At 42.4% G+C, this 71,239-nt stretch overlaps 4 protein-coding genes and 1 long non-coding RNA gene across 5 annotated transcripts; 3 read left to right on the top strand and 2 right to left on the bottom strand.

Annotated features, from left to right (window-relative positions):
• Nucleotides 1-10,017: 10,017 nt before the first annotated feature.
• LOC141599549 (uncharacterized) lies at nt 10,018-15,671 on the top strand. Its single transcript, XM_074419584.1, has 7 exons — nt 10,018-10,183; nt 10,424-10,582; nt 11,856-12,040; nt 12,154-12,394; nt 13,108-13,244; nt 13,368-13,596; nt 15,224-15,671. Exons 2-6 carry the CDS (start codon nt 10,456-10,458, stop codon nt 13,593-13,595), a joined length of 918 nt encoding a protein of 305 aa, XP_074275685.1. The 5' UTR covers nt 10,018-10,183; nt 10,424-10,455; the 3' UTR covers nt 13,596; nt 15,224-15,671.
• A 4,285-nt stretch (nt 15,672-19,956) lies between these two features.
• LOC141600849 (uncharacterized) lies at nt 19,957-25,788 on the top strand. The gene is made up of 4 exons (XM_074421106.1): nt 19,957-20,166; nt 21,759-23,828; nt 23,917-25,110; nt 25,211-25,788. Exons 1-4 carry the CDS (start codon nt 19,957-19,959, stop codon nt 25,322-25,324), a joined length of 3,588 nt encoding a protein of 1,195 aa, XP_074277207.1. The 3' UTR covers nt 25,325-25,788.
• A 5,353-nt stretch (nt 25,789-31,141) lies between these two features.
• On the bottom strand, nt 31,142-33,614 carry LOC141599548 (aquaporin PIP2-7-like). Its single transcript, XM_074419583.1, has 3 exons — nt 33,073-33,614; nt 31,913-32,349; nt 31,142-31,557 (listed from the first exon to the last, which is right to left on the bottom strand). The coding sequence occupies exons 1-3, from the start codon at nt 33,362-33,364 to the stop codon at nt 31,438-31,440; spliced, it is 849 nt and encodes a 282-aa protein (XP_074275684.1). The 5' UTR covers nt 33,365-33,614; the 3' UTR covers nt 31,142-31,437.
• Nucleotides 33,615-40,497: 6,883 nt separating this feature from the next.
• LOC141600848 (uncharacterized) lies at nt 40,498-41,913 on the bottom strand. The gene has a single exon (XM_074421105.1). It carries the CDS (start codon nt 41,911-41,913, stop codon nt 40,498-40,500), a length of 1,416 nt encoding a protein of 471 aa, XP_074277206.1.
• Nucleotides 41,914-53,510: 11,597 nt separating this feature from the next.
• LOC141602584 (uncharacterized) lies at nt 53,511-53,960 on the top strand. Its single transcript, XR_012524542.1, has 3 exons — nt 53,511-53,573; nt 53,655-53,807; nt 53,894-53,960. It is a non-coding gene; the product is annotated as an uncharacterized LOC141602584 (long non-coding RNA).
• Nucleotides 53,961-71,239: the final 17,279 nt, after the last annotated feature.

Here is a 71,239-nt window from a genome sequence, read left to right as displayed (position 1 = left end):
AAACATGTCTTCTGCTGGTGCCGGGCCTAGTAAGCCTGCGCCGGGGGGTTCCCCGTCGCGTCTTGATGAGGAGGAGATACTAAACGCCATCCCGATAAGGTTTGGGGGCCCTAGGTCTCCGTCTCCTGACGTTGATGATGACTGTGAGGAAGGGATTCCTTCTGGTGAGGAGAGGCCGCATATCCTGGATCACGGTGAGGCGTGCATGACCGGTCCTGACCGTGCCTGGACCAATAAATTCGCCAGTTGCTCCGGTGGGACTCTTTTCGAGGGCCATTTCTACTTCGGTGAGGGGTACAAAATTGTTATCCCTGGGAGGGTCAGGCGGTCTGTTGCCCTCCTACGGGTCATATTGGTGTGTATATCAGGCACCTGGAGTATGGGCTCCGGTTTCCTTTGAATAAATACGTCATGGCCATCATCAAAGCTATGAACGTCGCCGTGGCTCAACTGCATCCGTTGGCCATTAGGACGATAGTTGGCTTCGTGTGGCTCTGTCTTTTTAAGGGGGAGGTACCCACAGTTAACTTATTCCGCCGGCTTCATCATCTTCGGGCATCGACCCCTGGTAAGGTGGGGTGGTACAAATGTGCGAGATGGAGCCGGCGTCCTCTCTGTTGATAAGTTTTCTTCCCCGCAAGGACCGGAAGGAGCGGTGGGTGTATGTCGAAGTCTTGGATGACTATCCGCTGCCCGATCCTTCCAAAGCACCAAGTCAACTTACGGTGCGAGAGTAAGAGGGAGCGTGAAAAATGGGTCTCCCGGAGTAAACTCAAGATGGATGCCGAAGGTTCCTCTTGGTGCGGATGAGGAGCGGGCGATGCACTGTTGTTTGATGCTTTGAGAAAGGATGGGTGCCCCCGACTCAGATTATTCTTCAGGATGAGCTGCTTTGCCGCGTCGGCCTCATACCAGCCCTCAACCAGGGTGAGTAGGGTCGGTGTGAGGCCCGTCTTTTCCTGTTATGCTCCTGTTTTTAGAGCTTTGTTTTACTTCTTTTATGTAACTCTTGTCTGGTTTCTTGCACCGGTTTGGCCAGATCTGCGTGCGAGAGGACCTTGAAGAGGTTAGGGCTTGATAAGGACGGGAACGTCGTTGAGCGGCACCCTCGGTGCGGCGGACGTGATCGTAGACGCTCCCAACGAACTTATGGATAAGCGGTGAAGGCACTTTGGATCCGGGCGGCTCAAGCACGGGTTCTCGGAGGCGTGCCGAAGAGAAAACCGAAGGCGGCGTCCAGGTTGGCGACGGCGTCAGTCACAATTCCTTCTTCAACCCCGTCGGCCCAGAAGGAGCCTGTGGAGGTCATCGATGTCTCCGAGGAGGTGGTGACCGTTGCGAAGGGCCCTCCTCCTTCGAAGAAGAGAAACGAGCCACTGCCGGCTTCTACCGTTCTTGGTGAAAAGAAAGATTCACCCGGTTCTCCGTCTAAGAGGGCCCTGACTGGTACGGACCTAACTCGTGGTTCGACTTAGCTGGTTCGTTATGCATTCCCGATGACAGACTCTCTGATGTGTCAATGAATGTTGACATGGATGCGCTGTGTAAATTTTTTGTAGATCCGTCGTCGGCAGCCGCCGTTCTTACTGAGCGGCAATTAGAGAAGCAGCCTGAGAAGGCGGGTGATGGGAATGTCACCGTTGACTCCGTACTTCCGAAGGTTTCTCCCGCCGAGCTCGTGGCAGAGGGTACAAGAATACACAAGAGGTCGGCGAAGTGGACTCACCGGCCGCTCCTACATTATGGAGCAAGAGCAGTCATGGCCCGTGCTAGGCCGCCGATCCAACGGCTTAAGCTTGATCTTTCTCGCTGCGAAGGAGAAGCCGGGAAGGCTAAGCTTGACCTCCTTGCTGCTCGGAAGCGTGCGGAGGAAGCCGAGAAGCGCCATCGGCCGAGAGGGCCAAAGTTGAGGCCGCCGATGCCACCTCCGCCCGATTCTTTGGAGGAGCGGGACAGGTATAAGGGTGGCTACGACGCCGTTGTTGCCAAAAGGGAAGAATGGAGGGGGATGTATGAGGCTCAGTCGGAGACACTCGCGGACACTAGAGCTGTTCTTGCCCAGAGGGAGAAAGACATTGAGGTGCTTCAAGATAAGATCCTCCCTGACCTGTGCGCTCAATTCCGGGATCAGGCCGAGGAAGCGACCAGGGAGGCAATCAAGAGGCTCATTCCTGAAGACTCCTTCCCGTGGGAAAATTTTGAACAGCTTCTGGATGAGATGGCCGATGCCGCGGAAAAAGCGGTTGCGGAAAAGGAGGAGGCGGCGAAGGCGGATCAGATAGCCGAGGCCAAGGCGGCCTATGATGCAAAGGTGAAGGAGGCCGAAGAGGGGGCTGAAAGGCTGAAGGCATGCGGAGATGACAAGCTTTCCTCTGGGCCGGCCAACGAAGTTGACGCTGCTGCAGCCGATGGTGGACAGCATCAAGCGTAGGGAGACGGGCGGTCGTTTCCAGACTCACCCGGCGTCTCGGATAGCTTTAGCTGTTCGGGGGCCAACTACTGAGCCTTTCCTCCCTGCCATCTTTTGGCGCTTCAAATGTCATGTCTGTAACCTTTTGCTTTTCTTTTCCTTGTTTATGTAAAACTTTGGTAGGTTGTGTTTTGGCTTATCCCTATGGGGACGGTCGTCGTCTGCATTCTTCTTGTTTGTAATCTTATCATTAATGAAAGTTTGCTTGTTTTGCCTCTGGCTTGGCCGAGGTCTTTTCTGCGTTTAACGTCTTTTTCTCGAACATGTTAGCGTGTTGGTCGCTTCCTCTTTCACTCTCGGTCTAGCCGAGGCGTCGGATTTGCGCTTCCCAACCGCCGTTGTGAACATGTTAGCGTGTCGACCGTTGTGTCCTCTGCCGGGCCTTCGGGTGACCGAGGCGACTAGGGGTTACGGCGCGACAGCGTTCTTTGGCGTATCGACCGTTGTGTCCCCTGCCGGGCCGAGGCGACTAGGGGTTACGGCGCGACAGCGATCTTTGGCGTATCGACCGTTGTGTCCCCTGCCAGGCCTTCGGCGGGCCGAGGCGGCTAGGGGTTACGGCGCGACAGCAATCTTTGGCGTATCGACCGTTGTGTCCCCCGCCAGGCCTTCGGCGGGCCGAGGCGGCTAGGGGTTACGGCGCGACAGCGTTCTTGGGGTGACTGCACGGCTTGGGCCGTGGCGTCTACCTCGATGCGACTGCGGAGGGGATGAACACTTTGATGGAAAAATTGGGTGATTCTTCATTAGATGTAAACATGCGTTGGGGTGCCAACAATTGTTTTGGACACCTCCGCCGCTACACAAAGTATTTCCCGAGATTGTCGGTGTTCCAATGGCTCATCGAGGCACACCCTCCATGTCGGTCACCCATGTACCCCGGCCTCATTTCTTCAACCACCTTGTAGGGGCCCTCCCGATTGGCCGTAAGTTTACCATGGATGTTTCTTTTGTTGGTGGCGGCCGACTTTCTTAGGACTAGGTCTCCTACTTTTAAGTCCCTTTTGTGGACTCTTCGGTTGTAGGCTCTTTTCATTCGGCTCCGTATCCGCCAAGTTGAGGCGTGTTGTATCTCGGCTTTCTTCGACCAGGTCTAGGGAGGTTCTTAAACCTTCCTCATTTTCAACCGGGTTAAAGGTGGCCGTTACGTATGTTGGCACCGTTGCTTCAATTGGTAGGACCGCCGGACCCATAGACTAGGTGGAATGGACTGTACCCCGTTGCTTCTTTCTCCGTGGTTCGCAAGGACCATAGGACGCCGGGTAGTTCATCGACCCATCTTCCCTTTAGGTCTTCAACCGTCTTCTTCAAACCGTTGAGGATTGTTTTATTAGGCCGCCTCCGCTTTGTCCGTTGCTCTGTGGGTGACAGACGGAGGAGTATGCAAATTTGATACCGAGTTCCTCCAAACCACTCATTATTGTGTCACTCCAAAACTCTCGGCCGTGGTCGAATACCATGACCAGGGTAACCCAAAACGAGTTATGACATTTTCCCGGATTACCTTTCTTACGCCGCCGTCGTCGTCTTCGCAGTATCGCTACCGCTTCCACCCATTTGGTGAAGTAGTCCACAGCGACAATCAAGAACTTTCTTCCGCCGGATGCCGTCGGAAATGGCCCTAGGAGATCCATCCCCCACTGTGCAAAAGGAAGGGGACTAAGCACCGCCGCGGTCTCGGGATGGCGCATGTATCACCGAGCATGCATTTGGCAGTTGTTGCACTTTTTGGTCTTGGCTCTGGAATCCGCAAGCATGGTGGGCCAGAAGTAGCCGGCTCGGAGAGCTTTGTGGGCTAGTGTTCTTGCCCCCATGTGATGGTCGCAGATGCCTTCGTGAATTTCTGTCAGTATCAGCTCCGCGTCGGTTGGACCGACACACTTCAAGAGTGGCCTTGTCAAGGACCTCCTATATAATTCTCCTTCAAACACCAAGTACCTTGCTGCGATCCTCTTTAGCTTCTGTGAGAGAAAGCGGTCCTCCGGTAACTCGTTCATCAGTTTGTACTTCATTATCGGAGTCATCCACGTCGTCTCGGCCTCTGTGTCGCCCACCATTCCGACGGTCTTAGTAATGCTTTTGGCATTCCCGATGTCCACCAAAGACGGTTCGACCGATATTCTTGATGGTTGAACTGCAAGCTTTGAGAGAGCGTCGGCTCGGTTGTTCTCAGACCTGGGAATGCATTGTATCTGGAAGGATTTCAACTTCGAAGTATCGGCTTTTACCCTTTCCAGGTATCTCATCATCCCGTCGTCCCGAGTTTCGTACTCTCCTCTGATTTGATTAGCCACTAATAGTGAATCTGTTTTCAAAATGATGTGCTCGCCCCTAGAACCCTAGCTAGCTCGACTCCGGTTATCACCGCCTCGTATTCGGACTCGTTGTTTGAGGCCGAGAAGGTAAATTTCAAGGCATACTCAAACTCGTCCCCGTTTGGGCTGATGATAAGTATGCCGGCTCCTGAGCTGTTCGTCGTGGAGGACCCGTCGGTGTATACCTCCCATACTCCGGGGTGTTGCTCCTCTTGGTATGTGCACTCGGCCAGAAATCCGCCGGCTCGTCCCTTTATCGAGGGCCTCGGCTTGTCTTGAATGCCGGCCGGATAACTCTACGCCCATTTGATGAGGCTGCCGGATTGCTCAAATTTTTCCAATGCTTTCTCCAATGGTTGGTCGGTTAAGACCGTCACGGGATGTGCGTCGAAGTAGGGTTTCAGTTTCCTTGCCGCAACGACGACAGCAAAAGCTGCTTTCTCAATCAGCGGGTAATTTCTCTCGGCGGGCAACAATGTATGGCTAACAAAGTAGATTGGGTGCTGCTATTTGTCCTCTTCTCTGACGATCACGGCACTGACCGTGGCCGAGGTAACTGTTATGTACAGATATAGCGTCTCCCCTAGCATCGGTCTGGACAGGGTTGGGAGAGTCTGGAGATGAGCTTTTAGTTGCTTGAAAGCTGTGCTCTGTTCCTCCCCCCAACTGAAGTCCTTATTCCCCTTCAACACTTTGAAGAGTGGGGTGCTCTTGTCGGCTGACCGAGAGATGAAACGGGCTAGAGCTGCCATCCTCCCGGTCAGCATCATAACCTCTTTTCGATTCCTCGGCTCTGGCAGGTCCAGGATTGCTCGGACTTTGTCTGGATTGGCATCAATTCCCCTGGCGCTGACAAGTACGCCGAGGAACTTCCCTGCCCGGACATCGAAATTGCATTTCATCGGGTTGAGCTTCATCTTGTATTTTCTTAGTGAACAAAATGTCTCGTGTAAATCGGCCAGGTGCTCGCTGTCGGACTTGATTTTTACAATAGCGTCGTCGACGTAAGCCTCAATGTTTCGCCCTTTTTGGTTTTGGAACACTTTGTCCACTAGTCTTGTGTAAGTTGCGCCGGCGTTCTTTAAACCAAACGGCATCATTTTATACATGTACGTGCCGTTAGCAGTGATGAATGCGCATTTGGGCATGTCTTCCTCGGCCATGAATACCTGATGATATCCTGAGAAGGCGTCCAAAGAGGCTCAAGATAGTATAGCCTCGCCGTCGCGTCGATTAGACTATCTATCCGAGGCAAGGGATAGCAATCTTTGGGGCACGCTTTATTAAGATTGGTGAAATCTACACACATCCTCCACGCCCCCGACGACTTCTTCACCATTACAACATTAGCTAACCATTCAGGATACGTACAGGGCATGATAAAGCCCGCCGTCAGCAATTTATCCACCTCGGCTTTGATGGCTTCATCTTTTTCGGCTGAGGAGTTCCTCATCCTTTGCTTGACAGGGCGAGCGGTGGGGAGTACATTTAGCTTGTGAACAATTACCTCCCCTCTCCACGCCCGGCATCTCGGCCGCCGAGTAGGCGAAGACGTCTTTGTTCTCCCTTAGCAGGTCTAGGAGAGCGGCCCTGAATTTTGGCTCCAGGTTGACACCGATAGTCACGGTGCGCCCTGGGTCAATTTCCACCTCTTCGGTCTCGGCTCCTTCGACCATGCCGACATTTGAATCCATGAAGTCGCCCTCCTGTTGCAAGGATGGGCTCTTCCCCTTTTCTGACTTCTTTGCCACTTTGAGGGATTGCATGTTGCATCCTCTGGCAGATACCTGGACGTTGACCACCTCGTCTTTCTCATCCTTGGAGACGAGCTTATGCGCTTCCCCCCGGTCCGAGACATACATCAGTGTCAGAGCCCGGACGGACATCACGGCGTCGGTCTCGCTCAGAGTGACTCGGCCTATGAGAACGTTGTAGGAGGACGAGCCGTCAATGACCACGAACTCAGCTAGGACATGCCTAGCCGCGTTCCCCTCGCCGAACATCACTGGCAGTCTGATTGACCCCAGGGGTACCAGGCCGGCCCCGGAGAAACTGTACAGCGGATTGGTGCAGGGGGTCAAGTCCTCAACCTTCAGGCCGAGTCCCAGAAAGCACTCCCTGAACATAATGTTTGTGTAGGCGCCTGTGTCAATCAGGCACCTCTTGACCAGGTGGTTGGATATGTCCAAGTGGACTACAAGTGGGTCGCTGTGAGGGGCGATGACTCCCTCGTAGTCCTTCTTCCCAATAGTTATATCGGGGATGTTGGAAGCGGTGGCCGCTGTGTTGGGCACAAATTTGATGGCCTGATACAGCTCGTTCAGGTGCCTTTTGTGCCCATGAGCGGACCCCCCGTTCTCGTTGCCCCCGATGACGACATTGATCACTCTTATCCGTTCGAAGACGGATTTTTTATTCGAGCCGCCGGCATCAGTCTTTTGGCCTTTGGCGACATACTTGCCGAGGCTCCCCTTCCGGATCAGCTCTTCGATGGCATTCTTCGATGCCTAGCGATGCGTCGATCAAGTGGCCGGTGTGGCCATGGTACTCGCAGTACTGGCTCGTGTCACCGTCACTCCTCGGCCTGGGAGGCCTTTCCCACTTCTGACCCTCGTTCTTGCTCAGGGCGAAGACCTCGGCGGCAGATACGACCAAGGGGGTGTGGCCATTGAAGCGTTTCTGGTAGTTCGGTCCTGAACTCCCCCCGGCGCCCGCCGAGTCCTGTTTCCTGGCAGATCTGTCAGACCGTGACCTATTACTGTCACGGTGTCTTTCGTCCGGGTTGTTCTCCCGGCGGCTCTTACTCTCTGAGTGCTCGGCCTCGCTGGGGCCCACCCAGGTTTTGTGGTAGTCCTCCACCTTTATGGCTTGATCGGCCAACTTCCTGGCGGAGTCTAAGTTCAGGCCGCCGCACTTGATAAGCTCGTTTTTTAGGTCTCCTCTCGGGAGGCCTTTCATTAGCGCGAAGGCCGCCAGTTCGCTGTTCAGTTCACGAATCTGCTGAACCTTGGCGTCGAACCTCTTCACGTAACTCCGGAGAGACTCGCCTCCCTCCTGTCTGATGGCAAGGAGGTCCGATGTCTCAACGGCCCTCATCTTGTTGCAAGAATATTGGGCTAAAAACGTGTCCTTTAGGTCGGCGTAACAGTATACCGACCCGTCGGGTAGCCCCTTGTACCAACTTTGTGCCATCCCATGCAGTGTCGTTGGGAAGACCCGGCACCAAACCTCATCGGGTTGTTCCCAGACCGACATGTGAGACTCGTAAGCCTCGACGTGGTCGGTTGGGTCGCCTTCCCCTTGTATGCTATGGGTGGCAACTTCACTTAGTCGACAAGGGGGTATCTAGGACGTAGGCGCCGAGGGGCCGTCGACCACGTGTCGAACGGCACGCGGCGATCGGCTCCTCACATCCCTAGTCCGGCTCCTCTCCCCGTGGCGTGGAAGGAAGGGCTTCTTCTCCGACTCGCGGTGAGTCGGGCTTCTTCTACTCCTCCGGGGTGCCTCGTTGGCGCTGCGCGGCGACGCCGTCCTCCCGCGAGTGCGGGAAGGACTAAGGTCTACCACTAGCGCTCGGGGCTCCCCCGGCGTCTTGACAGGGTCGCTTCTTCCGTGCTCCGTTCAAGTCTCTTGGAGTCACATTCTCGGCCCCGGTCTCCCGGACGGGTTCCCGCGCTCGCTCTTGTCGGTGTGACGAGTGTGAGCCGTACTACCAATTATGTCCAGGAGTAGCTTCGACTTTCTTTGCATCAACCACATGTCCCATGATGGTGACCTGGTCGACGGGCAGCGGCATATCTTGCTCCTTTGGCGTCCCGTTCGTCGTATCAGTGATACGGCCGGTGGGGGACTGCTCGATTTCTGAGTTATGGAATGTGTCGTCTTGGTAGAATTCGTTTTCCACCAATACCTTCTCTGGTTGTTTCGACATCTTCTTAGCTTCTTGGGTGGGTTTCTTTTTTTTTTTTTTTTTGTTTGGGAATGAATGTGTCTAGCTTCTAGTATCTTTCCCCACAGACGGCGCCAATTGTTCCGGGTGTAATTCCAGAGCAGTTATTTGTTACCACCTGTGCTTGTAGAATGACGTCTTTGGTTTACTTCTCCTTTCGGTCTCCTGAAACAGTGAACAAACTGAGGGCTCGGCTTGGGACCGAGCGAACTCACTCCGACGCTCAAGTCAGTAAACTTAGAGAGATAAGTTGTTGTTACTTGGCGAAGTATATATTGTAGAGAGATAAGGAAGATATTACCAGATGAATAGTGATTCTTAGGTTAAGTTGTGGATCCTTTCCTCAATGATAGTTGAGGAGTATTTATAGACTTTCACCTTTTGTCACGTAGTGGCCAGGTGGCCAAGTGGCTTAGCAGGTGGAAAGACTTATCTACCCTCGGCCGAGGGACCCATGGCAGGCCGGCGGGCCCTGTTGACTCGCCGCCGAGGGGTCTTGGATATGAGTTCGCTGGCTGGTTGCCCCGGCCGGGGACCCCAGAGACAGGCCGACAGGCTGCCTTGGTTAGGTTGTCTAAGCCGTTGACTTGCTGTGGATATCTTCGACCTTGCTCAATATGTTGACTTGGTCAGCGGGTGCAGAATATGCCCCATCAATTACTTTTACGACATTTTTTGTTAATATCATTACGTTCACTACTCCCGTGGTTACTATTGTTTCTTTTACTAATTCTTCTAATTTTTTTTGTTAAATTCATTATTCCCGTTAATTTTATCCAGCCTATATTTAAATAAATAAAATATTTTATTGAGTCGATTGGTTATTTAATTGTTCATATTATCACTGTTACTTTCACTACATTCGTTGTTACATTCACTACTCCCACTGTCATTATTATAACGGTCACTACTCCCACATTAATAGTGTTAATTTTATTAATCTCGTTGCTGCTACTATTACTTTTACTACATTTAATTTAATTTATAATTCTATGATGATACTAATTAATTCCATAAGTGGGACATGTTAATTTTAAGGAAAATCACTATATTATTGTGTTTTCTAAATTTAATTACTTTAATTTAATATAGTTTCCATAAATATTCGTCATCAAGACATCTTTAATTTATAGTTTTAACTAAAACTATATAATATTTACATTGAGGCCCCTTTATCAGGTCCATCACACGGTGCTACCGATTTAAAACTATATAATATATTTAAATTATATAAATTTCTTTAATTACATTGAAGTCACTTGGTTTCTGGAATTAATATATAGTATTTATTTATTTGGTCAATACAAATACTTCCAAATTTAAAAAAATAAAAGAAAACAATAACTCGAGGACAATTAGAGAGGTCGTGATTATCTTTCCAAAGTCCCCTTTGCTACCCAATAATAATCCCTACTGAATTTCTTCGAAATCAGATTGTAATACAATCAGGTATTATTTCTTCCTTTTTTGGTCTAATTCCTGTTTAAACCTTGTAAATTTGTAATGCCCAAAATAAGTTATTCTATCTGTTAATTTCATAAACCCTAAATTTCAGGAATCACAAATTCCTGTTATTTCTGCTTAATTTGATTGATAGTATCGTTGTTCATTCGAAACTTGCACTTTTGAATTTTATAAACCCTAAATTTGGTAATTTTGGGTGTTTATCGGTTTTGTGTTTGGTGATAGGGGATCTGAAATTAAATTAGGGTTAAAGAAGTATGGTTGCGGAAAGAGGGGTTCACCCAGATTGCATAAATGCATCAAACCCATATCATGAATGTGTTGATTATTGCTTCAGGAAGATTGCTGAATCCAAAGCTCGTTCCTCGAATAAGCCCAATCATGGTATTTCTTATGTTCTTGTATTCATTTGGAACTTCATATGATTTACCCCATTTAGGTATTGTATATACTGCTTTGTGTATGGTTGACTGAATTTACAGAATTGTATTGTTCAAAGTAATGACTCAAGCAAGATTTCTTGAACTTGTATTGTTCAAAGTAATTAGGATTGTGATTTGTGATACAACCTAACCTTAATCCCAAACCCAAACTAGGGTTACGGTACAAGTAAAGTACTGGTGATGCTAAGGTGCCAAGCAAGTTGAATGTTCTAATTTTGTGATAGACAAATTGCAACAAATAATCGTAGCTTGACAGTTCACAGATATTGCCGATTACTTCCTCCGTCCCAATCATTTGTTTTATCTTTGATTAAAAATACCCCGGGCAACGAATAAAAAAGATAAACAAATGATTGGTATGGAGGGAGTATGATTTAAGCTATGTGAGTCAGACTTGCTTGGAAGCATCGGAGATGGGTGCGTGTCCGACACAGTATTGAGTATTGTGTTAAGGAATTTTTTTTTTCCGGTCTAAGGTGAGAAATTGAAGTGGCATGTGGTGTTGGAAGAGGTGTTGTGTGGCGTGACATGCCAAAAGCCAGATGCCAAAGTACATAGAGTTTTACTCATAGCTTAATTCCAAAAACATTGTTCTTTAGTTGGATTTTCAAATCATAGCTATTTTCCATTTTTTTGGGCTTAAATACATGAAAACTTTCCACTCTTTGTGTCCTGAGCTAAATCCGTGTTGATGCTCTGAGGCTTTAGTTATTTCCCACTTTGATGATATGAGGTGTGGAGATTTTTTCATGTTGTAAACGAAGATGTAAAATACTCAAATTTCATCCAAGTTAATGACATTTTTTTTACCATACTAAAGAGCGAACACTAAAGTAAATATTAAGTTGAGTGTTTCCCATAGTTTTGTGGAAAAAAACCGTACTACTTCTGTTCGATACATTTCACTACATTTTTCAAAATATTTTAGGAAAATTTTCAATAGCATAGCGAAATGACTTGAATGGAGATAGAACTTTTTGATGCTTAAAATATATGTTTGTGATCAAATTTTAGTAGTGCTGCACTTTTGGTCATCAAAGAGTGTCATTTTCAAACCTAATGTGACAAAAGTGCAATAAGTGAAACCTGTAGGCACCAAAGTGGAAATATTTATTTTTTCTTTAGAAAGTTGTGTGAACTGATGAGATTGACGCCTGGCAAAAAAAATTATTATATACGTGCTCATATCGATGTTTGTTTAATGTGTGTTTCAGAATTCGAAGAAGCTAGTGGCAGTCGAATTGATGTTGATGTAGCTCCTGATGAAATTGAACTATCGCATGAGGGAGTTAGAAATGAAGAACATGTTGATGACCAACCTCCTGAGGACATCAAAGAAGAGGATGGCAGTAACCTAACTGGGAGACAGAAAAGGCTGTTTGAACTTAGGCTTAAAATGGTGAGTATTAAATAGACTTGAGGTAAGTTGTTGCTAGCTAAGTTGTTCTATGATTCTAAATGATTGGTGCGTTTATGTATTACCTTTACCTATGCACGTGACATTTTGCGCAGAATGAAGCCAGAAAAGCCAATCAGACTGCTATGGTGGCGGAGAAGAAAAGAATGGAAGCTCCTACTGAGTCTAGGGGTGTGTCTAAAGAAAAATGGCTCGAGGAAAGGAAGAAAAAAGTGGGCAGGCTTTTAGAAGCTAATGGGTTGGATATGAAAAAAGCATACATGCTTGATACACAAGAAGCGGCAGAGCAAAAATATAAGAAATGGGAGAAAGCTCCAGCTCCAAGCGGCTGGGACGGTATGTCTAGAATTTTTTATCTTCTATTATTCGGGTGGTAATCATAGTGTTAATTGATACTGTGGTTTTTTCATAGGTTACCTAGCTATGTTTTAGCACTTGTTCTTACAATTATAATCACACCTTGTTCTTCTTGATTGCTGTGTAATCATTTCCTGACATCATTTAGTAAATTAGAAAATTTGCCCTTGAACTGGAGTAAAAATGGACATTTTGGGGATTGTGTTACAGTTGATGGAAGTGATGTGTGTATTCACTTGAAAATGCTTGTAGTGTCATTACTGCTATAGATAAGATCTGCTATATGCTGGTTTGTTGGGTTTATGTGATCTCCAAACTTGTATGTTTGATTGCATTCTTGCTGTAGATGGGCTTGCCAGATAAGTGATAGACATTGCAATTGCCGAGTTTAGCCAAGGCATTTATTTGTGATTGCTGTCACTTGCCACTTCAACATTTAAAAGTAACACCGAGCTCTGTCAGGCAGCAGGCAATATGCTAAAACATACGACGTACTACTTTCAGAATTTATTCACTTACTGTCGGCCCCATGCTCCCATGGTCGTGGAAGATTATTGTTCATAATATGATGTCATAGCATGTTAAGTTTTTGTGAAAGTTTTTTGGTAATTTATTGTGACCGTGAGCTTTGTAAGATTTTGAGTGAATGTCTCCTGAAAATCTTTATCCTTACTAAATGGTCTATGATGCAGTTTTTAATCAAAAAACATTGTACAATGCATACAAGAAGCGGACAAAGAACATATCAATAGACCTTGAAGAATATAACAAGATGAAAGAAGAGGATCCTGAGTTTTATCGTGAGGCTTCAAGCCTTCAATATGGAAAGGTAAACTGCTGGAGAATTGAAATCTATTTAAAATATTTTTTTGTTAATGCCTATGTATGTGCGTTGCTTCATAGTTCATTCATTTGAGAGTTTTAGTTATTTACAGCTTTTCTTGTTGTACAGGCTCCAAAGACATCAGAAGACAAAGTTGAAAAAATGGTTAAGGAGCTCAAAGATAGAGAGGAGAAGCGTACATCATTTAGCAGGAGGAGGAAGTTTCATGAGGACAAGGATATTGATTCTATTAATGACCGTAATGAGCACTTCAACAAGAAAATTGAACGGGCCTTTGGTAAATATACGCTGGAGATCAAGAACAATCTTGAAAGGGGAACTGCATTGCCTGATTAAGGTATTCGATCAATTGATTTTTATCCTTGACTTCTTATCTTGCTTATCGCCACTCACTGCCCCTTTTAAGTTTGATCGTCTGATCTGCTCTACTTCATAGGGATATCTTTTTGAGAAAGGATTTCTCGGATTTTTTTTTATTGTGTCAAGTTATTTACGATTCGATTCGTCGCCACCTTTAATGATTTGATCTGATCATATCCATGTTTAAATCACCTGTAGTTTTGGTGTGCTTCTTGATATGATACCTGCGCCTTGTTCAATTAGTCTTGCCTACCACTAATCCTAATTGAATATACAACCATCAAAATGATACTGCATGTTGGTCCCCTCTCTCCTTGCAAGCGGGAGAGATGGAATGTTATAAAGGAAACCAGATTGTTGTTATTTGTTCTTGCAAACTTGATTGCTTGCTAGATGTTATCTTTTATTTATGCGCTCACCGAAACATAAAGGTTTGTTCACTTGTTTAAACATCATGGTATTGCTTTTTTTTTTTTTTTGACGAGGAAAGGAAAATCATGGTATTGCTTATCTTCTTCCAGAATAACATTAGTTGAGGTTCATGGGCGAAATTTACAAGAAGTTGCATGATAACGTTGACAAATACCTCTTTGTTATAATGTTATACTAGTTTATATAGATAATTTTAAAACTTATGCAATAAAGCAAATCGACTCTCCGAGCCAGTGTTGTGTCTGACAAGTGTCGGAGTGTCTTATACAGTTGTTTTGTGCGAACTTTTTATTTATTTTTGGTTTAAAGTGATGTGTCGTGTCGGACACAATACGTGCCAGACACGCGACACAACAGATATGTGAAGTGTCGGAGTAACATAGCTTCCAACCCTAGTTGTTCGACAACTTTAGACTTGAAAGGAGGATGGTGCGAGTCTCAAGTTGCCATGGCACAAACTACTTGGTACACAAGGAATTCTATCTTACGAAGAAATACATTGCTTTTGGGATGCATTTGAATAGTCTAATAGACTGTAATTGTATAATTCCTGAAGTTTAACTTTAACTGAAATCTGGTTTTTGTTTATTTTGTTTGGCTTCAAATTCCCTTCCAAAAGCAATATATTGAGTTAATCTTCGGCATCGATACTCTAGGTTTGGTACCCTTTTAAAGTGAAGGATTGGAAAGTCATGGTCGAGCCATTAGGTACATCCGAGGTACTATAACATGAGCCTTTTTTTGGGGTAAGGGAGACACAAGTACATTTGTTAATGGGGTTTCGGAATCTAGGTCATTGAATACTGCCCTCAGTGAAGTTAGTCAGTAATCGTTACTTTACTAGTTACGCTTAGCTGATATCTGCTATAATGTGAGCTTCTGACAACTTGTTCCGGAGATTTTGTCACCTCTCAGGTTATCATACTATCATATAGTTGAAAACGTGTTATTTTCATCTTCCATCACATTTTAGCGAAGCACCAACATTGGTCCTACCAATGTACTCAATACCTTCATCTTAACCGCTAAGTGGTACGCCTTGGTCATACCAATCGAGATGGATGCAAATTGTGTGGCTTCTTTTTTCATGGTGGTGATGAAATTATAACCTCAATTATGGGGGACAAGTTGAATTGTGATGGGTGATGACATTCCCTTGCTGTTGTCAACAGGTTATCTTTATCCCTATTCTTCCTTTCCACCGCCCAATATATCGGACAGGTCGAATATGGACCAAGCTTGCAGAAGTCTGTTTGGAAGTGTCTGTCTCACCTTGAAGATTCTCCAACTCACTGAGGGACCAACAATCCAACAAGCTGAAATATGGATCTTGTGTTGTACTATGCCAACTACTCTGGATTCTTCATAGATTTTGCTTATGCGGTTTGCTCGTTAGTCCTTTCAATACAAAAATGTCGTCTCAAGAACATTATTCAAATGCGTCGAGGCTTTTGTAAAATGGAGCTAAGAGGCTTATGGATCATACATGATTACATTCATACGCAATCTTATCTTTGTGTTAACATCGGAAGAGATGGTTTCATAGTGGCAAATCTCTTGAGAATTGCATTGAATGCACATATTACCTTAAGAAAGATGTAGTCTCCAGTCATTATGCGAGTAATTTTTGCTATGTTTCGTCATAATTCAAATCGTAAATATACCGTATTTGTTGAAAGAATTGATCAAGTCAATCAATGAAGTACAATTACTCCCTCCGATTATCAGTAAAAGTCGTATTTTGTATCATTGGATTTGAGTCGGGGTGTGGAGGAGCAGGGTATTTCTGTTTTTCGATTAGCTTCTCGGAGACCTAAAGCACGTGTTATTATGTCGATAATCTTTCCATTTCATTTTAATCGAAGTTTGATTTCTCCATTTTTTCCTCTATTTTCTCTCATCAAATCAATAATTATTTTTTAATTACTATTCTGTCTCCAGGTTGATAAACAATTACTTTTTGTACTTCGTATAAAATTAGAATTGTCAAATCGTCACAAAATAAAATCTAAACCGTTTAGAGAAAATTAAAGAAACACAAAATAAAGAGAAGATAAAATGGAAATGATAGAAATGGTTAATAATCTTGCTGAGTTTTTGTTGTGTAAATACTCCGTAGAAACAATTTTAGTTTATTGACCAAAATAGGAGTAACAAGATAGCAATTTACTACGTTGGGTTCTATTCTTATTCTTTGTTTGAATACCATAATAAATAGGGAGGGGAAATGCACTAATGGTACTTTTGTTTTAAATATTTTTTATTTTGTCATTAACAAGTCTCATTTTAAACAGATGATACTCATTTGAATTCAGACGGATGATAGTCGTCTTAAGTTAAAATGGATAACAAGTGACCATTTTACGATAAAATATGAACACTTTCGGATAAAAAGTTGATACCAGTTTATTGTTAAAAAGTTATAATTTCAATTATAACCATTGATCATTTTATATTATTTTTGGTATAAAGGTGGCCACAATAGCAGTTCTGATGCTGACGTGATTTGAACCCAGCTCATTAGCACCGTCTCTAATGACTTTACCAATTAAACTAATTGATATTTATATAATCATTTTTGTTTATAAAAAAATAGTACTTTTTTTTTTCATATTTTAGATTAAGACCGTCTAAAACGAGAATTTGCATTCTAATATTAAACGATACCATTAGAAGGTGTGCGCAATTGTGCATAATAAATGGGAATTATTAAGATGATGAAGTCGAAGAAAGACAACTTTGTAAATCGAGCCACTTCCTTTGGGTACTTCTCAAAACCGTTAGACCAAACCCATTTCATTTCCCCAAGTAGACCTAACCATTAACCAAAGGTTATTGGCTGCAGCTTAACTTGAAGTTAGCTATGCTTAACAGCTGGCGCTGACCACGGACCACAGACCACACCCTCCAAGAATTAACCCACTCACTCATTCACTCACCTCTGTTTTTTAAAGATGGTGAAAAGGAGCAGAGCACCCTAGGTTTAACTGTGGAACCCACTTCCATGAGTTTCCCCATCTGCATTGCACGTGACTCGTGTCATTGTGTAAGAAGTATTCTAGGTTTAAAGCTGAGGTGGGTAAGTGCATTCTGCAGTTTTTTTTGGTACTCTTCTAGATATTGGATACTCCTCCTTGTTTCATTTTGGACCACTCTTTCTCTAATTGCTACACGTATCCACTTAAACACCATTTACCTAAACCCAACAAAATACATAATCACAAATTACTTACTTTACAAGGTGTACAAATAACCTCTATATATTAGTAGCAATTAGTCTTACTATAGACGTATATATCCGTCTAAAGTAAAAGATGGGTCAAATATACTTAAAATGGGTTCAAGTAAATGCTTAATTCAAATTTTATAAGTTGATTCTACTTCAATGAAGTTCATTTAGTTTAGTTTAAGGCTATTGTTCAATTCAGCTTAGTTTAATTAATTAATTAATTGAATCTTGGCTGCATGAGAGGAGGTGTCTCACTCGGGCTTAATTTGAAGGGTCTACCTCTGTTTCTAGTTTATTCGCATTGGTTCTTTTTGGATTTGTCCCTACTGATTTTGTAATATTAAAGATTGTTCGATTCGGTTTAGTGGGAATTTTGTATTTGGCAACTTTATCTTAAAGGGATTGAAAGCAATCAAAGGATGATATGCTTGTTTGACATTGATATTGTGAAACTTATTTGAAGCCCTTTTTTTAAAACGCAATTCTAATGAGAATTAAGTGGAAGGTACTCGAATTACGGGTCATTTCTCATGCTTTTAGTGCATGCTTATTATATTAATAAGCAATAAATCTCGCTGAAAACGGATCACTTTTTATCACAAGTTGAAAACGGAGTACATGTGAACCATTTAAAGTGAAATATAACCAGTACATATATAACAAAAACTTATTTAAATGGTCACATTTGTCTATAAATGGCGACATTTGAACCGTTTTCAACTTGTAACAAAAAGTGTCCATATTCAACAAGAATTGGTGACTAATAAGTTAGTAGTATGTTGTATTAAAGCTAATCTATGCATCTTAAGGATTGGGACTCTTCATAACAGTCGTATTCGTGTTGACGTGTCCCAATTATATTTTGGCTTTTTGAATAAATAAATAAATAGTTTTAAAATTTATTTAAACGACAATGATGAAGGTTGTCCTCGAAGGTTAACTAATGAAGAAAAGCTAACTCGAATGTATTAAACTAATTAAATAGGCAGTTTTATGGGAGTATTTAGAAAAAAAAATAGTCATTTAGAAACTTAGTTGAAGTGTAAGAAATTATAATTTATAGAATAATAAAAACGTCTTGAACCACGAATCAAGCTCGAATTAACATCTCTCTAAAAAAACTTCTTTTCTCTCTCTAAAAAAAAACCTAATCCGTTTCATTTCTTCTGCCATCTCCCATTTCCACACACTTCTCCTCCTTCTCCCCCTACCCTATTGTCGGAGATGGGTTCATCCCTTGACCTATCTCTAGCGATTGCTCCCGCCTCTTCTCTATTTATGTCCTCTAAGGCTTGATCTTACTCCTTTTTCTTTGACGGATCTTGGTTCCGTCTTAATCGTGCGGCTGGTTGTGATGGTGTATCGTGTCGTTGCTTTGAGATTGTTTCATCCCTCCATTCCTTGTCCTGTCATCGAAGGCCTTGCATGCAACCCAGGGGTGTTTCCCCTTTCCTTCGCCCCTTCCCCCACCCCTGGTAAGATCCCGTTTGTTTTCCTGGAGTTCGTCGATCTTCTCGATGAGTATAGCTCATCTTGGTGTCGCTGTTTTTGTATGTGGTGGTGGTTTTGGGACGGTTTGGTATTTCCCCTCCCCATCGCCCATTCCCCCACCGATCGGTCCCAATTACTGTTCTACTAGTGTCGGTCTGAGTCGTCCTCTTGGTTGGTATTGTTGCATGTAAGCCGATGGTCCTGGGGGGTTTGTTTGGAATTTGGGTGTCTCAGTGTCTCGGGTTTTGGTGTTTGTTGGGTCTGTCGTGCCTTTCGTGGATGACATGTTGAGTCCGTCACTTTCTTTGGTTGAAGTGAGGTCATGGCTGCTCGGGTTATTTTCTGTTTGTTTGAGGTGTGCTGGGTAGGGTGGAGTCGGGGTTTTGGCTATCTCTCGGTGTGTCCTGGTACCGGTTTAGTGATTGTATAATCATATCTAATGTTTGTCATTGCATGTTGCATATTTACATGCATATCGTCTAATGTCTTTATTTATCGAAACTGAGTGTTTTGGGTTGTGTGTAATTGTCACCTATTTCCGGGGTGGCATGTGTCGATCCATATGATATTTTCGATCATATGAGGAGCAACCAAGCAGGTTTAGTACAGGTTTTTGCTTGTTGACGTGATTGGGGTTCGGGCCATACTTTGGACTTGGAGTCGAGTTGCATAGTTGGATGACATAGATAGTAGTCGAGTTGTATATGGTTTAGTTTACACTTGTTATTCATTTATTCATATGTAATTCACTAAACTAGTCATTTATATATAATGTTTCTTAATTGTAATTCCGATTGCACTGCCTCGGGAAACCGAGACGATAACATCCTCCCATTGCCTTGGCCGGGTAAGAAGGGGGTGTTACAGGTGTCATATCCCCTTATATATGGGTTTTTGCTTTAGTGATCGGGTTAATAATGACGATTGTAGCTTTACATTCGGTTTGTGTTGTGCCCCTCTTTACCCAGCCTTCAGAGATGGTTTTGGTCAGGGGGGCTGTTCGAATGGTTTTCTTTATTGCCAGTTATTTACTTACCCGCTTTTCTTGGTTACGAGTTTCTTGTCCGTAGTGATTGTGTTCCAAAGCGTAGGAGTTTTCTCTCATTTAGAGGCAGACTTTCATGCTCCGTGTTCTGCCTTCCCCTTCTACGTCCATGTGGCGTAAGTGCACTTTGCTTGCTCTCAATGGATCAAGGGTCTCGTTGGATTCCAGATGATGTGTACCACCACCAAGGAGATGAATCTATGAGACACACTTTTGGGTCTTGTTGGAGGTATTTCTCCGAAGCTTCATCTATAAAGATGAGTGAAGATTTTTTCTATCATTTAGCCAGCTCAGTTAATCCCTTTAAGAAGATTGAGGATGAAGAAGTTGAATTCCGTGTTCGGCCAACTGTACGCCAGCAACACATGTCTGTTAACTGATGTAGTTACTTTTTTTTTTGTCTTAGCTTACGATATTAGTAATATAAGTGCATTTGACCAAATGAATCCAATGCCAATTATATAAGAACCTTTTTTACAAGTTGCCAAAAAAAAAAGTCTTATATAAGAAATCTTTCAGTTAATTAAAACACTCACTGTATTGTCAATAATACTGTAATAAGTACCAAGTAATTTTATATATACTTCGTATTAAAAAAAGTCGTCTTCATGGTAAGAACTGTCCTTGGAAAAATTAAATGACCGAATTAGAGAGATTACCCTTGACGGGGCACTTGGTTGCTGAGCCATCCCTACAACCATCCATGAGAAATGTCTATTCTAGAGTAACAGTTTGTCACCCTTAATACGAAAGTACTAGGTTTGGTGTCCGGCTACGCTTGGACTACTTTTATTTAACATTTATATTTTATTTTCTATGAAATATGATTCGCTAAATTTGGTTAACACATATATTTACAATTTATATCTTGAAATTATGTTGAGAGGTAAAATTAATTAACAAGTTACAGTATGAGATAAGTTCACCTTTCTCGTTGTTAATATTACTACTTTCACTACATCCCCTGTTAATACTATTACGTTCACTACTTGTTTGGTTACTGTTGTTTGTATAACTACTCATGTTATTTTTATGGTTAACCCGTTAGTTTTATCAAACTCAAATATTTAAATAAATTAATATTTTCTTAAAATCGAATTGTTAGTTAATTTTTCATACGCTCTCCGTTGTTCCTACTGTTACTTTCATTACATGTGTTGTCACAACTATTACTTTCACTTGTCCCGTCGTCGTTATTTTTTCTTTCACTACTCCTGCATTTATTATTGTTAATTTTACTACTCTCATTGTTGCTAGTATGACTTTCACTACTCTTGTTGTTATTATTGTTGCTTTTACTATTCACATGGGTTGAAATACATATGAAATATTAGATTAGAATATTATTTAAGAGTAATAATTATTATTTACTAATTAAATTACAAATCTAATGAATTATAGAATATTATATTTTTGGGTTATTTAATACCAATACTCTATCCTATTAGTCTCCTTCTCAAATTACTCTGTGCTCTAATTTAACTACCAATATTATCAACTAATACCACCCCTCTCTTATAATAGAATAGGCTTATTGGCAACCGGTTCCACCGGTTTAAAACCCCTTTTTACTTTGTTTAACCTAATCAAATTTCAAAAGTCACAGTTTCACAGAAATCGTCAACTCCTCCTTCTACCTTTTCTCCTTCCTTCTTGAAGACGCCATTGATGATCATCCTCTTCCTCGCTCCTGGGCATTCATCTATCCTAATCATCTGATTGAAGGAACCCTAATTTCGGCCCTAATTATATCCACAATGAAACAGGTAAATCATTTATACTCTTTTTAATCGTTTACCCTAATTTTTTGTTTATGTTCGATTATTGTGGAGTTATTGTTCTTTTTTGATTCCACTTTTCCTTGTTTGATTTTATTCGATAATTGTTGTTGTTTATTTTAATTAATTTGTTTATTAATTACTGAAAAATTGATATTAATTAGGCAAATCCATGGGAAAAGGTAACTGTGAAATTATGGTATGGTGGTAGCTTTAGAAGGGGTGATGAAGGCTTGATTTTTATGGGTAGCACATTTAGGACTGTTGCTTTAGATGTAGATGAGTTGTGTTGGTTTACCTTACTTGAGGAAGCTGAAAAATGTGATGGGTTATTTAAGAGAGATGTTGATGCAATATTCTTCATGAATCCTACTAATGGATTGGAAAGGGCATTAAATGACACACATGCTGGGATTATTTGTAAGAGGGCTCTTGAGGATAGAGTTGTTGAGTGTTTCATTGTACTTGGGGCTGATGTGGATCACTTAATGCAACTGATAGAGTGTTGTAATAGTCATAATTTAATGAAGTTGCCAAGTAAATTAACTCCTAAGAGAAGCATTGCTGTCAAAAGTTCCCCACAATTGACCCCTTCTATAGTTGAAAAGCCAGTAGAAGGCATCTCAAAAAGCACACAAAAAAGCTCACAAAAAGCTGGACCACATTTGTCCTCTTCTACAATACTAAAAGCATCTCATGAAACCCCAAAAAAGGCATCTCAGAAAACAAAACCTGTGATAAGAACCTCTCCCAGATTTAGATCTAAACAAAACAGGCCTGAACCATCTTCATCAAAAACCATTCAATCTTCTCCAAAAAATCTCTCTTCTCCAAAAAATCTCTCTTCTTCAAAAATAACCCCCACGAATTTGAAAAATTCTGAACCCTCAACATCACAGTTAAGTAGTCATATTGCTCAATCACTATATGACTACAATGACTTGACCATAGCAGATTTGTTTAATGACTGTGAGGATAATGACTGTGAGGATGAAGATGAGGACCCTGGTTATGATCCTGAAGGTGGGTCAGATAATGGGTCAGATGATGACAGTGAGTCAGATGTGGAGTTAGTTGAAGAGCATAATAATATTGATGATTCATTGAGTGATGTGGAAGAGTTGGATGATGATGATGAGTTAAAAGAGGCAAGGGTTAGAGCAAGGAAGTGGAATGCTGATGCCCTTAAAATTGTAGCCCAAATACAACTTGAAGCAGCTTCTGGAAAATTGGTAGGACAAGACACTTCTTATCAGTGTGCATCAACTACACCTACTAGTGACATACATGGTAGTGATTATGATGAGAGTGGGGATGAACATGATACCCCAGGAGAGAGTGATGAAGAGCCTATACCTGGCAAGAGGAAAAAAGTAAGTATTCCTGTTGTTAATGAGAGATCTGATTTCTCAAAACTGAAATGGTCTGTTGGAATTAGTTTTCCAAATAGAGACATATTTAGGGAGTGTATCACCAGATATGCTATTGCCCAAGGTAGAGATCTGACCTTTGACATTAGTGACAATACTCATGGGAGAAAGCTTGGGGTAAGGTGTAAATCTGGCTGCCCATTTAAACTCTATGGTAGTTGGGATAACACCAAGGCTGCCTTTGTCATAAAATCTGTGGATCCACACCATACTTGTAGAAGGACAATGGAAAGCAATAGGCAGCTCAAGTCTACATGGTTAGCAAAACAATTCTTGGATGTTTTTAAAGCAAATCCACATTGGCCAGCTGCTGATATTATGGAAACAGTTAGAAAAGCTTATAAAGTGTTAATCAAGAAAGGATTTGCATACAAAGTGAAGTACTATGCACACAAGCTGTTACATGGGTCAATGAAGGAACATTACAGCAGATTAGGTGGTTACATGGCAGCTCTTGAAGAGGCAAATCCCAACAGTGTCTTCACTTTGTTTACAAACCCAAATGTCACTTCAAACCCTCCAGTATTTCAGAGATTTTATGTGTGTTTTGATGCTTTAAAGCAAGGATGGATGCTTGGGTGCAGGAAGATATTGTCTGTTGATTCATGCTTTCTTAAAACTTTCCTTGGGGGGCAGCTAATAGCAGCTGTTGGTAGGGATGGGAATGAGCAGATGTTTCCCTTGGCTTGGGCAGTAGTGGAAGGAGAGAACAATGAAAGCTATGAATGGTTTTTTAAGCAACTAAAGGGCAGCTTAGGAGTAGAAGATGGTGAAGGAATGACTATTATATCTGATGAGCATCAGGTTTGTGCCTCAACTATTCTTATTAGTTTCTGTTTCTCTTTTATCCTTTTAGTCTTTTATATATGTGTGCTTTTTTTTTGTCTTCTAGAGTATATTAGCTATGGTAGCTAAAGAGTTCCCTAGAGCTGAGCATAGACATTGTGCCAGGCATATCTTTGCTAACTGGCACAAGACTTACAAAGGAGAAGAAATGAAGCTCCTGTTTTGGGGTTGTGCTAAGGCCTATAATCAGGCTGACTTCACTGATGCCTTACAAACCCTAAGAGAAGCTGATCCCAAAGCTGCTGATGCTTTTATAGCATGTAACCCAACCTTATTTTGTAGAGCATACATCCAAACCCACACCCAAAATGATGTCATAGTTAGTAACATGTCTGAGACATTTAATGCCTATATAATTAGTGCAAGATCCAAACATCTGATTTACATGCTAGAAGAAATCAGGACTTCCATTATGCAAAGACTAGTTGAAAAAAAAATGGAGATGGAAGGGAGTACCCATGTGGTTTGTCCAAATGTTCAGCAAATACTTGAAGTGGAAAAAGAGAAATCTGCAACATGTAAAGCTTATCTATCTAGTACAACTAAGTTTCAGATAGAACATGGGATTGATGCCCTAACTGTGGACTTAGAAGCTAGGACATGCACATGTAGGAAATGGGACTTGACAGGTATCCCATGTTTCCATGCTATATCTGCTATTTTTAGCATACATGGACATGCTGAAGATTATGTCTCTGACTTCTACAAAAGAGAAGCTTACCTGAGGTCCTATAATCTTGGGATAAACCCTATTCCAGGTCAGAGACATTGGCCAAAGAGGGAATTGCCTCTGAACCCTCCACCCATCAAGGTAGGTCCTGGTAGGCCTAGGAAGAAAAGGAGAAGGGATCCACATGAGGATCCAAAGAGGAAAGGAAAACTGACAAAGCATGGCCTTAAAATGACATGCTCTCTTTGCAAATCAACCACACACAACAAAAGAAAATGTCCTGATAAGGACAAACCACAACCAGCAGAACCACCAAAAAGAGGGATGGGGAGACCTAGAAAATATCCACGGACTGAGGTCACTTCAGAGCAAGCTGCTCAACACCACCATTCTGCCACAGCACAACCAGCAAGACTTGGCAGGCGTGGAAGGGTTAACAGGAGTGGTAGAGATGGTGGTACAGGTGCTGGTAGGGGAACTACAAGAGGTGGTGGAAGAGGAGCTGGAAGAGCTAGGGCACCTCAAGGTTTTGGAGTCCTTATTGATGAACAAGGATATGCATTTACAAATGTAAGAATTCATCTCATATATAACTACTTCATTTTATGGCAGATTAGTACTTAGCCTATCACAGGCATATGAATTTACAAATTTTATTGTGTTATGGCAGATTATGGGCAGTACCGGTGGACCAACAAGCATCCTTGCTAGTACCAGTGGACCAACAAACACCATGGCTGAACAAGGACCATCCACTCAAGTTTCATGCAATCAAGATGTTTGAGATGTAGTGTAGGCAGAAGTACCTTGTTGTTCATCAAACTTATGTAGTGTATTGAAGTTGTATTTTGAACATATGTAATGCACTGAACTTGTGTTTGGAACTTATGTTGCAATGGAAGAAGTTAAATGAACAATACTTTGTTGCAATGAAGCTTTATGAAAACCAAAGTTTATTAAACTTGCAAACTCAATTACATTAACTTCAACATTTTACATCTTAAACATCCAGCTAAATGCAAAAATAATCCAAGAACAAATTAATCCAAACATAATCAGTTTTTCCCCTTTTGAATGCCTATGTAACTCTTCTTTCAACTGTATCACCTCCATCTTCAACCTGTCATTCTTCAACTTCAATTTCTTCAATTTATCGTCGACTTTCTTTTCATACTCATCAATTTGAGAATTATTTTCTTTAGCAGACATTGACAACAGCAAATCTTTCTCAAGCATGAAAAATCCACATCCATTCTATACATTTCAAAAGAAGCAAATCAAAACAATTACAGGAAAGGGAAATTTTAGATCAATTAAGCAATTAAAATAGGGTAATTTACGGTACTTACAGGCCAAAGTGGACATCCATAAAAATTCATCCCAACATGTCGTCCTTTATTCGCCGTCTTCAAAACCGCTTCGTAATTGTGTTTGCAAAATACCCTTTTTGAAATTTGTGAGCCGGATGCATTTGATGAACAACAAGGTGAGATCTTCATTTATGGAAGAAATCTGAAGAAGATAAAGAAGAAAAGAAGAAATCTAAATAAGAAAGAGGAAGACTGGTAAAAAAAAAGAAAGGGAAGAAGATGAAGATGAAGTCGTTGGAGTGTGAAGAGAAAAAGAAAGGGAAGACGATGAAGATTTAAATAACAAAAAATTTGGGCCCCACCCGCGAGATTACCTGCTGCCTCAGGTCAAAAATAAGCCTATTCTATTATAAGCGAGGGGTGGTATTAGTTGATAATATTGGTAGTTAAATTAGAGCACAGAGTAATTTGAGAAGGAGACTAATAGGATAGAGTATTGGTATTAAATAACCCTATATTTTTTGAAAATATGAATTGATTTATTTACCTTTTAGTAGTTTCCAAAATATAACATATACTTATATTATATTTATATGTATGTTAAATAATTAACATCTTTATACTAATTAATGTCATAAGTTTGACTCCTTATTTTAAGGAAACTCGCTATATTCTAGTATTCTCTAAATTTATACTTTTAACCAAAACTATATAATATTTACATTGAAATCCCTTATTCAGGTCCATCACACAACGCTAGCAAATAAAAACTATATAGTATAATTAATTTGTATAGATTTATTTAATTACATAGAAGTCTCTAGGTTTCTGGAATTAATATATAGTACTAGTATTGGTGCCCGGCTTCGCCTAGCTACCTCTACTTACCATTAATTTTTTTTTTCATTAAATAAAATTACTTAAAGTTGCATAACCCATAAATTTATCATTAATATATTTTTTTTATAACATATCCTAAAATTACGATGAAATAACTTTTGAGACAAATTCACTACTCCCGCTATTAATATTTTACTCTTATTAATGAAACAATAGTAATAACATTTCACTACTTGCCCCTAATCATTGTTACTTTCACTACTCCCACCGTAATTATTGTTACTTTCACTATTGCCGCATTAATATTGATTATTTCACTACTCCCGTTGTTTCTACCACTCTCACTAATCTCATTGATAATATTGTTACTTTTACTATTCAAATGAGTGATTACTATCATATAACTATATCCAATGTTACTACAATTATTTTCTTTGATGACGAAATTACTTTTACTACTTAGGCATGCAATTTTAAGAAGATTATATATTTATATAAATATATTATATATATGCATTAAATCAAATCGAAAGAATTATGAAGTATTATATATTATGGATTCTAACTTGAATTATTTATAACCTACTTATTATATTTTTGTATGTTAAATAATTAACATCTCTATACATCTAATAAACTATAAAGTTTAATAAAATTGCATAGATTTTAAATTTAATATATAATTTTATGATGATAATAATTAATACCATAAGTGTGTATGTTTATACTAATTAATTATTTTATTTTAAGGAAATTGACCATCTTCTAATCTTCTATAAATATTTAGGAAAATTACCAAACATCTTCTTTCTTTTAGTTGTCATGAAATTGGCCATCTTAATTAATTATTTTATTTTAAGGAAATTGACAATTTTAATTAATTATTTTATTTTAAGGAAATTGACCATGTTTGGGAAAATTACCAAGCTTCTATATAATTTAATTTTAACCCAAACTATATAATATTTGCATTGAAATCCCTTAATCGGGTCCATCACACGGTGCTATTGATTTAAAACTATATAGTATAATTAATTTGTATAACTTTCTTTAATTACATTGAAGTCCCTTGGTTTCTAGATTTAATATATAGTATTGATTGATATAGGGCAGAGTACGGATCGGGTATTTGATCCAAAGTGCTAGTTCGGATCGGATATCCATATTAGAAAACCTGAAGTTAGATATCCAATATCCAAACCAAATGTCTAGGATATCCAATGTTCGGGTATCCAAAATAATCGGATCGGATGCGGATATCCATACTTTTGAATTTACTTTGAAATACGATTATATTCATAGTTTTATATGATATTTTCTTTCGTATTCTTATTCCAATGTTATCGCTATAAAAGTTAAGTAACACCTAAATATTTCTCTAATATTTTAAACATTAATTATGTTGTTGTATCAAATAAAATTTTATTTTCTCGAAATTATACTAGAAAACTATAGTTTCGAATCAGATCGGATATCCAAATGTTTTAATTCTAATATCCATATCAAAACCAAAACCAAAGATTTCGGATCAGATATCCAAACCAAACTTAACTTTCGGATCGGATATCCAAAAAATCGGATCGGATTCGGATCAGATATCGGATCAGTTTGGATAATCGGATTTTTTGCTCAGCCCTAGATTGATATTGATTGATCTGTCTTAACTCTTAACTATAAAACGAGTCAAGCATTATTCAATATGAGTATATAAGATAAATCTTTGGCTATTTCTTATACATTTTGCTTTTATCTTATTTCTACACATCTGTCTTAAATGAGAATTTGTGTTAAAGCATTGCTTTCTCTAATACTCCGTAATCAATATGGGAGAAAGGAAAGAAGTAAAATGAATTTTGTTCACAATTCATGAACTTTTGTATATTGCATTACCAATCATAGTAAAGAATTGAAGTGGTATGTTTATACCTTATATACGTAGCACAAATTCTCATTGAAGACATGACATATCCGTCACAAGCTTGTGACGGATACCACTTTACCTCACAATGTACCCACTTTTTCTCTCTCTGCAACACTATTCATGTGGTCCCCTTTCTCCACTAACCCATTTTGTTACCATTTTATCTCACAAAATATCCGCCACAAATGGTAACCCGTCACAAGGGAGACCAATTGTATACGTAATCAAGTGATTGTTACGGATTCATTTGGAACTTTCCCTTTTGAGTTTGTAAATATGTGCTTCGTATTGCAATACATATTCTTGTCATAATAATGTACTCCTTCTGTTCTCCAGTCAATTGTTGTCCTTTGGTTTTGGCACAAAGACCAAGAAAAGGGGAGGGGTCAATTACTAAGTGACAAGTGGAACAAATAGAGTGTGAATGATCAAATTACTAATCAAGTTCATTCTTAAAATAGAAAGGACAACAAATGAGTGAGACATCCCAATATGAAAAAGGACAACAAATGACCGGGACAGAGGGAGTAACTGCCAATGCTTCAAGAAAACTCTCGCTCGTGTAATCAAGTCCAATTAAGCATGGGCAATAATTATTGAAGGCTAATAAAGTAATTTACTCGTCTATCGAGTGTTCATGAATTAATCAGGACTCATGAGCCTAGTAAATTACTAGTGACATTGATAGCTTGAAATTAGCTTTGTCAAAATTCATCAAGGATATAAGAATTTTCTTAAAAGTACTGCTAACAACTTTAATTAATTAATAACTAGTTGATTAAGTTAGGATAATAAATTTATCTAAATCAAAACGAGAAAATAATATTCAACACCAGTCTTTCTATACACTTCACACGTAGCCGTGAACAATAAAAGACACGAGCTAATAAAGTCATTATATATCTACATACGAGTCTTAGCAACATTATCGCCCGTCACTTTCCTTAATTAATACTCCCATCAATTCACAATAAATTTCCCTATTTTCTTTTTTCGTCTATTCACGAATCACGATAACTTCCCTATTTTATTTTTGGGTAAGTGTGTGGTCTAAATTTAATTGTATGATGAGGTATTATATTTGCTTAATTTTTATGTCAATATAAAATGATAAATTTATTGTGAATTGAAGGGAGTATTTCCTTAAAATAAAATAAAACAAAGGGTGATGGTGTCATATGGATCTCCATTATGATTTATGACAACAATAGAATGCATGGGACTCATGCAGTGATGCCGTATAGATATGTGGATCTTTGGCATGAATAATTGAAATTGGTCCCCAAAACAAAACTGTGCATGTGATTTCTTCACAATTTAGAGGGTATGTTTATACATTCTTTCTATCTTTTTGCTTCACTCTTTCCTTCACTTTGGTATTGTCTGGCCTTTAGTCATAAAGTAGCCAAACCACATTGCCCATTTCCCTAACTTATTGTCAACACGTGTCGTATTGTGAGTGGCCTTTTCTGTGTTGTTTCATCAACTCTGCTCACTCTTCCATGTGATTTGACAACTCAACTCTATAAGGACATTTACCTTCAACTTGATAAACTAGCCGTTTACGTAAACTTTAAATAGGATTATTGTTTGGTTTTGAGTTATGTTTGTTATTCATAGAGATTATGAAGATGGTTATATGATTTAATTTGGAGCATTTGTACCGAAGAGCTTATGTTTTGTTATTTTGAACCGAATGAAACTGAACTGAATTGAATTGAACTGAATGAAACTAAACTGAATTGAAGTTGTTTTGTGCGATGAATAAAGCTAAAATAAATCAAGTTGAATGAAATTGAACTGAATTGAAGTTATGCGCCATGAATAAAGCTGAAATAAGCTGAGCCGAATTGAGCTAACTGAATTAAAGCGAGTTGAATGAAAAGTTGAAATTAAGCTGAAAAGAACATATGCTCTTGCTTAAAACAGTTATACCATGTTCTAAGAGCTTAATAGATGTTTACCCTACCCTCAAAGCATAAAGGAAAATTTCGGTCTCCTACAAAGAAATCACGGCTCCGCACATCTCCTCCACCTCAAGGCTAATAAGACCATCTCCAAGCAGAAGGTCGAGTTAATCGGTTCACCAATATTTTTCTTCATCATCAAATCTTAATTATCTTGACCCACTTTCATCCTCCCAAGTAGAAGGTCACGACCTAGGTCACTAACCCAATTATTTTTCACTTTTTAACCAATGAGAGTGTCACCTACCGGGTCACCACACTCAACCAAAGGTCACCTTTCCTTTATTTTGATAGTTGTCCTTTTTTTTTTCTTTTCAGCCAATGGAAGAGTGCCACCTAGCGGGTCACCAACAAGGTCACCAATTGACCTGAGTAGTTGAAGGTCACCAAAATTAACCCCTTAATTCTAATTTAAGATGTCATTAAGGTAACCCAACAAGATAACGATCCAGTCGGTGACCTTGCTTGGAGATGGCCTAATAGAGTTGATGACGAAACTAAAGTAAGGTGCAAGATAACTTGGGGTTTAAGCATGGAAAGACAAAATGATTGGCAATTGGCAGTAATAAAGCAATAATGGTAGTTGATGAAGAGTAATAATACAACACAATAATGAAGCTAAGCTCAATAATTTACTCGCATTACCAAACGACTTAGACGAGAAAAAAACGAAGCAAAAAGACGACAATTCAGAACAGTTGGCTAGGGTAGCTACTATAGCTAAAATACATACTGCACACACATAAAAGAAGAGAAAACCAATAAAAATCCAATAAATTCATCTTCATTTCATTTTCTTGTCTTTCACTTGTGTTTTCTGGAGAAAATGCAATAATAATTGATGTTGAATTAAGGTTGCTTAGTTGGTGGGGTTGCTACGGAATGATCCAAGGGCTTTGATTGCTGCTGCTCTCAATATGTATTGATGATATGCTGCTGCTACCAATGCTCCGATGAATGGTCCCACCCAGAATATCCACTGCACATATCAATTATAATTCAATTCATTTGTTACTAATAATAATAAAACACAACTCGATCACAAAACAGAATTATTTTGATTAATAATCAAACCAATTGAGTAGATCTTGTTTAACTTAAGACGGTTTTTACAAGGGATTAAACAATAATTGGTGCAACCATTAAGCAAGTAATCATGTAATTGAGCCTATAGGAATCTCACTTTAAAGTTTAAACTAAAGACAAACACAGATCCTTAAATTACCAAAATAACCCTGAAACATCAACTCCATAATTGCCAGACTCACAACACATTAATTAAATGACCAAAATACCCTTGTTGCAAAATCCCAACAAGAAGTCGGAAAACTTACTTGATCATCCCAGATCTTCTTGTTGTTATAGATAACAGCAGCACCAAAACTCCTAGCAGGGTTAATACCAGTACCAGTAATGGGAATAGTAGCCAAGTGAACCATAAACACCGCAAACCCGATAGGAAGCGGGGCCAATATCGGAACGTGAGAGTCACGTGCACTTCTCTTAGGGTCAGTAGCTGAGAAAACAGTGTAAACCAACACAAATGTACCAATAATCTCAGCACCAAGGGCAGTACCCTTGTTGTAACCTGGTGCAACTGAGTTGGCCCCACCACCAAGGGTATTGTAGGAATGTTTCATGAATGCCTTTACTAGGCCTACACCGCATATTGCCCCTAAACATTGGGATATCATGTACGACACTGCCCTTATTAAGGACACTTTCCTTGCTAGGAACAGTCCAAAGGTTACTGCTGGGTTTATGTGTCCTCCTGTAGAATCATTAATTCTTGTGTTAGTTAATTATGTCATAATTAAGAGGTATACGGTTTTTCTAACGTGTGACTTAGGGGCACGTATTAAGAAGCTAATTGATGTACACACATTTTTACCGTAATTAGTGAAAAAATCTTGCATATTTTTTTCTTAATATATGACCTGAGCACACATGTTAGAAAACCCGTAGTAATTATTGTGTACGACCGGTTAGATAGTACAAAATGAGTGCTTAACCAATCAAAAGATGATACAACGGTATTATTCTATAATTTGTGTTATTTTGAACTTATTTTCTAAAATTAACTCATGCCCATAATACCCTTTTGAATTTTTAACTACGCAAAAGGAAAATAAAAAACAGAAATTGGTTTAGAAAGTTTGGATCTTTAAGCTTACAGACTGTATGTCTGTATCTGTATCTAACAACAAAAGCCAAAATGTTCAGAAATAAGTCATTTTTTTAACCTAGAAAGTTTGGATCTGTAACCTTAGAGAGTATAGAATAATTAATAAACAACATTATCCTCAAAGTTGGGATACTTATTATTTTAAACTTAATTTCTCAAAGAAACACATAAACAGGAAACTTCTTCTGTTATATGACAGAAAATACTTAAATTTAGCTAAGCAAGTACAAATCTTTAAGCTTAAAGACCTAAGTTAAGACAGCTTTAAGCAAAACGAGAAGAGTTGATAAAAGAAGTAGAAGTACTGACCAGAGATACCAGCGGTGCAGTAAACAAGAATAAAGATCATGCCACCAAAAGACCAAGCAATACCAAGAAGACCAACACCACCACAAGGAGCAGTTTGTTTCTTGTGACCAATAACAGTAGCAACAGTTATGTATAAGAACAATAATGTTGCTATAAACTCAGCAATTAAAGCTCTGTAAAATGACCATAACTTGAGCTCACCCATGTCAAACAATGGTGCTGGTGGTGGGTCCACATAGTCTTTCCCATGGTGTTGCCCTTGTGTTTCTTCACTAAGCACTTCTTTTGTCATTTTTGAAATTAATGAATTCTTTTTTGTTTTAGTGGTGTTTTTGTGTAAGTGTTGTGTGTGTTGTGTTGGAGGGGTTTATAAAGAGGATGGAAAGATGTTACTAGAATAATATAGGTGGATTATTGTGGATAAGTTTTAATAATGCCAATGTTTGGCCTTTTTTTTGGTGTATTAAAATCAAAATAGAGGTGGGTTTTTAAGTTTGTTTTTTTCATAAATTTTTGAAAAATTGTTGTAAAATTAAGTATTTAATGAATTTGGTTGCTTGAAAGCTATATTGAAAAAGAAATAAAATGGAATGTCATTTATGACATGTTCGGAAACTTAATACTCCGTATTAGAATTGAACTCCATAAGTGTTTCAAAATCTTAGAATTTGAATTGAAATTAAATTCGCTCACTTTAATTTTTTAATTTGAACTTAGTTAAAATTTGATGTTCTAAAATTTTTACATACAGTAAGATTAATTTGAACTTAATTAAAATTTGTTGTTCTCAAATTTATACATATAATAGTCATTTCAATTTCAATATCATTTTAGACTAGTTGAATAAGTTGGGATACATATATAACAGGCCTTCGATCGAATCTACTTGACCATTTTTAATTTCATAGATTTTCAAACGTTGTTGAGAAATTGAAATTCAAAATTGAATTTCACATACCATAATTCCAGCTAAGTTTATAAAATTAGATTTTACATTAAATTAGAGTATATTATTTTTTATAATAAAAATAGTATTGAAAATAAAATTAATTTTGCGTTTCAAAACATTACCTTATAAAGTTACATACATTTGATTTATATTTAGGTTTGAGTTAATTTCATGAAATAGTTACACCCGTTTCATTAGAGTTCTTTACATCGTGTGATAATGAAACATTCTAAATTAGATACTTCGTATAAAAAACATTTATATTATTGTTATAAACTAAGTTTTCTTCAATCGTATTTTAATAGATTATTTATGTTTTGAGTGTTTAAAAAAAGTTTTGTTTTATTTTACATGTATTTATACTATTTAATGGACATTTTTATATTAGTTGTAAGAACAAAAAATTCATTGAAAAGGCCAAGTGGGTCTCACTAGTTTATAATGAACAGAAGAAATGAAGAATGTTTGTAGAATTCTTCTCAATAAAAAAAACACTGAAAAGACGGTTTCTCAATAGCGTTATTGAGAAGACTTTTATATGATAGGGTGAGGGATCCATTTAATTTATTTTTTCACTATTATGTCTCTCACTAAATTAGTGGGAGACGGTCTCTCATGAGACATACTAAAGAAAGAAAAGGATAATGATAGTGCGCCACTAAGTGGCGCCGAGAGTAGATATCATCCTCTCACATGCATTCTTTATTGAAGGAGTCCCTACTTATCGCATGTGAGAGGGTGGCGTCGAGATTTGGTGCCACCCGATGACGTCACTCATTTCCCAAAAGAAAATGCCGGTAGAATTAAGTGATGTTTTTTTGACTTAATTTAAATTTTTATTTAAATTTTTATAAGTTTAATTCAACTCTGTTAAATTTAGTTAAGATTCACTAAGGCCATGTTCTTTCTTGCTGAATTTCAGCCTATTTCAGTTTAGTTTAGTTCAACTCAACTCAGTTCAGCTAATTTGTTCACCGATTAACTCTTATTTCAGCTTTATTCAATTTAGTTCAGCTATCAACCGAAAAAAAAAAACAAATTCTTAAGTTTAGTCAGATCCATTAAATTTAGTTAAGATAATTTCAATCCAAAAGAACAACATATATTTATTTTTAAGTTATTAAATTATTTAAAAAGAAATTCTAAAAAGATTTGAGTGGGGGAAGTGGGGTCAGAAAAAGAAAGAAAGACAGCAAGAAGAGTGCAAGACCATGTGAGGGGAAAATGAAAGAGGATTAAAACTTGTGAAGTTGTGAGTGAGAGTGAGTTGGGTTAAATGAAATGGGTTGGGTTAGGTAGGGTTAGAAAATGGTCAGCCTGTCATACAGCCCACAACTTTGCCACCCACCTTTTATAACGGCTACCTTCTTTATCTTGTCACTTTCTTGTTTCTCTTCCGTCCTTCCCACTTCAATTACAACATTTCCTCTTCTTTGTCTTCTTCCATTATTCATTATAACATGAGTAATTCGAATTTAGAATCATGTTCGCGTACCTACTAACGAGAGTGATTCAACAAACGTTTGCATAATTTTGGCATTGCAATTATGAAGACATTTCGAGTATTTTTAAAATAATATGGAAAGGACATATTTAAATACGAAAAACTAATTATATTAAAGAGAGGTTATAACTGACCTGAGGTGTTTTAGTCCTCTAACTTTGAGATGGGTAACATTATAATCAAGTACTCTGTAACTACTAAACATTTAGACCAGATCATATGATGTTAAAATTAGTTGGTGTTAAGCCCTTTTTTTTTGTTTAAATGAGCTGAACTAAAGTGAGCTGATGACTGAAACTGAACTTAGCAGAGATGAATTGAACTGGATGAAGATGAGCTGAATTAAATGAAGTCAAAATAAGAGTTAATTTGTGAAGAATTAAACTAAACTGAATAAAGCTGAACTAAACTGAACTAAATTGAATAGAACTGAGCTGAGAACTTAACTGAACTGCATGAAACTGAGCTAAATAAATGAAGAAATAGGATAAACTAAATAAAACTAAAATAAATGTTGCATGTAATGTTAAAGAGTCAATTTACCATTTTAATATAAATTTATAAGGTCAATGTTTGCAAGGTCAATTTTTCCATGACTAATCCGAATTTAAAATAATGTATTGGTACCTACCTTGTTAATAAATATAACGATAAACTGTACCTAAAATCATCAATTTAATCTCACGGGAATCAATTTTCACACATATAGTTTTTGAAATAATAGAGCTAAAGACATGTAGTGGTAAACGGTCCTTGTAGTAATGTAGCCGTTGTGAAGAAGCAACGGGGTTTGTTTAGACGTAAACGGTAATCATAATTTGTAGGACATAAAATGGTGGAAGAAAGAAGGGGCGTTTTAGCATCATAGATCGCATTAATCTCCAACTTTGTTGAGCTTTCACGGTTTTGGCCTGAGTGCCCTACTTCCTAATAATATTAATCATTATTTGGCCCAACCCACTCATAAACTCATCCAATGCACTCTTTTACTAAATCTAGATAATATTTTCATTTAAGCCCCCACTCATAGACTTGTCATTTTGGATTATATTAATTTTTGGCACCACTTTCCGACATGTACATATAAAATTTGTAAAATTTGGGGTTCTAAAATGTGTATATGAGGTTAGCTTAATTAAAAAGATGAGCTTAAAAAGCCAGTAGAGATACTCATCTTTAATAATATTAAATTAAATACATGATTTTATTACAAATTATTAAAATAGACGGGTTTGTAATATATCACTCCGCCCAATCATTTGTTTACGTTTAATTATTTATAGATTATAATCAACGTACAAACTGCAACACTAAACATTCAAGTTCGAGTTATACTGGGTCGGGTCAAACTCGTGTTTTGACTTCAAGTGATCGGATCATTGGGACCAGGTCAATTTTGCTAAGTTTAGTGATTACCACTTTAAAGTTGACGTAGGCATGACCACGATTCGACCTCTCACCTATTTATCAGGTTTAAGATTTTAGTTTTAAAATAAGTCCAGTAAAACCCAAGCTTCTTTCTCCTCTTCATAGACGATTGAGCTGAATATGGCCTACAATTTATGTAATAATTGGGCATAGCAATGATTCTTGTAAACTTTAGTAACGTTATTTCTAGTCTAGTGTAGGCACCGCCGCACCGGCCATGAACTATTCATGTATGATGTGTATCACATTTCTTATTCCATGTTTGTAGGGGCATGGATTATTGCATGGCCGAAATTTTTTGGAATAAAACATTAATTTATGTATAGATACATACATAAAAAGTTTTGATAGGCCCAAAAACAGCTCACTATCATCACCCATCATCCTCATCATATCTCCAACCACAATTATTGGCGAAGGGTTCATATAAACACAAATTATATCCACAGACCACAAGTGTATTTACGGGATGGAAAGTGATAGGGCAACACCCGATGTTACCGAGTTTGAGTAACACCCTTATTAAAATAATAGTATAAATTAAAATTAAATTTTTTTTTCAATCTTCCCACCCAAAAGAATTTTTTGTTTCACAATTGCGCCAAGATTAGTAAGGATATTAATGGAATTTTAGATTTAAATTAAACTTGGAGTTAGGCTACTTTTCAGCAACAATGGCGACACTAGACATACCCTCCCCCAACTTCTACAGGAAGTACAACCATGGTCGGCTAATTGATGGCTCTTTTTTGCTCATGGCTTTGTTTAGTAGAATAATTTTTCATAAATCGGTGTATGTTTGCATACAAAATTGAACTACATTGTGCTGATAAACAAAGTCTCTGAATCTTTCCTAAACTTTGCAATATTAGTACTTCGTAAATCATTTCTCCAAGATTTCATTCATTAGATGAAATTGGCAACACGATCTTTTCCACGATCGAATTAGCTAAATTTGATTTCCGCTCATCAATTTCATAAATTATTATTATTATTTTTTTTTTTTTGACAAAGGTAAACCGATATATTTAAACAAAGTTAGAACGTTATTACAGATACAACCAAATTTCAGTAAGTTAACCAGTAGCTAGACTAACCGACCAACTACGATGTAAACGAAGAAGTGTGCGAATTGCATGTAGAGAATTTCGCACAGCTATTGGTACTGGCTTTTGAGAAGCCAGAACTGAACATAATTTTTTTGATGATACCACAAAGGTAATTACGGGGTATGTAGCTGTCTCTTGGCGCAGCATAACTTGAAGTAAGGCTTGAGAATAAGCAGCAAAAAGGGATGAGGCACGCATGTAGGAAAATTCAGCCACGCCAGAGTCTGACTCAACCATAGTTGTATAACCATTCTGTAGAGAATTCCTGCAGATGTAGAGCCGATAAGAGAGTGAAGACTGCAAAGTTGAAAGATGATTACCTGCGGTAATCTGAAGTACTCGGTTCAGAATTCCGTCGTATCGGAGAGAAGGCAATTGCAAGTGTGAGTGATGTAATGCTCCAGCTAAAAGAAGGATGCGTACAGGCACAAACTCACGGTTCTCAAAAACAATGGAGTTACGTGTGAGCCAGATGGATCTCAAGATTGCATAAAAATGAAGTAAACAATTAAACCCAGATGAATATGCTCGATGAAGATATGAAATGTGATCAGCTAACCATCGGACGAAAGAGACATTTGGATTAGCCAAGGAGTGTATGCCAAGTAACGAAGAACGCCAGATATGTTGAATTACATCATAGGACCGGAACAAATGCTCAGGAGTTTTCATATCCGCTCGACATAAAGGACAAAAAGTATCAAGACGAAATCCTCTATGGGCCAGAACCGTCTTCGTTGGGATGATATGATGGGCAAGCTTCCAGATAAAAAGAGGAAATTTACTTGAAAACGGAAAGAGCCATACCAATTTCCAAGGAAAAGAGGGAATCTGTGGAATTGCTGACGAATGCTTGGATAAAAGATATGAGTATCCCGACTGAATATTATAGCAACCATCTTCAGTATACTTCCAGTACAGGTAGTCATCATTTTGAAGAATAGGTGGTTCCATGGCCAAGATATCTTTAGCAGTGGAGTTATTAAAAACTCGAAAAATACTACACGGATTCCATGAGCCATCTTCACGAACTAACAAAGTCAGAGAATGAAGGCATGTGGATATCCTCTGGTTGTTTCAAACTTGGGGGATGACCTTGTACCCAATGGCTAAGACTAAGATTAATGGATTTGCCATTTCCAACTTTCCAAGCCATATCTTCAGAGCACGTTGCGGCTACCCGACAAATACCTTGCCACACAAAGGAAGGCTGCGTAACATTGGACTTGAGGTTGGGAATTGGAAGATTTTTTCGATATTTTGGCGCGAGATATTTGGCCAAAATTCCAGTCGGCTTATGATGTAATCGCCAAAAATTTTTCATAAGGTAAGCTTGACTGAGAACTGTCACCGATTTAATTCTCAAACCTCCTGAGTCTCTTGGAACATGCAAGTGTGACTGAGATAGCCAATGAATTGATCGGTGTGAAGAATTTTTACTCCACCAGAAGGCAGCAATTAAAGAGTCGAGCTTCCTAGACACGGATAGTGGAAGAGGAACAACAGCTAGAATGTGAACCAATGAACCAAGAAGGATGGAATTGATAATAACAAACTTGCTAGCTTGAGATAAGTGCAGAGAAGACCATGATGAAATACGTGTGGTGATCTTATCCAGAATATCATGAAAAGTTGTCTTCTTGCATTTAGATAGATCAACCGGAACACCCAAATATGTACCAAAAAAATCAGAAGCTTGCATACGTAGAATAGAGGTCATATGGGATTTGAAGTCCTCGGGTGAATTGGGACTGAATTTAATAAAAGATTTCTGGAGGTTAATCATTTGGCCAGAGGCTTTCTCAAAGTCCTGAAAAATATCTCGGATAGTCTCAAAAGAAGTAGGTGTTGCTTTGCAGCAGATGAAAGCGTCGTCTGCATAAAAAAGGTGCGATAGAGGCGGAGCATACCGAGAAATCTTAAGTCCAACAAGTTGTTGCTGGGATTCATTCTTCTGAAAGTGACGAGATAGAGCTTCCATACACATAATAAACAAATAAGGAGAGAGAGGATCTCCCTGGCGTAAACCACAAGACGGATGAAAGGAGGGCGAAGGTTCACCATTTATCATGATACTGTAAGTAACTGTGGAAATGCATTCCCAGATCAGATTACTCCAAGACTGCGGGAAACCAAATTTATCTAACACAGAAATGAGGAAATGCCAGGATACTCTATCGAAAGCCTTATGCATATCCAATTTGATCACCGAGTAGCAGTTTGTACCCTTCTTAGTCTTGTTAATATAATGCATTATTTCATGAGCAATAAGGCATCCATCAGACATGAGACGACCAGGGACAAACGCTTGTTGGGATTCAGAAATAATAGATGGCATAACCAATTTGAGTCGATTTGCCATACACTTGGAAGCTAAACGGTATACGACACTGCATAGGCTGATTGGTCGATACTGCGAGACCAACTCAGGGTTATCAAGGTATCAAAACAATGATGGTATTGTTCCATTCTTTCAACATAACACCGGAGTTGAGAAATCTAAGAATTGCTGAAGTCACTAAATGACCTATTTGTGGCCAAAAAGTCCGGAAATTTTTTGGTGTAATACCATCGGGACCCGGTGATTTTGATTCATCCATACCTCGGAGAGCAATCAGAATATCGTGTTCCGACAAAGAGGCTTGTAATAAAGAGCATTCAACTTGTCCAAGCTTGGGCAAATTCAGTGTAGACAAATATTGATGGATAAACCCCCTAGGACCGGCATGAACATTTGTAGAATTATTGCAGAGCAAATTGGTGAAATAATTGACGATTTCATCTGTAACAGAATCTGGTGAATGCAACCATACGCCATCAGCTGATTGAAGAGCCATTATACGATGCTTTGTAGCTCTTTGTTTAACTCGATTAAATAGGAAGCGTGTTGGATAACCATCTAAAACCTCAGCTTTGATTTTCGAACATTGAACCCAAAAAAGTCGATGGTTTCGCATAAGCTGAAGGCGAGATGAGCGTAGTTGTTGAAATTTTGATGCTGAATGTTCATCCACAATATTTGCAGCAGATAAATCCAAATCAGCTTCTATATCTGACCAGTTAATCCCATTAGAAATACGATGACTTATAACCCATTGCAAGATAGCACGGCGAACCGTAGCTAATTTACGTGACAACACAAACATCGAGGATCCGAAGAAAGGAGTATTCCAAACTCGTGAAACAAGATCTTGAACTTCAGGGTAAGATAAGCACCAATTATCAAGACGATATGGTCTTTTGCGTGGTTTAGAATCCGGACTCAGAGAAAGGATGACAGGTGCATGATCAGAAACAAGAATAGGAAGGTGCGAGATAGAAGTTGAAGGGAAAAGAGTAAACCATTCCTGATTGGCATAAGCTCGGTCTAGACATTCCATGATGATATTACCACTGTACTGATTGTTCATCCAAGTGAAACAGGGACCAAAGAAATGAACATCCGAAAGGCCATTGCTAATTTTCCAAATGGTAAAATCACTTTGGCCACGAATAAAGCTTGTACCCCCAAACTTATCAGCAAACAACTCAACTTGATTAAAGTCCCCAAGTATCAACAAAGGAGAAAGCCCCAAAATCTTGGAACTTATATGATTCCATAAAGCTTGTCGATACTCAAACTGTGCTTCACCATATATAAATAAAACATATTTTATATCATTTGTACAAGGTGCCCTAGGGGAAGATAATTTACAAAGGATAAAGTGAGATTCTAGACTTAAGGTAGTTAAAACTATAGAGTTATCCCATCGCAAAAGAAGGCCTCCACTACGACCCGTCGAATCTACACCGCAATAGTGAGGCAGGCCCAGATGAGAAGTCTTATATGATGCCGAGTCAGAAGTAGTCATGATTTCTTGAAAAAACAAAATGGACGGATGATGTTGTTGGACACTTCGATGTATAAAAGAAATTGTAGGATCATCCGTCGATCCTAGCCCCCTACAATTCCAGCAAAAGATCTTCATTGGTAAACGGGTGGCGAATTAAGGTCCGCCACCAGACCTATATCAGGAATAACTGCTTCATCTCTGAACAAAGAAAAGGGAACAAGCATTAGTGAAGGTCCATTCATAAAAATAAATGGACCAGCTTGCTCCAAGCATGGTTTCTTTTTCACAGGTAAGTCCAGTAAAGAGAATTCGAAAGTAGACAGAGGTCGTTTTTTGCCCAAAACAGAAGTACTGGAAAAATGGCAACCATCAGGCTGTTTAAACCGAAACTGCAAAGCAAAGAACGACCCAAACAACAACTCAACCGGAGTTGGTTCAGAGACCGAATCCACAGCCAAGTCAATAAAACCCGATCTATTAGTGTGTTTAAATCGAGTGCGGCTGTAATAATTAAACCCAACTCCTACCTTGCGTTTGAAGACAAATTTCACCGTCCTGCCAAGGGAGTCCATAGCAGGAGGATGAGAAGCAGAGGCAGAATCAGAGGGACGAAAAAGACAGCTAACATCAACTGTCCATGGTGGAGTTAATGGTTCAGCAAGACCGAGGTCTGAAGATGCATCAACCTTGTCATCAGGCACGGTCATACGGAAAGCTGGGGAAGGTTCTCTAGCATGAGACGGTTCACCAACATCAAAACCAGGTGGTCCAGGAACAACCGGACCTCTGACAAGAGGAAAGGTCTCAAGCAATACCTCTCGTGATTGATCCTCATGGACAGACGAGTCTAGAGGGTAAGTAAAGCAATGATCATCAAGATCATCGTCCGAGGTAGATGAGGATGTTCCGGGTGTAATTCCAGAGCAGTTATTTGTTACCACCCGTGCTTGTAGAATGACGTCTTTGGTTAAATCCTCCTTGCGGTCTCCTGAAACAATGAACAAACTGAGGGCTCGGCTTTGGGCCGAGCGAACTCACTCCGACGCTCAAGTCAGTAAACTTAGAGAGATAAGTTGTTGTTACTTGGTGAAGTATATATTGTAGAGAGATAAGGAAGATATTACCAGATGAATAGTGATTCTTAGGTTAAATTGTGGATCTCCTCCTCAATGAGAGTTGAGGAGTATTTATAGACTTTCACCTTTTGTCACGTAGTGGCCAAGTGGCCAAGTGGCTAGCAGGTGGAAAGACTGATCTACCCTTCGGCCGAAGGACCCATGGCAGGCCGGCGGGCCCTGTTGACTCACCGCCGAGGGGTCTTGGATATGAGTTCGCGGATGTGTGCCTCGGCTGGCTAGTTGCACCAGCCGGGACCCAAGAGACAGGCCGACAGGCTGCGTCGGTTAGGCTGTCTAAGCCGTTGACTTGCTGTGGATATCTTTGACCTTGCTCAATATGTTGATCGTCAGTCGGGTCAGTGCGAATATGCCCCATCAATTTGCCCCCAGCGTAGTCTATGCCGTGGTATGGGCTCCGATGTATGTTGAGCGTATATTCTGCGCAAGTGAAAATTTCTGCCCCGGCTTCTTCTTCCCCGGCATGGCTCTGCTTAGGCCGTACCATATCCCCCCTCCACATGGATGTATAATGGACATCCGATGTGGAAAAGGCAATGACGCTGGCTGAGACCAGGGTGGAGAGTGCCGGTTGTTTCTGATTGCCCCCTGGCCGGTGCTTTTTGGCTTGGTTGATCATGTGGTCGGCAGAGAAACGGATACTTAGGAATTTGTTGAGGAAGATGAATGGGCAGAGAGATTTGAAGGGGCGTGTTGAAGACGCTTGGTCACTGTTGCATTGATTGACGTTCAACTGTTGCAACGATTGACATTCCGTGGTTGCATGTCCGACACGTGTCTGTTTCTTTGATTGGTCAAGGCGTTTCATGGGCTGTGCCCTGATTGGTCCTTCTTCATGGGCCTTCTCCTATAAATAGAGCAGTTAATCCCTGAAATTGGGCACCAATTTCATTTTCTCAAAAAATTTCTTCTTTCTAGCCCTCTTTGACGAAACTTCTCTCTAGGTTTCAGAATCATTACTCCGGCGTAGCATTTTTCTTCAAGGTAAACAAACAAATTTTCTCTTTTTAACTTGTAAGTTTTGTTGTAAACATGTCTTCTGCCGATGCCGGACCTAGCAAACCTGCGCCGGGGGGTTCCCCGTCGCGTCTTGATGAGGAGGAGATGCTAGACGCCGTCCCGATAAGGTCCGGGGGCCCTAGGTCTCCTTCTCCCGAAGTTGACCCAAAGGCTTTGGAGGATTGGGAGGACGATGACGATGTTGATGATGATGACGATGATGCTGAAAGGGCTCGCCCTAATGAGGGGAGGCAGTATGTCATGGATCACGGCGACCCCTGTAAGGTCGGCCCTGACCGTACTTGGACCCATAAGTTCGCCAGTTGTTCCGGCGAGACATTTTTCGAGGGCCATTTCTACTTTGGCGGGGGATACAAAATTGTTATCCCCGAGGAGGGTCGGGACATCTTTGCCCTCCACCGGGTTGCACCGGCGTATACATCCCAGACTGGAGTACGGGCTCCGGTTTCCGCTGAATGATTACGTTATGGCCATCATTAGAGCCATGAACGTCGATGTGGCCCAGCTGCACCCGTTGGCTATTAGGACCATAGTCGGCTTTGTCTGGCTCTGTCTCTTTAAGGGGGAGGTCCCAACGGTTAATTTATTCCGTCGGCTTCACCACATTCTACCGTCATTTTCTGGTCGCGTCGGATGGTACAACGTGCAAATGGAGCCGGTTACGTCTCCGTTGACAAGTCATCTTCTTGCAAAGACTGGAAAGATCGGTGGGTGTACGTTGAGGTGCCGGATGACTATCCGCTGCCCCGGTCCTTCAAGCACCAAGTTAATTTGCGGTGCGAGACTAAGGCGGAGCATGACAGATGGGTCACCCGGAAAAAGCTTAAGATGGACGCCAAAGAAGGTCCCTCTTACGAGGATGAGAAGTCAGCGATGAGGCTTTTTGAGGCGGACAAGAGTGGGGTGCCGAAAAAGATGGATTCCCCAACGCAGATCATTCTTCGTGATGAGTCGTCAGCATGTCGGCCTCATACCAGCCCTAGCACAGGGTGAGTGGGGTCGGTGTGAGGCCCATCTCTGCTCTCAATGTTTTTTTCATTTTGAACTTTGGTTCCTTGCTTAACTCTTGCTTTGTTTCTTTTGCAGATCATTTTGGCTCGGACCTATCTGAGGATATTCTTAAGAGAATGGGGCTGCACAAGGATAAGACCGTTGCTGTTTTGCATCCTAAGGCCCTAGCCCGTGATTGCAGAACGTCGCCGAATGATCTCATGGATCAGCGGCTGAAAGGCTTGAATGTGGAGGCGGCCCGGCGAAGGTTGCTAGTAACATGCCGCGCGGACGCGAAAACAAAGTCTTCGGCGGCGATGACGTCGACATCAATTCCACCTCCCATCCCTTCAGTCCAGAAGGAGACGGTGGTGATCGTTGACATTACCAATGGGGGGGACTCCGATGAGGAGGGATCTCCCCTTGTCCGTAAAAGGAAAGAGCCCACCCCTGCTGCTGATGCTTCTGCTCTTGCCATCGCTAAATCTGCCGCGAGAGATGCGTCCTCCGAGCAAGAAGGCGAAGCATGGTACAGATATATCCTGTGGCTTAGACTTAGCCGGTTCATTAGGCGTTCCTGATTACAGGCTCTCCGATATGTCCCTGTATACTGACACAGATGTTTTAATTGATTTTTTGTAGATCAACCGTCGGCAGCCGCCGTTCTCACTGTGCGGCAATTAGAGAAGCAGCCTGAGAAGGCGGGTGATAGAAATGTCACCGTCGATTCCCTACTCCGGAAGGTTTCCCCCCGAGCTTGCGGCGAGAGGGGATGAGAATATGCAAGAGGTCGAAATGGACTCACTAGCCGGCTCCCACATTATGGAGCAAGAGAAGACCATGGTGAAGTCGCCCCACGCTCGAGCGGCTAAGGCTGGAACTCGATGCGGGGAACAAGGAGGCTAAGAGGGCCAAGGCCGAGGTCAAGAGGCGTCCGTCTTGAGAAAACTCGGGGAGGACGCCGAAAAGGAAGTCCATGCTTTGAGAGAGCCAAGGCCGAGGTCGCGGCGCTGAAGCTGCTAAGCTGTTGGAGATACGTGACCTTGTTCAGAAGCACGCCGACCTTTACCGTACGCAGAGGGACGAGTTTAGGGGCTTGTTCCAGGTCCAGGGGAAGGTGGTTCGGAACAAGGATGCTATCATCGCCCAAAGGGAGGGGGACATTGAGACACTCCAAACCGTTCTCCTCCCTAACATGTGCGCCTAATACCGGGACCTGGCCGAAGAAGCTGCCAGGGAAGTGATTGGGGAGCTCTTCCCTCTTGATGGCTCCTTTCCGTGGGACAAATTTGACGAGCTGTTTGATGACAAGCTCGAAGCTAAGGAGGAAGCCGCGAAGGAGAAGGCCAAGGAGGAGGTAAGGGTGAAGAAGGAGGAAGAGGCGGCCACGGAGAAGGCAACCCTTGCTGAGGAGGCTAAGGCGGCCAAAGAGGAAGCCGATAGGATGAAGGCAGCTGAGGCCGCTGAGGCTGCCAAGAAGGCTGAGGCTGCTGAGAAAGCTGAGACGGCTGAGACAGCTTCTGGGTCGCCCCTTAAGGACGATGCTGCTAACGCTGCTAATGGCAAGCAGCAACAGGCATAGGGAGACGGGCGGTCGTCACCAGGCTCACCCGGCGTCTCGGATAGCTTTAGCTGTTCGGGGGCCAATTATTAAGCCTTTCCTCCCTGCCATCTTTTGGCGCTTAAATGATATGTCTGTAACCTTTTGCCTTTCTTTCCCTTGTATTTTGTACAACTTTGGTAGGTTGTGTTTTGGCTTATCCTTATGGGGACGGCCGTCGTCTGTATTCTCCTTGTAACCTGTTATAATTTTTAATAAGAGTTTGCTTATTTTGCCTCTAGCTTGGCCGAGGTCTTTTCTTGTCTTCCTCTGAGTTGTCTTCTTACGTTATTAATTGAGCGCTTCTTTTGTTTCTACCTCGGCCTGACCGAGGCAGTTAGAATGCGTATCTCAACTGTGTTTAACGTTCCTAGGGCGTGCTGATCGCTTTCGCGAGTATCAACCGCGCTGGTAGTGACTGCCATGACGTCTGCTTCCTTATAGTGATTGCCGTGGCGTCTACCTCTTGGAGTGACTGCTGTGGCGTCTACCTCTTGGGGTGACTGTCGTGGCGTCTACCTCTTGGGGTGACTGCCGTAGCGTCTACTTCTTGGGGTGACTGCGACGGCGCCTATTTCTTGATGGTGACTGCCGTGGCGTCTACCTCTTGGAGTGACTGCTGCGGCGTCTACCTCTTGGGGTGACTGCCGTAGCGTCTACTTCTTGGGGTGACTGCGACGGCGCCTACTTCTTGATAGTGACTATGGGGGGAAATGAATACTTTGATGGAAAACTTGGACGATTCTTCATTAGGTATAAACATGCGTCGGGGTGCCCACAGTTGTCTTGGGCACCTCCGCCGCTTATACAAAATTTTCCCGAGATTGTCAGTGTCTTAATGGCTCATCAAAGGTGCACCCTCCATGTTTGTCAGCCGGTGTATCTTGAGGGAGCGTCGGACCTGGGAATGTACTGTATCTGGAAGGACTTCAATTTGGCGGTGTCGCCTTTCACCCTTTCCAGGTATCTTACCATCCCGTCATCTCGAGCCTCACACTCTCCCCTGATTTGGTTGGCCACCAATAGTGAGCATGTTTGAACCACGACGTGCTCCGCCCCGGCAGCCCTAGCTAATTCGACTCCATTTATCACCGCCTCGTATTCAGATTCGTTGTTTGAGGTTGAGAAGGTAAATTTTAAGGCGTGCTCAAACACGTCCCCGTTTGGGCTGGTGATAAGCATGGCAGCTCCTGAGCTGTTCGCCGTGGGGGACTGTGGACAGCGGGCCGCCCACGGGGGCGCTTGGTTGAGAAACGAGGGACAAGCGTTTGCATTTTGTATGGAGTCGCCACCAATTTTTATGGGAAATTGGAACCGTTCGAATACCTCGTGTCATGTCAAGACACAAAGTAGTGACATGAACACTAAGCAATCGTTACCCTTAGCATTCTATGTCTAGAATGACTCTCGTGGATGCCAATGAACACGGGTGCTCACGGAGATCTGGAGTAAGGGGTGAGGGTACGTATTAGGAAGCTCTTTTGATCGAACACCTAATCCCGCCCGCCTCGATAGCGGCCTCTACTAATGATTAGGGAGTTTATTCATACTTGATATATCGTCGGCTATATGCATGCAATGCAACATCCATTGTTTTGATCCTAGCATGTGAAGATTAGACTAAGTCGGTGGACAATTAATTAGCAAACAATTGGGTCGACGTTGGATTTAAATGTTGATTACATGTGAAAGCATACAAGCAATAAAAGATACAAAGCAATAATTATAAATTATAATAATGAAAAATACATTAATTACAAAGTATAAGGCGATTTATGTCGAAAATACCTTTAAAACGGATTATTTGATAAAAAGGAATAAAAGAATAAAACACGACAGATCGAAGGGTGATAATACGAATATTAGTTGAATTAATACGTAAACTAATTAAACTACGTCAAGGCGGAAAAGGAGTTCGAGACGAACTCATCTCGAACAAAGCGCAGACATCGCGCCCTTTGGAAGAGGCGCGGCGATTCTTTCGTCTGTTCTGTTCAAGGGTGAGTTCTGGTGTAAGCCGGAATCGCAAATCGTTAATGTTAATTGGTAAATTAATGGATTGATTTGATAATATGACTCGGATGAAAGTAATTAATGGATTATTTACATACGATTGAGGTCACAAAACAGTAAAACACGGATGAGACGGAAATTAACGGATTAGTTATGTGAAGGGTCGATGTTAATGAATAATTAATAAACTAACTAACTAAACTAATTATACTAAACATGACGAATATATGAATATGGATGCAAATATATCAATGTTAAATCCTAGAAACTCAATATGATGAAATTGAACTTCTAAAACTTGAATTGAATATTAATGACGAAAACCCGCGAATATTGGTTATAAGGGATTTAAGTCGGAACAATGATGAATTAAACATGTGAATTAATGATGATGAATTAATATACATATGAATTATTAAACTATCATGATGAAGAATTAACAGACGAACAAAACAAAAGAAATATTTTTGATACGAATTACAGAGGACGGAGGAAGAAGAAAAGAAGCAGGAACTGCGGCAGCCTCACGAAGAGGCGCAGCAGGTGCTGCGCTCCTTTGAAGAGGCGCAGCAGTTGCTGCGTCTTTTCTCGACGTCTGTCTACCAGAAATCCGCAAAAAAGGTTTTAAAGACGGCTTTAGAAATCGGTCTTAATTAGATGTTTTCGACATAAACCTTACAATGATGATACGATAAGATAAATAACAATAAATAAAGAGGAATTATTACACCCTCAGACTTACATGTTGACAGAACGAGATGAACTAAGAAGATCGATTAGTGAATGCTCGACGCGAATGCAAGGAAAGAATGCCCTCGTGAGAGGAAAACGATTGATTAATTTAATTGATTGAGTGTAGTGGTCAAATTGGTCGGTCATGCAACGGAGAGGTCAAAACCGGAAAGATCCGAGCTTACGTGGTCGAAGGTTCAAGCACGTAGGCGCCAATTAGTAAGAACGAAGTCTAGAATGCAAAGGGAGGAGAGAAGGGCGGACACTCGCGTGAGAAATATGAGGAACGAAGGCTCCTATTTATACTAAACACGCGGAGGTTTAGGGTTTCGGAGACTCTTTGGAAGTGAATCTCGGAAAGATATAAAAAAGATACGTAAATCATGCAAAGAAGGGCCTGGGAAGAGGCGCAGCAGCCCATCGTCTCTTGGAAGAGGCGCAAAGACTGTGCGTCTATTCCCGTGGAGGTTTCCTCCCGTTTAAGAAAGATTTCCGTGTTTTAGTTATGGTAGGACGGAATTAATTCGATTATCTTTAATATCTTACGTAAATATTACGGGATATTATTTGCCAAAAGATAAAATTTGAGAAATATGGAATAGAATTATCCGGAACATTCCGAACATTCGACTCGGATTTAACAAATATCGAAAAATGGAGACGGTTTTTGACCCGACTCAAATGTACTCTAATTACCGCCAAAACGACCGTATCGGGACGTAGATGACAACTAAGAGGCTGACATTAATATTTGAGCAATCACTTGACGATAATCTTACGAATTGTCACAAATCGTTCCGCGGATCAAACATGCGGCCCAATCATCACCGGGTGGTTTGCGAGAGGTGCGAAACGAGGTGTCTCTGAGCCCCCACTTTGACCGAGGCTTGGACAAGGCGAAAGTCAAAGTATAGCCATCAGGTCAATCGAAGATTACAACCTGACGACTATGGCGACGCGAGGCGGCTCAAGGGGTCTGAGCCAAGGACCTGTCGTCGGGAACATTTTAGAGTCTGTCGACTATCGGGAGAGGGTCGTTTAAAGTCCATTAGACTACGTAAGGAAGCTCTTGACCACAAGAAGAAATCATACCTGAGACTTAATCGAACTTCGCGGGGAAACAAGAAATATTGAAAGCAGCAGGACGTCGGTAGAAACTGCTGAGGATCCGCTTGCGTCGGTCTCAAGCGAACTCTTGTTGGGAAATTTGGAGGCTGAATCTGCTTGCGTTGGTCTCAAGCGAACTCTGGCTGGGTGACCATATTGATGACTTCGGGAATCTGCTTGTCTCTGTCCTCAAGCAAACTCTCGTTGGGTGATTATTTTGACGACTAGGAATATCTTGATCGTCATGGGAGAAACTTTCGAGTGAGCGATCTTTGCAAAATACTACTCATACCGGATAAAATAAGTTGAGCAATACTGCAAAATACTGCTGCGCGGGATAAAATGGGTTTGGACAACACTGCAAAATATTGTCGCGCTGGACAAAACGCGGGCCGGAACGGAAGAAAATCGTCGAAACGGACCAAAATGGTAAAATAGCATTGAAGAAAAGGCGCACCAAAGATGGGTCCACAAATAACGAACTCATAACGAACTTTTGAAAATTCGTATGGAGGGAACAAAAAAGGAAGAGGCGCAGCAAGAGCTGCGTCTCTTGGAAGAGGCGCAGCGCCTGCTGCGTCTTTTCCCCAATTTGGCAATTCTTGCGTAAAAACGCGAAATCAGAAGGTTTATTGTTCATTTTATTCGAAACATAAATCACTCCATTCTCTCTCAAATCTTCACCATTTCCGTCAAGGTTGGATTCAAAAGCTTGCTTTAAATATGACTAATCGAGGTATGCGTCTTAATCTTGCATTAATCGTCCGTATTTGTCGAATTTTGAGCCGCAAGGATCTAGGGTTTTCGACCCATTTGATCGAAAATTTGGGGCTTTTCCCCCAAATGGATTTGTCTTGCCAAATTGATGCTAGAAATGGATAGTAGGTAATGTTAGGAACATAACCATGTATTTGCTTTGAATTTTCATCGGGTTTTGAGCCCTTAGCGAATTTTGAGACGGTTTCACAGCTAGATCGTAAATTGCTTCGAAAATGGCCTTAGGATTGCCCATTTGTGATGAAATTTGATATTTGGGATCCTTGGATGATGGGTAAACTTCCCGTCATTTCGGCATTTTGGTTGGTGACAACTTTTGCAGGGCACCTTTCTAGGGCATAACCGCCATTATAGCGAAATGCTGCCGAATTTTCGACTTGGACCCGGGACTAGGCTTTGACTTAGACTTGACTTGACCCAATTTGTCACATGAGTGATTGGGTTGGCGGGAATATGGCCAGAAATGAGGAATTCTCGGGCCTTGGAGGCTCGAAAAAAACCTTAACAAAGGCTCGCCGTCACGTGACGCGGCCTGCATTTGCTTTAATGTTGCAGGTGACGATGCTTCTACTTCTGGGAGGACTCCCATGGATGTAGACGCTGCTGTTGTGGGGGAGGCTTTGGAGCAGGCCTTCAACGCTGCGGTGATGGCTGCTGCGGACGAGATTCCCGAGGAGGAGGCTGCCGAGGAGGAGGAGATTCCGAGACGGGCCCACCTCGGACGGGGGGTCGTCAGCTGAGAGGGGCTCCCGCGTGGGCGTAGACTTGGGAGAGTAGGCACCTTGTGTGGGCTGCAGAGGGTCACTTGTCCTACAGGACAGTGAAGAGCTTGGTAAATAGGAATTCCCTAACTCATTGCCTATCCCTTTCTATTTTTGTTCAAATTTCCTTTCGAATTTACTTAAAACTAAAGATAGCTTTATTTCGAATCATAATAGGAGGCCGGGAACATCAGGTCGTTTTCAGGGTACACGACGGCGATGGAGCACTACGAGCGGTCGTCGGCGGAGGAGAGAGCCATGATCGAGCGCGGGCGTTCGGTCCTCTCGGTTCGAGTTTGGAGGGATATCGTGAAGAGGAAGTTGCGGGCCAACCTTAGCCTGGTTCGCGCCTTCTTGGATCGATTTTGGGATACGACTTCCACGTTTCACCCGCCTTTTGGTGAGGTGGGAGTCACCTTGGAGGATTACGGCATGATTTACGGTCCGCCGTGCGGGATCGAGGAGATGGTGTGGCGGGAGACGGCATGAGGGCGGATTCGGCCGAGGCGAGGAGGTTGATTGGTGGAACCCGTCGCCGAAGGTCTGTTGCAGGTGCTTGGGTTTGGTACCCAGACCTATATTCGAGATTACTTTGCGGGAAGACCCCGCGATCGGTGGTGATTGATGGGAGGGAGTCTGCTCCTCCTCCTTGTACAGCTGAGCAGAGGGCTCGTCTTTGGCTTTGGTGGTTCTTGTCTTCGATTTACCTTGGAGACAAGGGCGAGAGGCTATCGACGAAGCTTCTCCCCTTTCTTTCTGACCTGAGCTCCCTAGGGCGTTGGGATTGGGCCATCTTTGGTTTTGCGGTCCTCATCCGCTTCATGAGGGCCATGGTTCGTCCGGAGTTGATGGAGAAGGGGACTTCTCCCGGTGCCGTCGGACACAGGCTCTGTTGGAGGTATGAACCTTCCTTTAGATCAAAGTAAATTCTTTTCTTTTATCAAAGATCGAAAGACCGTCATTGACTATCCTGTTTTACGAGCGTGGGTGTACTCTTACTTCCCGGGCCTCGCGCCCAAGAGGACGGAGCCGCTGGAGAGGGCCTATCCCGTGGTGAGGGACTGGGTCATGTGCCGGACGAAGAGCAAGCGTTCTTCTCACAACGTCTACCGGCGAGATGTGAACGCTCTTCAGCCGAGCAGCGTGAGTATCCCATTTGTATGCACTTATTCTTCTCATACTTTGTTTTAAATTGATCCTAGGAATGATCTCCGCCTTCATATCATCGCAGGTGGGTGCCCGCACCTTGGGCGGAGTACGCTAGAGCGCCTCCTTTTGTCGCCGAGGTCCTTCGACCTAGGAGCTCAAGTCGGCTGTTGGTGGACGTCGATGGGTCCCGTGTGGTACTTAGGGGAGCGTTTAGCTCGTCGGTGCTTTCGGGCGCGTTGACGGTTCCCATCGACCCTCCGAGGACGATGTTCAGGAGCCTTCGAGGCCGAGAGGGAGGCGGACTTGGGCCGGTGCCGGCGCGACGACCTTCTTCTGCCTGGTGAGGACTACTCGGCGTTCCTTTACGGGAGGTTGGCGTACTGGCCAGTGGTGGTGAGTATCCCTTATTTTTGATTTGACTTCGGGAACTACGATGAAAGGTCGTCGATTAATGAGAGCCATTTGTCTTTGCAGGAGGTTGAGGCGGCGGGCATCGAGCCCCCAGTGTACCCCGAGACCCTCGAGTACACTGACGCGACTGGGAGGACGACGATCTCCGAGCTGCGTGACTTTGACGTAGCTGTGACGGATGCTGGCTTAGATGACTGGCAGCATCTGATTCGGAGGGTGAGTTCTTATTTTGCACAGTTTTCGTGTAAGAACACGTTTGATTGAACTTGTTCAGTTTACTGAGAATTCTTTTTGAAATGCAGGTCGCGCCATCTCGGTTTGTGGCACTATGGAGGGTGGCCAACCGGCTACGAGCTACGGCCATTGAGGCACTCGCGGGCGGTCGAGGTCGTCAGGTATGAACCTCATTTGTTTTCCCTTGATCTTTGGTTTTTCAGTTTTGTTTGAAATGATTGACACGAGCCAATTTCTTGTTGTCCACAGGCCGATCGTGAGCTGGAGCGAGAGTCGACCCAGTCTCGGGAGGAGACGGCTCGTTTGTCGAGGGAGCTCGAGTTTCGGGATGCCGAGATCGCCGCCCTTATGGCGAGGGTTGCCGAGCTGGAGGGTGCTCAGCAGTAGTCTGCGTGGTTTTGTTTTTGGACATTTTTGGATTTGTTTGGGGCGCAAGCCCCCAGTTTAGATTTGGACTTGTTTGGGGCGAAGCCCCCAGTTGCATATTTGAACTTGTTTGGGGCGAAGCCCCCAGTTTGCTTGTATATTTGCTTTTTGTTGTATATACGACGGCCTTGAGTGCCTTTTGTTGCTGGGTTGCGTTATTTGTACCTGCAGGTTAGCTTTTGAACAGGCTTGGTAGACAACGGTTTGCACCGTCATGCTGCCGAAATTTACATAGACAAATCACGTAAGACATACATTTTTATATACACATAAGGCCTTTAATTAGTGCAAAATGAGACTCGAAAAGGATGTGATAATGCAAAAATTTTGTCGGAAATGACCGGACGGTAGGGAGGGTTACCCCCGAAAAAAAAAGAAAAAGAGAAATCTATAAGTTAGAAAATGGAAAAAAAAGTAGAAATTAAGAAAATGAAATGATTAAGAACATATTGAAAATAAAATAAAAATGAAAACTAAATATAAAAGTGTGAAAAAATGGCGGAAAATGTCGATGTCGCCTCGAAACGCGCGCTTGTGGATTAAGGAAACCTGAAGCATGGTAAATTACTCGGATTTACCAAAATAAAATCCCGTAGGAATAGGAAATTATTCGCATATAGAGTTAGGAAAGATCCAAACGCGAAATCACAGAATAAGGTCAAAGAGGCGCAGCATGAGTCGCGTCCCTTTGAAGAGGCGCAAAGTGCCGCGCTTTGTTCCCAAGCGGAGTCGGTTCGACGGATTTTTGAAACAGCAATTAGTATAAATAGAAGCGTCGACGAAGCTTTGAATCATATAATTCTTCCGTCTCTTCTTCGTCGATTCACACATAAAAACTCCCAATAAATTTTCAAGAGAAAATTATCATCATGAATACCTTAGAGATTCGCTTGAAGGAATGGACTAATGAGTTTTCGAACATTGAGAAACATGACATGGGTGCTTATAACTTTGGATCTTTGCTGAGTTTGAAACTCATTAAGGTTGTAAAACCGTTCTTGGACGCTTGCCTTGATTATTGGGACCCAAATTACCATGTTTTTGCGTTCCCAGGAGGTGATATTTGTCCTTTTCCTGGAGGAAATTGTCGCTATTGGGGGTGGGACCCCGAACATTTACCCGCCATCCCTTCTACTTGCTCAGGGTATAAGAGCAAGTTTAGAGATTTGCTTGGACTTACTAGACTTGAGGTGGATCGCCTTGTTACTCCGAAGGGCGTGAGGATGCTAGATTTTATAGACCGATTCATCAACAGGGCCGACCCTACCGTCTCTTATGTTGCTAGGAGGAGAGCATTTGGCTTCGTTTTTGCTTCATGTTTATGTCTTTCAGGGACATGTTGATGAAGATTTGAGAGGTGATCCCCGTCTATTGGGCCTTATTGAGCAAATGGAGTCTGCGCAGAGCCCAAATTGTCTATGTTTGGGGAGATTATCTTGGGTTTGGACAATAGGAAATCCAACCGCGATCTTCCATTTTTGGGGAGTCCCGTTATCCTACAGGTAAAAGACACCCTTCTTTTTTTTTTTTTTTTTTTTTTTTTTTTTTTTTTTTTTTTTTTTTTTTTTGGGTGTCTAATACCTGTTTTTTGGTAGGTTTGGCTTATGGAACGGCTCCGATTGCTCGAGCCCCCGGTTCATGCACTTTCCTATCATGCCCGTATGATTTCGATGAGGACACGACTTGTACATGGTGGACTTCACCCGGTCTGCGATTATTGGAAGAACAAGTCAAGAATGATGATGGCCCGCCGATCGGATGGGTCGTTCCGTGGTGGCACCTCAAATCCGTCACCGGAGTGTCTTCTTTGGATCCTACTAGGTCCGTGCGCATTCCCGGATTGGAGTTTATGGTGTGCATCTTTCCCGAGAGATTGATGAGGCAAGTCGGGTTGAAGCGGATGATCCCTAGGCTTGACACCGTTCCGCATCGACGCTATGGCGCTTACTACGAGAGAGCCAAGAGAGTGGGCTATGAAGTGGGCCCAAAGAAACATGTGGTTCTTGAACTTCTCCTCCAATGCCTTGTGGGTGTCGGACTCTTATCCGAGGTGGAGGAAGGCCGCAACTTCGGAAGAGCGCGAAGATCGAGGAAGCGCGAGACCGTTGACTACAAGGTGCGCGAGGGAGAGAAAGAGAAGGAGAAGCATCTGACTGAAGGAGAAGAAGAAGCCGGGTTCCAAGTTATTCATCCTTCGAAGAAATCGAAGACTACTCCTGTCGCAGAGATGGCGGTTGGCAAGAATGGAAGAGTCAGGCCTCGAGAAAGACCGTTGGTGATTAGGTCTGAAGTGGTGCAAGAGCGCCCGGCTCGAGGTCGTGACAAGAAATATGACAAGAACGACAAGGGCAAGGGGAAGATGGAGGAATAGCCCAAGTCTTATTTATTATTTGATTATTATTATTATTGTTGTAATAAGAAAGGAGGGATTTTTAGAATCCTAGCCTAGTCTATTTTTATTATTTGCCGTATTATTATTATTAGAAATTGAATGAAATAAAAAGGTTAAGTGGTTATGAAACCGTTGTGATTTTCTTTAATTATCCTTGTCGAATTTCAAATGCAATGCAAATGTCCTTCTATTTACATTTTAAATATAATGGTGGGTTGAATCCCTTGAAGGATTGCCTACGTATTCACTTTAGAAAAGCGAAATCAAACCCTTGCGCGTAGTTCGAGTAAATGTAAAAGAATAATTGTTCGAAGCAAGAGCTTGTAATGAACATAGAAAATAAGCATGAGCCTTTGCTTACTCGGGAGGTGCGAATTTAGTTTGTTTGATGATATGAGGATGACAAGTTTGCCAAGATGCACGAGCATAGTGACATTCAAATGGGCCAGGGGCCGTTTATTTAGTGCCACAAGAGCGACACGTAGGTTTACGCGAGGCGCGTTTTTGTTCCTGTTCTAGGCATAGTATCGTTTCAATTGGTCGAGATTTGTGGGGTTTGAGAACTCATTCCCGTCTAGGTCTGTGATTCTAACCGCACCCCCTGGGAGTATTGATTTGACTAGATATGGTCCGGCCCAGTTAGGTTTGAATTTTCCCCTTGGGTCGACAGGTAAAAGAGCTCTGACCGATTTGAGAACTAAATCTCCTTCTTTGATGTTTCTTGGCCTAACCCTTTTGTTGAAAGCTCGTTTGATACGTGCTTGATATGTTTGGACATTATGTAAGGCACGAAGCCTACGTTCATCCAGGAGGATGAGTTCTTCGTATCTATCCCTCTTCCAATCGGCTTCAGGGATTTGACTTTCGAGTAGGATGCGCAGGGATGGTATTTCTAGCTCAACTGGTTGTACGGCTTCCATGCCGTAAGTCAAATAGAAAGGAGTGGCCCCAGTGGGCGTCCTAACTGATGTACGATACCCCCATAAAGCAAAGGGTATTTTGCTTGGCCAATCTCTATAATTGTCAGTCATTTTCTTGAGGATTGTGACGACATTTTTGTTAGCCGCCTCTACCGCGCCGTTGGTCTGTGGTCTATAGGGCGAAGAGTGGTGATGCTTGATCTTGTACTTGGCTAGCAATTGTTCGGTTTCGGCTTGGAAGTGGGACCCATTATCACTGATGATCTCATGTGGGCAACCATATCGACAGATGATGTTATTTTGTATGAATTTGGCTACATTTTTGGCCGTAAGAGCGGTGTAGGAAGCCGCTTCTACCCACTTGGTGAAGTAGTCAATTGCTACTAGGATGAAACAGTGACCTCCTGTTCCGGCTGGGGTTATTTTCCCAATTATGTCAATTCCCCATGCGGAGAATGGCCAAGGAGATGTCATCGTATAGAGCAACGAAGGAGGGACATGTTGTACATTCCCGAAGATTTGGCAATTGTGGCAATGTCTCACATATTTGATGCAATCGGATTCCATTGTGGTCCAATAGTACCCTAGACGTGTGATTTTCTTTGCCATCATAGGTCCACTCATATGAGGACCGCATTCTCCGTCGTGGACTTCTTCCATCACCTTTCGTGCCTGTGAATGATCAAGGCAACGTAGGATTACACCAAGAGGTGTTCTTTTGTATAATTCTCCTTGCATGAGAACGTATTGTGAAGACAATAGGCGTATAGCCCGTTGTCCCCTCTTGTCCATATCTGGTGGATAGGTGCCATTAAGTTTGAAGTTTAGGATTGCTTGGAACCAGGGTTCCTGTGCGATTTCTTCTTCATCGGTAATTTGATGGACATAAGCCGGCTCCGACCGTCGTTCGATACACAAAGGCATTTCCATCATGTAGTCTGGCATGTTTATCAAAGATGCAAGTTTCGCAAGAGCGTCTGCAAATTGATTTTCTTCTCGAGGTAGGTGTAAGTAGGTTACGTGATCAAAGAATTGAGCGACTTGGTCTATCCTAGCCTGATAGGGTGCTAGGCTTTCACTTCGGATTTTCCAGGATCTCGTAACTTGGTTGATGATTAGTGACGAATCCCCATGCACTCGGAGGTTTTTGATGCCTAAGCTTACTGCCGCTTGTAGTCCAATTAGACAAGCCTCATACTCATGCGGCGTTGTTTGTCACCTCGAAGTCGAGTTTGACAAAGAATCGGTGTATGCTCACCTTCAGGAGAAATGAGCAACACTCCTATCCCAAATCCTCTTAGGTTTGATGCTCCATCAAAGTATAGGTCCCAGGAGTCTACATCTGTTTGAAGTATGTCCTCGTCGGGAAATGACCAAGTATCTATGGTTTGTGCGTCGTCGATGGGATTTTCTGCGAAGAATTCGGCGACGGCGCGACCCTTTATTACTTTCAGTGGCACATATTTGAGGTCAAATTCCGAGAGCATCATGGTCCATCTTGCCAGGCGTCCGTTGAGGACGGGTTTCTCGAAGAGGTATTTGACTGGATCCATTTTGGAGAATATCTTGACGGAATAGCTAAGCATGTAGTGACGTAGCTTCTTTGTTGCCCACACAAGAGCGAGGCATGTCTTTTCGAGTTGTGAGTATTTGCATTCGTATTCCAAAAACTTCTTACTTAGATAGTAAATAGCTCTTTCTTCACTTCCTACGGTTTGAGCTAGCATGGCACCCATGGCGGTTTCGATTCTCGTGAGATACAAACCAAGAGGTTGATCTTGTTGTGGTGGCATGAGCACTGGTGGTTTAGCCAATATCTCCTTGATTCGGTCGAACGCCTTTTGACAATCATCATCCCACATGGTGTGGTCTGTTTTCTTGAGTTTCTTGAAGATGGGCTCGCAAATCATCGTAAGTTTCGATATGAATCGACTTATGTATTGAACTTTTCCCAGAATCCTCGACTTCTTTTTTCGTTTGAGGTTGTGGCATTTCAATCAGAGCTTTGATTTTGGAAGGATCTATTTCTATACCTCGTTGGCTAACGACGTATCCTAGAGTTTGCCGACGTTACCCCAAATGTGCATTTCTGAGGATTGAGTCTCATGTTATACTTCCGCAGCCTTGCGAAGAACTTGCGAAGGTTCGCAATATGTCCCTCTCTCTCCTTGGATTTGACGATCATGTCATCTACATACACCTCAACTTCTTTGTGCATCATGTCGTGTAAGAGTGTAGTTGCGGTGCGTTGGTATGTAGCTCCGGCGTTGATCAATCCGAACGGCATTACTGTATAGCAATAGGTTCCCCATTGGGTGACGAACGCGGTCTTATGCATGTCTTCCATGGCCATCTTGATTTGGTTATAACCCGCATACCCATCCATGAAGGATAGTAGCGCGTGGTCTGCAGTATTGTCCACCAATATGTCGATGTGAGGCAGAGGGAAGTCATCTTTTGGACTCGCTTTGTTCAAATCCCTAAATTCAACACAAACTCGGATTCTCCCATCCTTTTTGGGTACGGGTACTATGTTAGCTACCCAGTCAGAATACTCGGAAACTTTGATGAACCCGGCTTTGAATTGTTTGGCAACTACTTCCTTAATCTTTAGAGCCCACTATGTTCTCATTCGTCGGAGCTTCTGTTTCACAGGCTTGAAACCTGGCTTAATTGGAATTCTATGTTCGGCAATATCCCTGTCGATCCCTGGCATGTCTTTGTAGGACCAAGCGAAGACGTCTTTGAATTCATTTAGGAGGTCTATGAGGTCGACCCGTTCGGTAGAGCTCAAGGTAGTCCCTATCCTAAGTTCTTTGGGTTCTAGTTCAGTTCCTACATTGATGGGTTCGGTGTCCTCAATTACTGGTCCCCCTTCCCTTTCCTGTAATATTTCTTTGGCTACGTAGGGAGGTATTTCGGTCAAGTCTGGGTCTTGGTCATCCTCAGTATCATCATAAATAGAATTGCACTCAAGATAACGCAAAGAGTAAGCAGAACCTGATTTATTCATATTAAGATTCGAGTAAAGTTGAAACAAAGAAGCCAACTGATCCATGGTCAGTGGCGGCAAAGGAACAGTAATTGGGGCATTTCCCGAACTACTGTGACTACTCGATGCTAAGCTAGGAGAAACGAAGGGAGTGGGGATGACAACAGGAGTAGACTCTCTAATGACTTCTCTAGACTCCGACTCTGACTCCGACTCCGACTCGAACTCGTCGTCTTCTGGTTCTCCTTTGAACATCTCTCCTTCTCCAGTAGTGAGCTTGAAGAGCCTTCCTTGATTGTTGGTCCATTTGATGGATTTCCTCCATCCTTTCTGCTGCTTTGTGTCGATTTCTGTGATCAATGCGGTGGGGTTGAAACGATCGTCTTGAAGTATCATAGTAATGATCTCATCCTGCGCGGCCCTAATGAATCGGTCCTCTCCAAATAAGAGGCTAACAGCTTGTTTGTCAAAGCAGGGTGCTTGACGGGTTTTGACGGTAGGAACCGTTTCGGGAGGAATGAAGTAGCAATCGTGAAAGATCTCGATTCCGGCTAACTTCCTCTCAAGGTAATGCCAAGGTTCGGGAAACCCGTGAAAGAGTTCTGAACTTCCTTCTTGAACGAAGTATCCATTTAAGGTGGGGAGATATGGCCTCATTTGGACTCCTACATACTTGCGATTTTGGACTTGAGCGAGCATTTCGAGAACTTCTTCAGCTGTGGGTTTATACCCTAGTCCAAGTGGTATTCTCGATGAGTTGCCTTTCTTGTATGGCGCGAAGGTGTTCTTCCGAATCGGATTCAAAGGCATTCCAGGGAAGTATCCCTGATTTTTGAGTATGTGGTTGACCACCAAGTTAGAGTAGGGATTATAGTATAAGGGTGCCAACTCACTTTCTATGACGTTCACACTTTGGAAGCCCCCAAGTTCGTATATGGGATCTGCAAGGACTTGATTGTTTGATTGCTTCTCAATTATTGCCTTGATAGGCGACGAAGTGATCGTCACAACTTTGCCATTGAGTGGGATCTTGATCTTTTGGTGAAGGGTGGATGTCACCGCTTTGGAAGCATGAATCCAAGGCCTCCCCCTGAAGTATGTTGAATGAAGCTTCGATGTCCACTATTTGGAAGTTGACCTTTCGCTCGATTGGTCCCGTGGCTATGGTTAGGCTAGCAAGTCCAACCACCTTTCGTCGCGTACCGTCGTATGCACGTACACCTTGATTGGTGGGAGTCCAATCCGACTCTTTCATGCCCAATTTATATGCCGTTTTGAGGGGTATGACGTTGACCGCGGAGCCATCATCTACCAAAGTCATTGGCACATTCTTCTTTAGACAGATGACAGTGATGTATAGAGCAAGGTTGTGACTAGCGCCGAAAGGTGGCAAGTCTTCATCTGAGAAAGTAATAGGATTACTTAACTTCGGTGATTCTTGGAAGACCAAGTTGACTACATCCTCGGGAGTAGAGTTATGTGCTACATTCAATTTGGCCAAAGCTTGCAGTAAAGCTTGGCGATGTGGAAATGAGCTTGCCACTAGTTGCTAGACTGAAAGATCAGCCTTGGTTTTCTGTAATTGCTTGAGCAAATGATCAGTGGGATCGTCTTCGTTGCCATTTGGTGTGATGACATTGGTTGGACCGTTTTGAGTAGTACTTTGGTATGGACGACCCGAGCGAGTTAGGTGATCCACATCTTGATCTTCGCCATTTTGGACTATTTCTTTTACCAAAGAGTTTTCAATGAGATATTCGTCTTCATCGTCATCGGCCCAAACTCCATTGATTGCAGCTAGTTCTTTCATCCTCATGATGTCACTTTCTAGTTGTATGATTTGATCGACTAGCTTGTCGACCACGGCGACTACTTCTTGCATAGTGGCATTTTGAGCGAAGGTCAATGGTATGCGTTCTTTAGGTGTTGCCTTGGGATCGCGTAAGGTCGTTACCATGTTTTCTAGTTCCCACACTTGTCTATCTACACTCCTTGCCCATGCGATGAAGTCGGAAATGGTAGGGGAGATGGTAGAGTAGAGTCTTTCTTTCTCAATTGCATGAATTTCGTTTTCGGTGGGAGAAATGAGATGTGAGCAATCTAAGGTAGATTCGTCACTTGTAACCACTAGAACTCCAAGAGGATTCTGAGTGTTGTTGGGTTTACCTCCTGGTGGGATTGGAAGTCGACCGTCTTCAATCATATCCTGAAGCACGTGTTTCAACTTGTAGCATTTTTCTGTATCGTGCCCCTTGCCCCTATGGTATTCACAGTAGGAATTTTCATCCCAGAATTTGGACTTCCTTTCAGGTTCGGGAGTAGGCCCAATGGGTTGAAGTTTACCTTGCTTCATTAGTCTTTTTAGAGCATTGGAGTATGTATCCCCAAGGTTTGTGAACTTCCTTGGTGGGCTAGTTTTCTTGGACGGCTCGAGAAGGTTAACTTCGTCGGTCTTGCTAGTAGAGCCATATGAACGACTTGTGGACCCTTGGTATCCTCGACCTACCGTTTTGGACAGGAGCCCTTTGCGGATGTCGTCTTCAATTCGTGTCCCTAGTACAGTTAAGTCCTTGAAGGTCTTGATGTTTTGATATCTCAAATGGTTGGCATATATGGGCTTGAGATTATCCATAAACTTTTCCACGAGAGTAGCCTCGTCCGGGCGTTCAACTAGTTGGGTACTAGTTTTCCTCCACCTACTTAGGAAGTCGGTGAATCCTTCCTTGTCATTTTGGGTAAGAACCTCTAGAGTACGCATGTTGACTTGGATCTCGGCATTATCCGCGTATTGTTTCGAGAATTCGATGGCGGCGTCCTCCCAAGTAGCGACCTTTTTGTGATCTAAAGTGTAGAACCATTGCTTTGGGATGGTGTCAAGAGATGAAGGAAAGATCCTTAAGAACATCTCGGGTTTGATGCCTTTGATAGACATGTAGTCCTTGAAGGCGCGGATGTGGTTCAAAGGATTCTCATGTCCTTTAAACTTAGGGATATCTGTCATGCTAAAGTTAGTGGGCAATTTGGAATTGACGGCTTCATACTTACGATTGTTCTCCCTGTAAATGTCATCCCCCTTAAGGTACATCAATTGCTCCTCTAGGTATTGGAGTCTTTTCTCAGCTGCAGTTGTCCCTTGGAGAGGATTCTCATCTTTAGACTCGTCATCGGAAAATTGTAGTACTCCACCTTTAGGGGGAGGTAGCTTTCCCTCTACATCAAAGATGCGGCCTTCGATAAGTTCGAGGCGGTCATAGGTTTGTTCTTGAGTGATTTGCATTTGGGCTATCGCGGCTAGGATTCGATCACTATTTTCTTGAATTTGCTGGAGGTTTGTTTCATCACTTGACCTGGCATCTTGGAAACTGGATAAGAGATCGACGACGAATCAAAACACGATCGACCATTCTATCACACTTGCTAAAAGAGGAAAAGTTTTGACTCGTGAAGTGGGTGTGTGCCACTTGTGTTGAGTGAGTTTTGAAGAAAGACAAGGTCTTTGAAAATGTGTGTCCTAGCCAACTGTAGTGTAGTTGTAGGAGTGGACTCGAGGTGAGGTTTGAAATGGGCTTATGGCCCGAATTTTGACACGACAAACGGACAGAATTTTGACCGGATTTTGTGCTAATTAAAGGCCCCTTTTTCGAAATTCTTGATTGAAATTGGGTTTTGATTTTTGAAAATTCGTCATGATTTGTTTTGAAATGGTGATCACGTAAGGTATACACATTTATACAAGCATTATAACGGGATGCTGAGTGCATTTAGAAGGGTTTTGGTTTAAAGGGTGGGTTGCCATACCGAACCATCAAACCCGAAGTCTGTGGAGAGGCTCGTGCCAAACAAGAGTAAGGCCGATTCCTAGTCCATTTCCTCAAGTAGTGAAGGCCCTTGATACAAACAAGAGTAAGCATCATGGTATGGATGACGTCAATCGCTATCCATCCTTAGGCCCAAATAAGAATTAGGACCGTTTAGACGGGACGATTGGTCGAATGGGTTGGGTTGGGCCTAGGAAGGCCGAATTAAACGGTCTAGGAAGACCGAGTTATGAAAACCGACAATTGTCTTGTACGAACTTATTCCCTAACCTTGTTCAAGTTTCACCCTAGCTACACGTAAGTGTAAATCCCAATGAGTCGCCAAACCGTGGACAGCGGGCCGCCCGGGGCGCTTTGGTTGAGAAACAAGGGACAAGCGTTTGCATTTTGTATGGAGTCGCCACCAATTTTTATGGGAAATTGGAACCGTTCGAATACCTCGTGTCATGTCAAGACACAAAGTAGTGACATGAACACTAAGCAATCGTTACCCTTAGCATTCTATGTCTAGAATGACTCTCGTGGATGCCAATGAACACGGGTGCTCACGGAGATCTGGAGTAAGGGGTGAGGGTACGTATTAGGAAGCTCTTTTGATCGAACACCTAATCCCGCCCGCCTCGATAGCGGCCTCTACTAATGATTAGGGAGTTTATTCATACTTGATATATCGTCGGCTATATGCATGCAATGCAACATCCATTGTTTTGATCCTAGCATGTGAAGATTAGACTAAGTCGGTGGACAATTAATTAGCAAACAATTGGGTCGACGTTGGATTTAAATGTTGATTACATGTGAAAGCATACAAGCAATAAAAGATACAAAGCAATAATTATAAATTATAATAATGAAAAATACATTAATTACAAAGTATAAGGCGATTTATGTCGAAAATACCTTTAAAACGGATTATTTGATAAAAAGGAATAAAAGAATAAAACACGACAGATCAGAAGGTGATAATACGAATATTAGTTGAATTAATACGTAAACTAATTAAACTACGTCAAGGCAGAAAAGGAGTTCAGAGACAGAACTCATCTCGAACAAAGCGCAGCAGACATCGCGCCCTTTGAAGAGGCGCAGCGATTCTTTGCGTCTGTTCCAAGGGTGAGTTCTGGCTGTGAAGCCGGAACTGCAAATCGTTAATGTTAATTGGTAAATTAATGGATTGATTTGATAATATGACTCGGATGAAAGTAATTAATGGATTATTTACATACGATTGAGGTCACAAAACAGTAAAACACGGATGAGACGGAAATTAACGGATTAGTTATGTGAAGGGTCGATGTTAATGAATAATTAATAAACTAACTAACTAAACTAATTATACTAAACATGACGAATATATGAATATGGATGCAAATATATCAATGTTAAATCCTAGAAACTCAATATGATGAAATTGAACTTCTAAAACTTGAATTGAATATTAATGACGAAAACCCGCGAATATTGGTTATAAGGGATTTAAGTCGGAACAATGATGAATTAAACATGTGAATTAATGATGATGAATTAATATACATATGAATTATTAAACTATCATGATGAAGAATTAATGTACGAACAAAACAAAAGAAATATTTTTGATACGAATTACGAGAGGACGGAGGAAAGAAGAAGAAGCGAGAATGCGGCGGCCTCACGAAGAGGCGCGGCAGTGCTGCGCTCCTTTGAAGAGGCGCGATTCTTGCGCGTCTTTTCTCGACGTCTCTACCAGAAATCCGCAAAAAAGGTTTTAAAGACGGCTTTAGAAATCGGTCTTAATTAGATGTTTTCGACATAAACCTTACAATGATGATACGATAAGATAAATAACAATAAATAAAGAGGAATTATTACACCCTCAGACTTACATGTTGACGGAACGAGATGAACTAAGAAGATCGATTAGTGAATGCTCGACGCGAATGCAAGGAAAGAATGCCCTCGTGAGAGGAAAACGATTGATTAATTTAATTGATTGAGTGTAGTGGTCAAATTGGTCGGTCATGCAACGGAGAGGCTGGTACCCGGAAAGATCCGAGCTTACGTGGTCGAAGGTTCAAGCACGTAGGCGCCAATTAGTAAGAACGAAGTCTAGAATGCAAAGGGAGAAGAGAAGGGCGGACACTCGCGTGAGAAATATGAGGAACGAAGGCTCCTATTTATACTAAACACGCGGAGGTAGGGTTTCGGAGACTCTTTGGAAGTGAATCTCGGAAAGATATAAAAAAGATACGTAAATCATGCAAAGAAGGGCCTGGGAAGAGGCGCAGCAGCCACTGCGTCTCTTGGAAGAGGCGCAAAGACTGCCGTTGCAAGCGTCTATTCCCAGGAGGTTTCCTCCTGTTTAAGAAAGATTTCCGTGTTTTAGTTATGGTAGGACGGAATTAATTCGATTATCTTTAATATCTTACGTAAATATTACGGGATATTATTTGCCAAAAGATAAAATTTGAGAAATATGGAATAGAATTATCCGGAACATTCCAACATTCGACTCGGGATTTAACAAATGCTATCGAGAAAATGGAGACGGTTTTTTGACCCGGACTCCGAATGTACTCTAATTACTGCCAAAACGACCGTATCGGGACGTAGATGACAACTAAGAGGCTGACATTAATATTTGAGCAATCACTTGACGATAATCTTACGAATTGTCACAAATCGTTCCGCGGATCAAACATGCGGCCCAATCATCACCGGGTGGTTTGCGAGAGGTGCAGAAACGAGGTGTCTACAGGGACCCGTCAGTAGTTATTTCCCATACGCCGGGATGCGGCTCTTATTGGTCGGTCGGGGTTTCTTCAACCATGCCGACGTCGGTATTCATCGGGTCGCCCTCCTGCTGCAAGGATGGGCTCTTCCCCTTCCCTGACTTCTTTGCCACTTTGAGGGATTGCATGTTGCACCCTCTGGCGGATATATGGGTGTTGACCACCTCGTCCTTGGAGACGAGCTTATGCGCTTCCCCCCGGTCCGAGACATACATCAGTGTCAGGGCCCGGATTGACATTACTGCATCAGCCTCGCTCAGGGTGACGCGGCCTATGAGGACGTTGTAGGCGGACGAGCCGTCAATGACTACGAACTCAGATAGGACATTCTTTGCCGCATTCCCTTCGCCGAACATCACCGGTAGTCTGATCAACCCCAGGGGTACCAGGCCGGCCCCGGAAAAACTGTACAACGGATTGGTGCAGGGGCTCAAGTCTTCAACCTTCAGACCGAGGTTGAGAAAGCACTCCCTGAACATGATGTTCGTGTAGGCGCCTTTGTCAATCAGGCACCTCTTGACCAGGTGGTTGGATATGTCCAAGTGGACTACCAGTGGGTCGCTGTGAGGGGCGATGACTCCCTCGTAATCCTTCTTCCCAATAGTCATGTCAGGGATGTTGGAAGCGGGGACCGCTGTTTTGGGCACAAAGTTGATGGCCTGATACAGCTCGTTCAGGTGCCGTTTGTGCCCATGAGCGGACCCACCGTTCTCGTTGCCCCCGATGACAACATGGATCACTCCTATCCGTTCAAAGACGGATTTCTTATTTGAACCGCCGCCTCGCTTTTGGCCTTTGGCAACATACTTGCCGAGGCTCCTTTCCTGGATTAGCTCTTCGATGGCATTTTTCGAGATGCCTAGTTGTCGATAAGGTGACCGGTGTGGCGTGATATTCACGATGATCGGCTCGTGTCACCGTCTCCCTTCGGCTTGGGGGCCTCTCCCACTTCGACCCTCGTTCTTGCTCGGGGCGAAGACCTCGGCGCGGACACGACCGGGGGTGTGATCATTGTACCGCTTCGGCGGTTCGTTCCCGAACTCCCCCCGGCGTCCGCCGAGTTCTGTTTCCTGGTGGACCTGTCAGACCGTGACCTATTATTGTCACGGCGTCTTTCATCCGGGTTGTCCTCCCGGCGGCTTTTTCTTTCCGAGTGCTCGGCCTCGCTGGGGCCTACCCAGGTTTTGTGGTAGTCCTCCACTTTTATGGCTTGATCGGCCATCTTTCTGGCGGACTCCAGGTTCAGGCCGCCGCACTTGATGAACTCATTCTTTAGGTCCCCTCTTGGGAGGCCTTTCATCAGCGCGAAGGCCGCCGATTCATTGCTTCACTCACGAATCTGCTGAACCTTGGCGTCGAACCTCTTCACATAACTTCGGAGAGACTCGCCTCCCTCCTGTCTGATAGTAAGGAGGTCCGATGTCTCAACGGACCTCCTCTTGTTGCAAGAATATTGGGCTAAAAACGTGTCCCTTAGGTCGGCGTAACAGTATATCGACCCATCGGGTAGCCCCTTGTACCAACTTTGTGCCATCCCATGCAGTGTCGTTGGGAAGACTCGGCACCAAACCTCATCAGGTTGCTCCCAAACCGACATATAAGACTCGAAAGCCTCGGTGTGGTCGGTCGGGTCGCCCTCTCCTTTGTATGCTATGAATGGCAACTTCATCTTAGTCGGCACCGGGGTATCTAGGACGTAGGCGCTGAGGGGCTGTCTGACCACGTGTCGAACGACACGCGGCGATCGGCTCCTCACATCCCTAGTCCGGCTCCTCTCCCCGTGCCGGGAAGGGCTTCTTCTCCGACTCTGGTGAGTCGGGCTTCTTCTCCGACTCTGGCGAGTCGGACTTCTTTCACTCCTCCTGCGGGGATGCCCCGTCGGTCTGCTGCGGACGCCGTCCTCCCGCGAGTGCGGGAAGGACTCGGTCTACCACTAGCATTCAGGCTCCCCCGGCGTCTTGACAGGCCAGCTTCTTCCAAAGTGCTCCATTCAAGTCTCTTGGAGTCACATTCTCGAGCCCTGGTCTCCCGGACGGGTTCCGCCGCTCTTGTCGGTGTGACAAAGTGAGTCGACGTACCACCAATTAGGTCCAGGAGTAGCTTGATTTCTTTGCATCAACCACATGTCCCATGATGGTGACCTGTTGGCGAGCGTGGCGTATCTGTATTATTGGCATCCCGTACTCCGGTTGAATTAGTCGGCCGGTGGAGGGCTGCGGAACTCCAGAACTGTGGACGGTATTATCTTGGCAGAACACGGTTTCGTCAGTTACGAATACCTCTTGTTGTTTTGACATCTTCTTAGCTTTTTGGGTGGGTTTTTGTTTTGGTTTTCTTTTGTTTGGGAATGAATGTGACTAGCTTCTAGTATCTCTCCCCACGAGACGCGCCAATTGTTCCGGTGTAATTCCGGAGCGCGATTATTTGTTACCACCCGTGCTTGTAGAATGACGTCTTTGGTTAAATCCTCCTTGCGGTCTCCTGAAACAATGAACAAACTGAGGGCTCGGCTTTGGGCCGAGCGAACTCACTCCGACGCTCAAGTCAGTAAACTTAGAGAGATAAGTTGTTGTTACTTGGTGAAGTATATATTGTAGAGAGATAAGGAAGATATTACCAGATGAATAGTGATTCTTAGGTTAAATTGTGGATCTCCTCCTCAATGAGAGTTGAGGAGTATTTATAGACTTTCACCTTTTGTCACGTAGTGGCCAAGTGGCTAGCAGGTGGAAAGACTGATCTACCCTTCGGCCGAAGGACCCATGACAGGCCGGCGGGCCCTGTTGACTCACCGCCGAGGGGTCTTGGATATGAGTTCGCGGATGTGTGCCTCGGCTGGCTAGTTGCACCAGCCGGGACCCAAGAGACAGGCCGACAGGCTGCGTCGGTTAGGCTGTCTAAGCCGTTGACTTGCTGTGGATATCTTTGACCTTGCTCAATATGTTGACTGGTCAGCGGGTGCAGAATATGCCCCATCAGAGGAGAAAGAAAAAACTGGTGATTCACCACCAGAATCCACAATAATCGGGTCCGAAGAGGTAAGAGTACACAACTCAGAGTTCAAGTATTTTAGTCGTGCAGGCAGTCCCAAAATTTCAGGACTGTAAAAGGGGGATTCTGGTGGGCCATGTAAGACCATCAAGCCACGAGCCGTAAGCTCGTCTAACCTTGCCCGTATACCACGAGTCCCCTGCACCTTACTAGAAGGCCTGAAAGACACACGGTGTCCAACGTGGCCACAAGTTTTGCAGAAACGGAAAACTCCTTCATAGGAGAATCCGATCCACTGATGCTCTCAATCATTAAAAGCCAAATAACATCCAGGAATTAGCGGATTCGAAAGATCGACCCAAACTTTCACACGCACAAAATTGCGAGGAGGAATCAGTGAAGGATAATTTTCCTCCTCACAAATATCTCCAACATGGGAGAGGAGAAAAGCTGCTACCAAAGTATTCATTAGAGGAATAGGAAGTTGTTTCACTCGGATCCAAAGAGGAACGATGTGAAAAAGCAAGTTGTCCGGTATAGTGGTAGCTGTAACTGTGCGAAACACAAATAAGCTCCCCTCCATGGTCACTGTTTGTCTCTGTCTAAAATAGGCAAGGTCAGTTGCAGACAAGAATTCAAAGATGTAATAAGGTTTCAAAGCACGGATAGAAACCGTGCCATTGAGTGTCCAATGTTTTAAAATCTTAGAGTAAATGCGAGGAATGGCCAGATATCGTTGGTCTATGATTTTGGCAAGGAGAAATTTAGAAAAATCAACTCCTGTGAAATCAGCACAAAGATGTAATGGTAACTTAAGGCTGACACCGGCTTGACAAAGGTTAGACGAAGAGGAAGAAGCCATGTTTGGGTTTAAGAAACTGTGAGTAGGTAAAACAGAGGATAAAACAGAGAAAATAAGGTTTATTAAGGGTTAATTAACAGTTGAAGGTTAGAGTGGTGGAAGTCAAGGTGGTTATAAAGACGGAGGGGAGACAAGAGGTTGATGAGGTGTCAAACAAGTTCGTTGCATGAAGGACAACGCAACAAGTTAGGGGAGGGTTAGGCGAAAAGTGAAACTGTAGAGGTGGTGATGGATAAGGTTAG

Source organism: Silene latifolia, chromosome 9 (assembly GCF_048544455.1).
Source record: "Silene latifolia isolate original U9 population chromosome 9, ASM4854445v1, whole genome shotgun sequence".
NCBI classification, from domain to species: domain Eukaryota; kingdom Viridiplantae; phylum Streptophyta; class Magnoliopsida; order Caryophyllales; family Caryophyllaceae; genus Silene; species Silene latifolia.
Note: the sequence above shows the minus strand (reverse complement) of the source record. Positions and strands in the feature narration are given on the sequence as shown.

What these genes read in the sequence shown, in the direction of transcription:
- LOC141599549 (XM_074419584.1), top strand. Translation starts at nt 10,456, where the DNA reads ATGGTTGCGGAAAGAGGGGTTCACCCAGATTGCATAAATGCATCAAAC. An exon ending in TTGAACTTAGGCTTAAAATG is followed by an intron (nt 12,041 to 12,153) that starts GTGAGTATTAAA and finishes CATTTTGCGCAG; the next exon opens with AATGAAGCCAGAAAAGCCAA. An exon ending in CAAGCCTTCAATATGGAAAG is followed by an intron (nt 13,245 to 13,367) that starts GTAAACTGCTGG and finishes CTTGTTGTACAG; the next exon opens with GCTCCAAAGACATCAGAAGA.
- LOC141600849 (XM_074421106.1), top strand. Translation starts at nt 19,957, where the DNA reads ATGGATCAAGGGTCTCGTTGGATTCCAGATGATGTGTACCACCACCAA. An exon ending in AATTCCGTGTTCGGCCAACT is followed by an intron (nt 20,167 to 21,758) that starts GTACGCCAGCAA and finishes GATATTAATTAG; the next exon opens with GCAAATCCATGGGAAAAGGT. An exon ending in AAGGATATGCATTTACAAAT is followed by an intron (nt 25,111 to 25,210) that starts GTAAGAATTCAT and finishes GTGTTATGGCAG; the next exon opens with ATTATGGGCAGTACCGGTGG.
- LOC141599548 (XM_074419583.1), bottom strand. Translation starts at nt 33,364, where the DNA reads ATGACAAAAGAAGTGCTTAGTGAAGAAACACAAGGGCAACACCATGGG. An exon ending in CTGCACCGCTGGTATCTCTG is followed by an intron (nt 32,350 to 33,072) that starts GTCAGTACTTCT and finishes ATGATTCTACAG; the next exon opens with GAGGACACATAAACCCAGCA. An exon ending in AGAAGATCTGGGATGATCAA is followed by an intron (nt 31,558 to 31,912) that starts GTAAGTTTTCCG and finishes TGATATGTGCAG; the next exon opens with TGGATATTCTGGGTGGGACC.
- LOC141600848 (XM_074421105.1), bottom strand. Translation starts at nt 41,913, where the DNA reads ATGACTACTTCTGACTCGGCATCATATAAGACTTCTCATCTGGGCCTG.